Here is a 72,089-nt window from a genome sequence, read left to right as displayed (position 1 = left end):
TTCTTTTGTGCCAATGGCGAAGCAGATATAACTCCGACCATAGCTTCGAGCTTATCATCTTGTTTGTAATAAGCTAGACTTTGTGATATGTAAACTGGTTCATTGCATATTCTACTACAAACCCATTCGTTGTGAAGTAGAAGTTCGTCTTCTTCATTATGCTTGCTATTGATTATAATTTGAAATTTTTTTCTTCAGATTCCTTCAAGTAAGAATATAAAATTAAAATTAGTATTTAGATAATGAAATATTCTATCTTAGAGATGAAGGGGAGGATGTTCCCATTGAGAGTCACCATTTTGACATCGGAAAGACGCCAAACTTATGACGAAAGTTCCCATAATCTTCTCAATGTTATCTTTAAATAAGACAATCCCCAGCAGAGTCACCATTTTGTTTCGATAAGAAACAAATGCATTTAATTTAGGAGATTATCTTATTCAATCATAACAGAGAGAGTGCATAGGGAACAATCATCATATTTATTCATATTGAGTTCATTTGCATCCTTTGATTTCCCTTAATTATAAGATAGCATATTCAGAATATAAGAATTGAGAGAGTTTGAATATCGAATCTGGATATCAAATCCAGCAGCATTTCGACTTGTGATTTGATCACCTCATTGAGAGGAATGTTGTGCAGATCTAATCATCTGATCTCTCTTGCTTGAGCTCATGCTTCTGTGCCAAAGGAAGATTGATGATCGCATTTCATCCAGCCATTTCGACAGCATTCCTGCCCCTTCACCTAGTACTGTGCACAAAGTTGTGCCTTTGCGCGGGTCCACCCAAAGCTTCCCTTGTTACGTGGGCAGGCACAAAACTGTGCCTTTGCATGGGTCCGTGCAACACCATGCTGTTGTGTAGCCCAACACAATTGAAAAGGCCAAGCTAAACATCCTAGAGGGGGGGTGAATAGGACTATGCCAAATTAAAAATAAATGCAAAATACAAAGACAGATAGCATAATCAAATAATGAAATACCACAAGTAAATAGCAACCTCAAATGTACTAGTCTTGAGAGGTTGATACAAACTTAGTTCTAAGGACAACCTAACACCAAAAACCAAAGGCTTATGGTAGGACAACCTTACTAGAACGTTTGTAAGTATCAAAAATCCAAACCAATAAAGAGGCAAAGAAAATAAACTAATTTATTACAACATTCACCACAAGTGCATAAAGTTAATTACACCATTCACCAAAAATGCATAAAGTAAATTACAACATTCACATACATAAGCAAATTCAATCATCCACTACAACTCCAGGAATTATAGTGGTTCATTTGTGTGTACACCAACTGTTTAAAAAACAGCCACACAACTACTTCACACCCAATATCCACACCCACGGGATATTAGCTTTCACTATGAAAAAAGGTTTTCCAAGGTTCACCTTAAAACCTTCACAATTGTGTCTTTAGATGGGCTTACACAATTACAAAACCCCACACTCTAAGATTTTCTAAATTACCTCAAACAAAACCAAAATGAGATTTTCTGGCACAACCTCACAAACCATAAAAGATATACGAAAAATAAATGGTACTTATCTAGAAAATTCTCCTTCTGAAGGAGCCCGATGAACCAATCCGATGTAGACGAAGATGTTCAATGTCCAGTCTCACAAATGAAAGGTTATAAATCTAAATGATTTTTAGATTAATTTAACCTGGGCTAGCTTGATTTGATTTTGATCTCAAAGAGGGTAAAATCACGATTCCCTTCTTTAAGGAAATTGAGTTGAATGGAGATCACAAAATCAAATGCAAAAAGCTATTTAAGAGAATTTTAAATGAACTCAATATAGCTTAACAAATGTAGGAACTTATCTCTCAGAGTGATGTCTTGATTTAGCTTGGAATCAATGAAAAACTCTGAGATTCGTCCTCTATTTATAGCTAAAAATACAGTTCACTCGACTGGTCCAAGGGTCGGTTCAACTGGTCGAAGGACCAACCAAATTTTAAAAATTCTGGCGTGATAAGATAAGGTCGTTACTCGACTGGTCAAGTGGCTTGCTCGACTGGTTGAGTGGCCTGCTCGACTGGTCAAGAAATGCACTCAACTAGTCAAGTGGGACCAAAAAACCTCATTGGACATTGAGTCGAGCCTGCACGACTGGTTGAGCACTGTTCACTCGACTGGTCGAGCAGTCTCCACGACTGGTCGAGGGTCCAACAGAAAATTCTAAAAATTCACAACAAACCTTAGACTGGTCGAAAAACTCTTGGATTGGTCGAGCCAGAGCTTGGACTAGTTGAACAAAGACCAGGACTAGTCGAGGAAATGACCTATAAGCATATGAAATGACCCAAATAAAATATGTAATGAATATGACCTAACCTATGGTTAATCTAGGGTCATCCATACCTTGTTTGAGATTGAACAATTGAAACATCGTACGCTCAGCTAATTCATACACTTGAAATACTTGAATCTTGTCTTCAAAATCTTGAACTTGAGCTTGAGTAAAGACTTGAGTTCTTGAGTCTTTAAAGTACTGAACTTGAAAATTAAACTTGAACTTGAGCCTTGAACTTGTACTTATACTCAAGCTTGAAATCTTGAACTTCGACAACGCTTTTTCAACTTGAATACAAGAGAAGTTCAGCGAAGACTTGGACAATCTTTAAAATGCACGAAGTTGATCTATATATCTCATCAATACATGATATCGATTCTAAATGATTTAGCACAACAAAATTTGACAACACTGGGTGCTAGAATTACAATATAGCATTTACAATCTCCCCCTTTATCAAATTTGTGACAAAACCAAATAATGAATCATGCACCAGATATCAAATACAAAATCTTGCACAATAAAGAATCATGCACCAAATGTGCAAAATTACTCTCCCCCTTAATCCATTACTCCCCCTTAATCCAGGTGAGGTGATATGTAGAACTTGTATAAATCAAATACATGTCCAATCCAAAAAAAAAACACCATATCCACCATATCTACAATCACACATCCACAATCACATATCCCAAATCATCATAAAGCATTAAAATCATGCCACAATTTCTTTCCCTTTTTGTCATAAAATGATAAAGGAAAGAAATACAAACAGATGATATAGTAAAGAGATATGAGAAGTATAAGAAATAAGAGAGTAAATAACATAAACATTTTCACCAAAATATATTCAGGAAACATAAAGACATGTTCACATGCCTAAGTACTATCCAAGCGCAAATAAGAGTTAAAAGTTAATACATGCCTAAAAAAAGTCTAGTCAGAACCAAAAGATGGAGTAGGGATAGATGGATCAATTTGATGTAATCCCTTGTTAATGCGCCTAAGGTATTTGCTCATATACTTGAATTGAGTCTCCTGAGATACATGCAGACACCTTTTCCTCTAGGGTTCTCAACCGCTCATCAAAATCAGAAGGTTGAAAGTCAAGATCAGCCTCAAAATCAGATTCTAACTCATTAAATAAATCATCCATATTTACATCATCAGGAGGTAAAGCATCTTCCTCTCCAGCTTCTTCATCAGCTCCTACATTATCCCTATCAACTTGGCTGGGTACCAACCTCAGATTCATCTTATTAATGTTGGAATTGTTAAAGGGTAAATGGTTAATAGGAGCTTCTCCAACAGGCATGACCACAAGACTATGAATATCTAGAGTGGTCATCAGATATGCAAAGGGAATATCACTATGGCCAAGATGGAGACGAAACTGAATAATGATATAACAAACAAGAGATGGAAGACATATTTGAACACCAGAAACAACTGAGTGAAGTATGCAAGCCATGAAAGAAGTTAACTCAGTTTTATTACCAGATCGAGCATACATATTAGAAATGAAAATACGATGAAGAATCCTATATCTGGGTAACATATTTTTGGAACTGAGCGCAATACCAGAGTTCCATTCCGCATTCATGTTGCATAACACTCTAGTTAGCATACATTTTTCAAATTCAGATGGTCTCGCAACTAATGTAGAGATAGGTATTCCTTCATCATTCACAGGAATATCCATCAAACCAGATATCAAGTGACGTCAACATCAACTAGACCTTCTCTAGTTATCACAGTAAAAGTTAAATTTTTAATAGAGAAGTCACTTACACAAGCAAACATGGCCTGTGCAATGGACTGGTATGCAGGACCACCCCAATTCAATATTTTAGCCCATCCTATAGCTTCAAGGAGGGGAACGATATTGAAAGGACTCAAATGATTGGAATTAACTATCCGCTTAATAATTACATTGCGGAGACAAATATCCCACACATATTGGGGGTCCTCTTTGGGTGGTCGAAGAGTACCCACCGTAATCGGTGCAAAACTGGAAGAAGAGGGACCACGAGAGGATCTCTTCTTATATCTACTCTCCATTACTCAATGAACGAAAGGAATACAAGAAAGGAATGGAGGGTTTCTCCCAAATCAAATTTTAAGCTAGAATACCAAAGAAACCACACGAAAACTTGAAATAAACTTCAAAAATAAGGAAATAGAAGTGCAAATATCCTAAATCCAAAAGGAAAATGAAAAAATGCACTAACCAAGTAGCAATCAAAGGTGGGTTTGACTAGTTGTGGAAGGGTTTGTTGGAGAAGATGAGAGAAATGAAGAAAAGTACTTTTTGTACATTTAAAACCCCTAACCGAGCTACTGGACTGGTCGAGTACATACTTGACCGGTCGTGCCACGGCTGGTCGAGTGTGTACTCAACTAGTCGTGTAACCTCAAAAATTTCCATTTTTCAATAATTTTTTATTAAAAAATTTTAAAAAATAAAAACATGCAATATAGTACAAGCAAACATAATTAACTCAGATCACATTACACATACCAATATCTAATTTCAATTTAGCAAACCTGTTTCTGTCAAGTGGTTTTGTGAAAATGTTAATAAGTTGATTTTTAGTTTGAATATAATCCAATGAAATAATCTTATCTTCCACTAATTCACGAATATAATGATAGCTAATGTCAATATACTTAGTTCGTGAATACTAGATTGGATTTTTAGAAATGTTGATTGTGCTAAAATTATCGCAATACAGAACCATAGAATCTTGTGCAAATCTGTAATCATTTAACATCCTTTTCATCCACACAAGTTGAGTGCATGCATTACCGGTTATAATATACTCAGCCTCAGCTGTGGAAAGCGATACGGAACTCTGTTTTTTACAATGCCATGAAACTAGACAGTTCTCAACATAAAAACATTCACCGCTAGTAGACTTACGATTATCAATATTACCAACCCAATCAGCATCCGTATAACTGGCTAATTGAACATTAGTATCACGGGGATACTAAAGACCAAGATTGGTCGTACTTGCGACATATCTCAAAATATGTTTAATAGTAATCAGGTGGGATTCTTTAGGGTCAGATTGATACCTAGCACAGATTCTTACGCTGAATGCAATATCGGGTTGGCTAACAATTAAATATAATAAACTACCTATCATACTGTGATACAACTTAAGATCAACACTTTTACCTGTTGAATCCTTAAAGATCTTAAGTGTCGTACTCATAGGAGTATCGAAATTTTTACCAGTCTCGAATCCAAATGTTTTCACCAAGTTTAGAGCATACTTGGTTTGAGAAATAAAGATCTAGTTTTCAAGTTGTTTCACCTGCAAACCTAAAAAATAATTTAATTCTCCAACCATGCTCATTTCAAACTTGGACATCATCAAATTTGCAAACTCAACAAACATGTTAGAATAAGTAGATCCATAGATAATGTCATCAACATATATCTGTATTATCAATATGTGATCATTGTGTTTCTTTACAAATAGTGTCTTATCAACGCTCCCCATTACAAAGTTATGACTCAATAGAAACTTAGTCAATTTCTCATACCATGCCCAGGGACTTGTTTTAATCCATAAAGTGTCTTTTTCAAGTGATAAACATGATCAGTATATTTAGGGTCTTCAAAACCAGTAGTCTATTTTACATATACTTCCTCATGTAGATCACCGTTCAAGAAAGCACTCTTGACATCCATTTGATAGATTTTGAAATTTTTGTAACAAGCAATGGATATAAACAGTCTGATAGATTCATGATGAGCTACTAGAGCAAATGTTTTATCATAATCAATGCCTTCTATCTGAGCGTACCCTTATACAACCAGTCTAGCCTTGTTTCTTATAATGTTACCTAATTCATCAAACTTATTTTTAAAGATCCATTTAGTTCCAATAGTATGTTTATCATTAGGTCTAGGAACTAAGTATCATACATCATTCCTTACGAATTGATTAAGTTCATATTGCATAGCCACTTTCCAATTTTCATCAGTAAACGCTTTTTTTACATTGGCCAGCTCAATCTGGGATGTAAAGCACACATAATTACAAATGTTTTTAATTATTTATGAGTGCGCACACCAGTGAGAGGGTTTTCAAGAATTTGATCAGTTGGATGGTCTTTAACTGACTATAGTTCAGTGTCATTTTAACTACATGAAGAGTCTTGTTTATCAAATAAAGAGACTTCATCATCTTCTGAACTTGAGACAGGTGTATTCAGGTGATCATCTATAACCACATTAATGGACTCCTAAATTACACCAGTCCTCTTGTTGAGAACATGATATGCTCTACCATTTAGTGCATGTCCTAGGAAAATACCTGCTTCACTTTTAATGTCGAATTTTCCCAGATTTTCCCGGTCACGTAAAATATAGCATTTGCTGCCAACAACTTAAAAGTATTTGACTGTCAGCTTCTTATTGAACCATAGTTCATATGTAGTCTTATTATTTGACTTTCTAGTATAAACATGGTAATAATGTAACAAGCTGTGTTCATTGCTTCAGCCCAAAGATTTTTAGGAAGTTTCATGTTGTTTAACATCACATTAGCCATTTCTTGAAGCACGCAATTTTTCCTTTCAACAACCCCATTCTGTTAAGGTGTTTTAAGAGTAGAAAATTCATGCAATATACCATGATCGCTACAGAACTTCCCAAACCCCCTATTGTCAAATTCAGAACCATGATCACTACGGATTTTAGAGACATGTGATTCCTTCTCTGTTTGGATACACTTGAGTACCCTCTTCACTTCAGCGAGAGTTTCAGATTTCTCTCTCATGAAAACTACCCATGTATACCTGGTAAAATCATTTACTATTACCATAATATATTTCTTACCGCCTCGACTCTCCATTTTAGTAGGTCCAACGAGATCCATGTGGAGGAGTTCAAGGGGCTTGGATGTGGCATTGGAGTTCACTTTCTTGTGAGCACTCCTAGTTTATTTTTCAATCTGACATTCACCATAAATTTTATCCATTTTCTTTAACTTGGGTAAACCACTTATTACTTCACCTTTGCTCAGTCTATAAAGATTAGGGTAGTGTACATGTCCTAGGTGTTTATGTCATAGTTTGGGCTCACTGGTTTGGACCATATAACACGATAACTTAGAAGAGCTTGAATCATTGACTATATAGCAATTATCAGATGTTTTGTGACCAGTTAATATCACAGAACCATTCTCATTAGAATCTCACACGCTTGGTGAATTTGACGCTATGTTTATTATCACGAATTTGAGAAATGCTTAAGAGATTATACTTAAGGCCCTCTACAAAGAAAACATTCTGAAATAGAGGAATATTAAAGAGTTGAACCGTAACCTTGGCCAACAATTCTGCAGTTGCTACCATCATCGAATGTGACTGAGCCATTAGTCATATCTTTAAGATTGGTGAACAAATCTTTGTCACCTGTCATGTTTCTAGAACAACCACTATCTATGTTTCTAGAACAACCACTATCTAAGTACCACTTTGATTGACTCGAAGCCTTAAAAGCGGTGTGGGCAACCAAACAAGCAACCTTAGGGACCTATTTCATTACAGTTTTGGGTTTTGAAGCATAGTTGGTTTTTCTACGCTTGTAGTTGTTATATATTCTACCATTCGAGTTAGATTTAGAAGCTTCTTGAGTGAATCAACAATTTTCTCAGCTAAGGGGTTATGATTCTGATTTCTATAATTGATATGGTTGCTTTTAGGTTTCATAGCCTAAAAAGTTTTAGGATTTTTAAAACTATTTTGATTCAGACTTTTCCCTTTTGAGTTAGAGGACTCCCCTTTAACAAACTTAGGTGGAGTGGACTTCCTTTTAGGAGGTATATTCCTATCATAGTCCAAACCAGATCTATCACCACATTTCCTTGATCCGATTTATAGTCTTTTTAGTTTAAGATCACCCTGGGCATACCTCTAAGTATCCTTCAAACTCAAGAGAGAAGAGACTTCTACTTTTAGTTTTTTATTTTCTAATTTAAGGTTTTCAATTTGGGATGTTTTGAAATCTAAATCACATTTAGCTTTTTCAAAATAATCAAAAAAATGCGATTTTTCTAAAATTAAGTTATCAAAATCTTCTTTTAACTTTAAAAACTTTTATTTTTGAAGTTTTAATTTTACAGCTATCTTGCAACTTTTCGTGTATAGGGCATTATAAGCATCTTGTAAATCATCATTATTTTCAAGGTTGCTTCTCAGATTTTCATCATAAGTTGAATTACAACTGTCTGAGAAAGTGACTCTGGTTAGAGTCATTAAGACCTTGACCTCATTAGTAGACTCGGGTTTAGAATCATCTGACTCAAAAGAAGCTTCAGAGCAAGATGACTCATCCCATGTGGCCAACATACCTTTCTTCTTAGGTTTGTCCCTTTTTAGACATTTGTTTGCCAGATGCCTGTATTCATGGCAGTTAAAATATTGGTTGTCTTTAATAGATTCCCAATTTTTAAATCTAGTCCTTTTGTTTTCGAAAGGTTTTTGAAAATTTACCCTCTTTTTGCTTTTAAAAATTTTATAAAACTTCTTGGCTAATAGTGTCATATCATCTTCAGAATTTTCACAATCAGAATTACTAGCTTTATTATGAGAAATATTTTTAAAAGATTTAAGGGCTATGGACTTACCTTTATGAGCCTTAAAATTTAACTCATAGCTTTGTAAAGAACCGACAAGCTCTTCAACCTGCATATTATCTGTATCACGAAGTTCTTAGATGGTAGTCACTTTAGAATTGGACCTATCAGGCAATGAACGCAATATCTTTACACAGACTTTACTTTCTGAGATGTTATCACCAAGACCCCACATAGACTTGACTATGTCATTTAACTTAGTATAGAAGTCCATAAAAGTTTTACTTTCTTCCATACGTATATCCTCAAACTGAGTGGTGAGGATTTGAAGTTTAGATTTCTTGACTATAGTCGTACCTTCGTGTGTCATTTCTAGAATATCTCAGGCTTGCTTTGCAGTATCACAAGATATAATTCTTTTGAATTCATCTGGTGATAGTGTGCAAGTGATTGCATTTAAAGCCTTTGCATTGGCACTACTCTCATTTTTCTAAAGTGTGGTCCATGTAAAATATGGTGATTCATTTATAGTCTTAGTTCCATCAATGTCAGTTACTTTAAGAGTAGGAGGGGTCTATTTGGTCACTGTGGCTTACCACACTCTCTCATCTATGGACCTTAAAAAGATTTTCATTTTGGCTTTCCAATAGGTATAATTGGAGCCATCAAAAGGTGGAGGCCCAGTAATTGAGAGGTTATCAAAATTTGACATCTTATAAGCTCAGATCGCTTAGCTCAGGAAATGAATCCAAATAATAAAAAGGAGCTATTAGGCTTTGATACCACTTGTAAGGCCGAGTTAAACGTCCTAGAGGGGGGGTGAATAGGACTATGCCAAATTAAAAATAAATGCAGAATACAAAGATAGATAGCACAATCAAATAATGAAATACCACAAGTAAATAGCAACCTTAAATGTACTAGTCTTGAGATGTTGATACAAACTTTGTTCTAAGGACAACCTAACACCAAAATCCAAAGGCTTATGGTAGGACAACCTTACTAGAACGTTTATAAGTATCAAAAACCCAAACCAATAAAGAGGCAAAGGAAATAAACTAAGTTATTACAACATTCACCACAAGTGCATAAAGTAAATTATACCATTCACCACAAATGTATAAAGTAAATTACAACATTCACATACATAAGCAAATTCAATCATCCACCACAACTCCAGGAATTATAGTAGTTCATTTGTGTGTACACCAACTATTTGAAAAATAGCCACACAACTACTCCACTCCCAATATCCACACCCATGGGATATTGGCTTTCATTATGAAAAAAGGTTTTCCAAGGTTCACCTTAAAACCTTCACAATTGCGTCTTTAGATGGGCTTACATAATTACAAAACCCCACACTTTGAGATTTTCTAGATTACCTCAAACAAAACCAAAATGAGATTTTCTTGCACAATCTCACAAACCACAAAAGATATACAAAGAATAAATGGTACTTATGTGGAAAATTCTTCTTCTAAAGAAGCCCAGTAGAACCAATCCGATGTAGATGAAGATGTTCAATGTCCAGTCTCATAAATGAAAGGTTATAGATCTAAATGAATTTTAGATTAATTTAGCATGGGCTAGCTTGATTTAATTTTGATCTCAAAGAGGGTAAAATCATAATTCCCTTCTTTAATGAAATTGAGTTGAATAGAGATCACAAGATCAAATGCGAAAAGCTATTTAAGAGAATTTAAAATGAACACAATATAGCTTAACAAATGGAGGAACTTATCTCTCAGAGTGATGGCTTGATTTAGCTTAGAATTAATGAAAAACTCTAAAATCCGTCCTCTATTTATAGGTGAAAATATTGCTCACTTGACTAGTTTAAGGGTCAGTTCGACTGGTCGAAGACCAACCAAATTTCAAAAATTCTGGTGCCATAAGATAAGGTCATTACTCAACTGGTCGAGTGGCTTGCTCGACTAGTTGAGTGGCCTGCTCGACTAGTCGAGAAATGCACTCAACTAGTCGAGTGGGACCAAAAAACCTTGCTGGACTTTGAGTCAAGTCTGCATGACTAGTCGAGTACTGTTCACTCGACTAGTCGAGCAGTCTCCACGATTGGTCGAGGGTCCAATAGAAATTTCTAAAAATTCACAACAAACCTTGAACTGGTCGCAAAACTCTTGAACTGGTCGAGGCAGAGCTTGGACTAGTCGAACAGAGACTAGGACTAGTCAAGGAAATGACCTATAAACATATGAAATGACTCAAATAAAATATGCAATAAATATGACCTAACCAATGGTCAATCTAGGGTCATCCATACCTTGTTTGTGAGATTGAACAATTGAAACATCATTCGCTCAGCTAATTCATACAGTTGAAATACTTAAAGCTTGTCTTCAAAATCTTGAACTTGAGCATGAGTAAAGACTTGAGTTCTTGAGTCTTTAAAGTACTGAACTTGAAAATTAAACTTGAACTAGAGCTTTGAACTTGTACTAGTACTTGAGCTTGAAATCTTGAACTTCAACAACACTTCTTCAACTTAAATATAAGAGAAGTTCGACGAAGACTTGGACAATCTTTAAAATACACAAAGTTGATCTTTACATCTCATCAATACATGATACAGATTTTAAATGATTTGGCACAACAAAATTTGACAACACTGGGTGCTAGAATTACAATATAACATTTACAAAAATGCCTCCTCTTTCTTCTTCCTTCTCTCTCCTCTTGATACCTTCAGATCTTTCTTCTTCTCCGGAGCTATAATCTTCTTCCGAATCTTCAATCCTCTCAAATGAGAGGGGGAGTGGGGTATTTATAGGCCTCAACACGTGCAAACCCTCAAAGTCTGTGCTAAGGACCCACCTTTCACCAAATCTTAGCCGTCCACGTCAGCATACCCATATCATCATTTGAGCCTATCCGCGCAACACCTCGCACCCTTTGAGCGACTCCGTGCAACACTATGGTGTTGCACAGTCTGGCACAAAGGCCTCAATCTTCTAAATCAACCTATCATTTGTGCAGGCTTGCACCTCTGAGAAAGGCCTCTACGTGGACCCGGGCAATTGACACCCTTTGCACTGACCCGCACAATGACATGGGGTTTGCGTGGACCTACACAACGACATGAGGTTTGTGCGGACCCGCACAATGACATGGATCCCTTCTTTCTTTTCTTTCATTGTTTCCTTTCTCTTCTTTCCTTTTTTCTTCCTTATCTCTGATATCTTCTCATTTCTCAAAATCCCTTCTTTATCGCATGATGGAAGCCTCGTATATTTTTTGTGCACCAACAGAGCTTAAACTGTGTGTGCAATTAACTGGAACCAAAACTTAGTTCCGTCCATTCTAAAATCCCACATAGGCAATGTTATGCTAACTATTATAAATAGATTATTACATTGATTAGCATGTGTCCATCAAATATGCTTTAAAAAATTGTTCAAATTTAGAAATATTAGGAATCTTGAATTGGCATATAATTCTAGAGATGCGTATGTTCATACATCTCATATAGAAATGCGTTATTGGAGATAAATGCATAAAAGGCAAATTGTTATATTTCTTTTTCAATACAATAATATCAAGTTTGATTAGAACATTTGCTATTCTCTATTCTAAAGAGGATGAATCTTCAATGATGATATGTTTGTCCTTTTGAGGAGAACAGCGACGTCTTTCTGTTTCTCGTCTTTCTGATGTTACAAGAGTACTATCTCTTAAAATTTGCAAGGGAGGAGGATAGAATTGTGACGAATCATCATTCTCTTCTGAAAAATCTGAAGATTTATAAGTACTCTTCAAAGGCATACCAAAGGCTACCCATCCCTCAAGGGTATCAGCTAGTTTCGTTTTAAAGATGTGCTCTGTAGAAGAAATTTTCTTACAAAGTTGACTTGAGGAAGGTGCGGGATCTACCTCTTTGAAATAGCCAATTCCTTGGTCTCTCTGGAAGCTCCTTAGGCTAGGAGGGAGAATCCATACAGCATGATCAACTGGATAACAATGTTTTACTAAATGATACTGATGAACCCACCATCGCATCTAGCAGTAAGAAGCACTTAAAGGGTAATCATATCCGGGAATTATGAAGTGTGATCTGGTGCGAACAATTAAGAGCTACTTCCATATCAAACCCAATTATACGGTCCAATGTTGTAACTTCTCATTACTCTAGTAACGATATCAAGAGTCTTTGGTACCATTTGATTGAACCCAAACTGACGAGCAAACCTGTTAGGGTAGTATGACTCGTGTCAGAATATATCGCCTTCTCTCGAAGGTTGTTAGCCTGATGGAGACAAGAAATGCTTGTTTGTCAAATGAAACAGAATCATTACCAACAACTGCTACATCATCAGAATAGCTAGAGAAAGGGAATTGATAGAAATCAATAGGATCATTGCTCCCTATTTTTCTGGTGACCTAGCCATTCAACTTTTAATAAACTCTCTCAGTTGATAATGTTGAAGAGGGAGTCGATCAGGATGTAAATATGCTCTATCGGAATCAGCAAATGTCCAAGGGAAATATACTCCTAGCCAGCCCACAAAGAAATGCCATGGAGCATAGACAGTAAAAGATTCGAAGGAAGGATCTTTGGAACCAGAGACGACATCCCCGAAAGCGCGGTACAAGGAACATAGGACTGGGGGAGCCAGTGAATATATTTGGCATTCCGCCATTGCACCTACTACCACGAAGAAGGATGGCCTAATAATGTATGTCTGCTCAGAATCTGGGAATATTACTACACTTAGCTAGTTGGCTAAGAAGGCAGCCAGTTCGCAGGAGGAACTGTATTCAACAATGCTCCTAGTATTCTTGCGAATGGTCTTAAGCTCTTGGTGATTATGGCCTACAAAGCTGTCAGGTTGAAGAAAATAATCATTAAAATTAGACTGTATAAGATTGAAGTTATGAAAGAAGAAAGTAGAAAGAAGAAAATATACCGCAATTTTTGAGAAAAGCAAGCTAGCCATTTAAGAGAAGTAATGTGATTAGGTTGAGGGAAGTTTTCCAGTGCACTGAAGAGTTCAAGAGTGATCTTTGAAATCTCAAATTTGTTGTCTCCTGCAGAAGCTAAAGTGAGCTCTCCATTAGAGTGTATATAGGCATCGAAGATATTACCCATAATAGGAAGACTTGCTATGCGAAGAAGATCCCATAAGGTGATACTCATTTCGCCTAAAGGAAGATGAAATGAGTAGGTGATTGGAGACTAATGGTCGAGGAAGCCTCTGAAGATAGCAGCATTCCTATGAAATTGCTTTGACATAGCTATGATTGCATCAAAGAGGTTAATTTGTTCCAGAATGGTGGTATGCTTTCGAACAATAGTTCGAGCCCAAACGCTGTAGAAATTGGGAAGAGATAGGAGTCCTATTGCTGAGAATTTTTTAGTGTTCGAAGGTACTCTTTCGGAGAAGAAGAGTTGTTGAGCGGTCTCAAAATAGTGAGTAGGGAAAGGCTACTGAGGATCATGACATAGACGTAAAAATCTCATTTTGTGGATCTTGCCAGCTCTCTAATGGAGCTCGTTCTTTTCCAGATAGCTTATCAGAATTCTTGGTTCTTTCATGATCCAATTGTCCACAGAGACAAAGATATTTTGTCGATCAAATGGTTCATTGTGAAGAATTGACCAGTGATGCTACAAGTTGATGGGAATAACAGTCCGTTTGTTGGCAAAGGGGCTATGAAGCTCCAAAGTTTCTTCATTTATTTCTACATATTTTCAAGAATGATGAAAAGGCTGTCTGGATCCTAAGGAAGATGGATAGTTCTTTCTTGAAGAGGATGTCGATGAGTGATGCATGATCTTGAACTAAGAGCTGTCAGGATTAAAGATGAAAATTTAAAAGGGTAGAAGTGATAAAGGCAGAAGAGAATTCAGTAGAAATTTGAAACAGAGATTTCAGCACTAAGTGCAAGCGAGTTGCGCGGTCAAGTTGAACAGTCAAGTCACACAGGCAAGTTGCGCGGATAAGTTACGTGGGTGACTTATGCGGAAACATAATTTGGATTTGAGGAGAATTTTGAAGTAAAGAAATGAATAGGGGTTCGGTATTTATAGACACTCCAGGATTTGGCCAGGGTCGTATAAGATACTGAAAGGGAGTTGCGCGGGTCCGCACAACTTGATTTAGTGACGAAGGGATTTTGATCCTTCAAATTAACTTAACAAGAAGTCAAATCTCGGATTAAGGGGGCATCTGTTGGAGCATAAAACTTGATAGGAGAAAAGAAGACGAAGAAGAGCAGGAAAGGGATCAAGTTGCACGGGTTACAAGTTGCGCAGGGACCGAGTTGCGTGGGTCACTGAGTTACATGGGTCCACGCAACTCACCATAGTTGTGCTGGGTCACATTACCCTTCGCAGGAAATGATAGGTTGGAGATGTAAAGTGGGGTGTAACGCCCTGAAAATCGAGGGTCGAGCAGAAGCTCAGCTCCCGAGTTCCAATGCATAACTTATGCAACATCGATAATGATGATTAAATGTTATCCATATTAGTGCATTTAACGTGAGTGGGATTATACGAAATCAGCATATCATACTCCAAAGACAGTTAAATTACTCAAGCGGAAGACTGTGATAAATATATAAAGCATATATGTGACTGTAAGTCCCCAGAGTATGAATGTCACCAGGTTAAATAATTATATGTATAACTCCAAAATTTCCAAAATGATAAGGTGTAATGTTCAACTAGTATGTATCCCTGCGATCCCTACGATGCAACTCTAGGTCTACCTAGACCCACCAGAGAGTTGCATGAAGGAGAACTCCTCATCATCATAGAAGTTAGGCTCCGCTTCATAAGTATCGCCATCACTTGAAGCTACAACAAAGTCTGGTTGGTGTTTTAAAGCACCGTCCTAGAGTGGGAGTGAGTGATCAACTCAGTGGAGCTATAAGGCAAAGGTTAACATGTTATCAATTCAGTCAAGCAGTAATGATAAAACAGTACAACAATCATGTCCTAAGTACTCTTATTAATGCAGGAATAATGGGTACCTTCCGTTGGTAAACTCATATCAAACTCAGTTTGAATCCTATATTCTCGAATATGGAATAACGGGTACCTATATATTGAGATAGGTTAGCTATTTCACTGATCTACTTATTTGGATAATTAAAATAGATTAGGGTTAGGATTTCTTACCCAAAAATGGATTTGGATTCACCTGTGTAGCGATATAGGTAGGATGATTCGACACATGGAGCAGTGGGATCGAATCCCAGCAACTATCTCTTACTCTCTCTCTCTCTCTTCTCCTCACTCTTTCCTTCTCTTTTCTCTCTTCTCTCTCCTAGGATTAGAAAATTCGTATGGAATGAGAGAGGGGTGGGTTAAGGCCCTTATATAGGCCCAGAACTGATGTCAATGGCCCCAGGGCCATGGTATACTTAGGTTATAGCCAAAAGTTGTCTGTTTCAGTCCAACGGAGCTCATCTGGAGGTCCATTTCCTGCATACGATCTGGAGAAAGCTCCTTGACAATAGATCTATGTAAGGTTAAATTTTTGGTCCAATCGGATTAGTGGATCGACCGCAGAGGATCAGTTTCAGTTCAACGGCCATCGTCATTCAATCAGGACCACAAGTGCACTGACATGTGTAGGGAAATTTCCCTGATCCAAGGGTGTAGTTAGGTCAGAATCTAACGGTCTAAAACCTTATATTTAGCCTGCAAGCGAATGGCCCAATTCACTTAAGTTTGAGTCTATTTTCTAAAGATATTCGTGTTTCTCACACACTTCGCTCCGTGCTCAAGTTGTGCATTTCTGGATACTATTTGGACTTGATTTCTGAGATGATTGTCAAGCCCAGTAAGGCGGTTATAACCATATAGTTTTGTGGTAATCGAAATTTTGACACACAGTCCAAGTCTGATACGGAGTTTCAAGATGCTCCCGAGAGCAACTAGGTTTTGAGATTGATCCCAGGTTTCTAAGTAATGTTGGATTAGTGATTCTAATGGTTTTGGGTCTCACAGTTCATATAGAAAGTGATTCGAGCTAATTCTCTGATTAATTTAGTTTAGTACTTAATTAATTTTCATCTAATTTCTAAAGGATTCGGTCCATAGTGATTTCTGCATGAGGTGGTACTCGGGTCTTTGTACGGATTTTTTCAAGACGTTACATTCTACCCACTTAAAGAAAAATTTCATCCTCGAAATTCATACCTTTTTGTACTCCTCAAGAATTTAAGGGTAGTTCTTACGGACCTCGGCTTCTGTTTCCCAGGTAGCCTCTTCCTCAATGTGATGTGTCCACAGTACCTTCACAAGCAGGATAACCTTACTGCACAACACTTATTCCTTCCTGTCTAGGATATGCGTCGATGTATATGGTATATCTAACCCCCTACTCTGGCAATACTAGCACGAGTGGGGTCGTCAACTTGTTCTTCAGTTCCTGGAAGGCTGTCCCGCCTTCTCATTCCAAGCAAACTTAAGATCCTTCCAAGTCAGCTGAGACAGCGATCTGGCTATCTTGGAAAAATCCCTAATAAACTAACGGTACTAACCTGTCAGGCCCAGGAAACTCCTCACTTCAGTAACTGAACCGGGCTGCTTCCAGTCCTGAACTGCGGTCACCTTAACAAGATCCACAGCTATTCCTTCCTTGGACACCACATGTCCCAAGAACTTAACCTCTTCCTTCCAGAAGTCACACTTCTTGTACTGGGCAAATGTAACGCGCTAACTTTTCAGGACCAGAGTACATGAACCGTTTCCCAAAAACCCGAGTGTTAACTTTAAAGGATGGTCAAATTTGAGTTTATATTTTTTTCTTTCATCAGAGTAAGCAGATGAGTGTAGAATGGACAAGTAAGCATATAGGAAAATTTCAAATCTCATTTAGAATATACAAGAGGTTGCCCATAATGACTTATACAAACCAATGTCTCTAAAATTAACATATATAAGAATTACATAATCCAATACATGAGAAATAATAGAATGCAAGTAAATTTGAGTTGCAAGACCCCTCAGCTTCGCAAGGTAGATAGAGTCATGTAACCCTGACACTTGAACCCAGCTCCTCATCAGCCCGAACCTGAACATCACTTAAGCCACTTGTGCTACCTGTACGGTTATATTTATTTGATGGATGAGTGGCCAACTTAGTGTAAACTACCCTCAAGATTACACACCACCGCATTAGGTAAGCATAGTTATAAAAAAAAGCATACAAAACAATACATGATGTAAGTCTTATTAGATGCATGGATGCATGTATGCAATCATCGAACTTAGGTACATCATCCAATCGGAACAATACGTACATTACGTACGATGGCAATAGATGTTGGTCTGTGCTATGTATGCATGATTAGCCAATCTGTTATTAATCCAATTGCAACCAGACAATTTAAATAAGCTCACGGTCACTACGGGGAGCACATGGCCCAATGTAGGCCGACGGCTCGGGCATAGTGTCCCATGACCACCATCCCCGGCCCATGAGACTACCATCTTAGGATGTTTAATGAAAACCTATCGACTAGTGGCCAATCATAATCCAGTATATGGGGCTTACCATCGCATCGTTGCACAGTATAAGACATCGAACCCACATAGGGAAAATACTAGAACAAAGCCACATAGGGTGGTATCAAAGTCGGCCACATAGGGCGAGTATCAAAATCATGCGAATAAATGACCATCCTTGAAAACCATTGGACACAACAACCCTGGATGGTAGGCCCACATCAATGGTCAATTTAAACCGCCATTCAATAACCTCTAAGCCGAAGCTTCATTTCAATCATAACCAGTCGGGTTACATCCCAAGTATGGGTGTACATTTATAGGTGAGGGTTTCCCATTAATGTACCAGTTTAAAGTCCATTTATAGGTGAGGGTTTCCCATTAATGTACCAGTTTAAAGTCCATAAACAATCCACAAATAATCCACAAGCATGAACAAATATACAGGATGAACATTAAGCATGTAATATAGCAATTCAATTTCAACAATTAACACATGTGCTTATAGAATGGAGATATCATTTATAAATTAAGATAAAACTATAACTTAAGCTAATGGAAAAATGGAAAGCTCAAGGGGAAGAATCATCACCTTATAGTTGAATTGCTAACTGACATTGCTAGAAAACACGTGCATCCTCAGAGTGGAGTCCTACCATGGATTGTGAAGCTGTACATGAGATCATGTTCTACCAAGTGTCTATGGTCAAGATTTATACGACCTAGGGTTTGGATTTCTTTTAGGGTTTTAAATATAGAATTAGGGCCTTATCCTAGGGGTTAGTTCTAATCTTATATTCTAGGATTTGGATCCTAAATTATTTTTAATGTTATTATTACCATCAATACTGTGCAACGGGTCAAATAATATTCATGATGGGAGTATTAATCCATCAATATTAATAATGGTGGTTCATAAGTTCATTTCTAGATATACCAAAATTACCTAATCTTCTTATAATGACTAACATTCTATTAAACAATACAAGAAATAGTAACAGAATAGTTAGCAATGATAATATAATAAGGGTTACTACTAAAAGTTAAGTATTACACTAATTTCATAAGGGAAATGATAAATACCTTCCAATGCTATTAGTTATAACTATCAATAACGAACCTAGCCACGATAATAGTTACCATGACCTACCATGGATTGGGAATTCTATAATTAGCCCAAACCTAACACACTATCTATATTTAGGGTGTTGTCTTAAGGTTTAGATTACTTGGGCCTAGGATTTCACCCTAGAGTTTATGTTTAGGTTTAGATTTTTGGATTCAATTTTTGATTGATGTAACAATGATATTAACGATATTACTAACTAAAATAATAATCTAATAATGGCTAATCAACAATACTAATTATTACATTATAATATTAATTAAAATTCCTAGTTAGTAGCATTAAAATAACCCTAATCGCTATAATGGATAGGAATATTAACTATATTATTGATAACTAAGGAAATTAATGATGGAGCCGATTGATGAAAAGAGATGAAAAATCTCACCATTGTTGACCCGGTTCCGAACCGAGTTGACTCGGCTCAACTCATGCTCTCCTTCTCTCTCTCATTCTTCTTCTCCTTCCTTTCTTTCTCCTCTTTTTGATGAAATGTCCAGCCACTCCTAGGCTAGACCCAAGCCCAGCTAACCCCAACTCGGCCCAACTGAACTGGGTCGCAACCGAGTTGACTTGGCTTAACCAACCATTCCTCTCCCTTCTTTCTCTTTTCATTCTCCCTTTCTCTTTCTTTCTTTCCTTTCTTCCCACTATGCTGGGAGGTCCGGCAAGCAACCTGGACACATCTCGAACCAGCCAGACCCGGGATTTGGCCTGACTCAACCCGAAATTTGGCCTGATTCGGCCCATCGAGTCGACTCAGCCCGAGCTGGTGCAACAACGCACTATCTCCTTCTCCCTACTCTTCTCCTCTCCTTTCCATTCTCCTTCTCTCTACTCAGCTCCGCTAAAAACCAACAGCACTCGACCCAGTCCCAAACAGGCCCCACTTCTAGCCTGAATCAGACCCAACTCGGCTCGGTTCGGTTTGGTTTGGTTCGGTTCGGTTCGATTCGGGTTGCTATGCAGCCACACACTTTCTTTATACTTCTTCTTTCTCCTCCTTTCTTCTTCTCATTCTCTTGCTCTCTACCCTGGGTGAGCCGGACCCCACCATCAGTGAGTCGAGCAGCCTGCTCAGACTTAGCCCGAGTCGCAGGTGGTGCGGCAGTCATAATAGCAACTGCACCCCCTGATTTCTCTCCCTCATTCTCTCCTGTTTTCTTTCCCTCATTCCTTTCTTTTCTCTCTCTTTCTTTCCAGTTGGAAACATCCCACAGAGGGACATCAATCTGGCCAGACTTAGCTTGATTCGAGTTGCCAGGTGCGGTGGAATGGCGAGGAAGAAGATGATGCCATTAATGGTGTATTCGAAAACACCACTTCTTCCTTTGATCTGCTTCCTTAGGCAGTTCGTATGAGTCCTAGAAGGCTTGTGGATAGATTTTTTCGAAGCTCTAAGAGGGTCCGTGTGACGCCCCATCACTATGGCTACATGCGGGCGGGCACACGTGGGCGGACCCACATGTGGGTGGGCCCCAAGATGGCTAGCAGGCTACTATGTGGCTGGAAGGCTACTGTGCACACAGTGAAAGTGAAACTTTATCCCATATCAGAAGTGTCATTTGAAGTAATGGTAGTTATATGTGGAGTTGTCACCCTATACTGCATGAGGCCTTTTGGGGGAGTTCCCCAAGAGTAAAACCGTGTGGGCTATGCCCAGAGCGGACAATATCATACAGTGTGGGCGTGGGCTGTTACAAATGGTATCAGAGCCGAGGACGGCTCTGCCCTCGGTGGGGGATATTGTGACGCCCCGTCACTGTGGCTACATGTGGGCGGGCACACGTGGGCGGACCCACATGTGAGTGGACCCCAAGATGGCTGGCAGGCTACTGTGCACACAGTTAAAGTGAAACTTTGTCCCATATCGGAAGTGTCGTCTGAAGTAATGGTAGTTATATGTGGAGTTGTCACCCTATACTACATGAGGCCTTTTGGGGGAGTTCCCCAAGAATAAAACCATGCGGGCTATGCCCAGAGCGGACAATATCATACAGTGTGGGTGTTGGCTGTTATAGTCCGGATGGTGGGTTCGAATGGAGGAAAGTTCAGCCGATTTTTGGAGTGCGACTGTGAGAACAGATGAGGAGTCTTTTTTTTCTAAATCCCCTTGTGTTTATAACAACCCTAACGCTCTCAAGAGCCCTTGGATGAAGAGTAGAGGGCCTGGATCAAATCTAGGGCTTCCTCTCTTTCTCTCTTCAAAATATCCGATCATCCGGTTGTATAGCTAGCAACAGTGCCTGCTGCTCTCAACGGTTAGGATTTACTCCCCATGGACGGTCAGGATGGACGGGTGCAGGAGGACGTGGATTGCCAGCCAGGCAACAAAAGGAGGACAGAACCTTCCGTTTTTGGTAAAATAGTCATTTGTAGCCCGGCTTATGGCTTAGATTGTGCGCATAACTATGGGATCCAGTGGACAAGATTGGGCAGGTTGTGGTCGTCTTAGGGCTCTCTACAATATGGACGGTTCAAATCGATGATCTGATCTCAGGTGAGGCCCACCCAATCGGGTTTCACATATGCAGCCCGTTCCCAGGTGAAAAGAGAGAGGTGTTTCTCCTCTTTACGGGAAAATGCAGTCAGCACCCAGTTTGACCATGCTTAAGGTTCGATGTGCATCCTGCATGCTGGCTGAGGTGGGCACACACCTCAGTGTGGGGTCCATCTCGATGTTTATGATTAATCTACACCGTCCATTTCATTTAATGGGCCTAAGTATGGGTTTAACCAAAACTCAGGTTGGTACAATGCCCAGGTGGGCCATACATGCAGATTTTACCTCTAAATTGGGGGTTTTCATTAATCTGATGGTCAGATCATTGCGAATCTGAACTTCAACGGTCTTGGTCATTGTTCGAATGGTTAGGACCACATATTCCCTGAATTTACCATTTGAATGTATATATTATAACATCTTCAATCATTATTGTTTTTAATATTAATATTATCATTATTATCTTGAGTTAATTTGTAAGGCCTATTTCTAGGCAGAATCCTCCTCACGGTAGATCAACAATTATGATTCCTTTACCTAATTCCTAACTAAATTTAAACGTTAATTGGGATACACTGCATGGATTGTCAAATTACTAATATTCAACACCTTGCCCATTCAACCAATCTCAACAGTTGGATTTACAATGGAATGTAGGTGGATTTTTGCTTACTTATATTAAGTTACATTACATGGTAACACCTAAGTACTCCAAAGCACGGGGCGTTACAGCAAACAACTGGTTCTTCCTGAGCGTATCAAAGACTACTCGTAAGTGCTCCTCGTGATCTGCCCGACTCTTAAAGTATATCAGGATGTCATCTATAAATACAATGACGAATTGGAATAGATACGGCCGAAACACCTGGTTCATCAGATCCATGAACACAGTCGGTGCATTCGTGAGTCCAAATGACATTACCAGGAATTTGTAGTGCCCAAAACTGGTTTTAAACGCTGTCATCTGCACATCTTCCTCCCTGACGCGCAACTGGTGATACCCTGATTGTAAGTCGATCTTTAAAAAATACTGTACCCCTTTCAACTGATCGAACAGATCATTTATCCTAGGCAAAGGATACTTATTCTTCACTATCACTTGGTTCAACCTGCGATAATCAATACATAATTGCAGCAAACCATCCTTCTTTTTCATGAACAACACGGGCGCTCCCCAAGGAGATACACTTGGTCATATAAAGCCCGCCTCTAACAGATCATTGATCTATCTCCTCAGTTCCTCCATCTCACACGGAGGCATGTGATACGTCAGTAGAGATATAGGTGTCGCACCAGGCACTAGGTCGATGGTAAAATCGATCTCGCACTGAGGAGGTAATCCAAGTATCTTCCTGAACATGTCCACAAAATCCTGAACTACTGGCATGTTCCCAAGTGTTAGACCACTAACATTCTCTAACAAAGTAGCATAACAACTAATGCGGTAGTACCAACTAACCTGAACCGGGAATGTAAAGGTCGTGCCCTCAGGTCCATGGGTTGTCACCACCCTGGTATCACAATCGATCTTTGCTTTCATCTTGGTGATCCAATCCATACCGAGGATCACATCGTAATGACATAGTGAGGCAATAATCAGGTCAACGAGTACTATTCTGCTCCCTAAGTCTATCGAACAACCCTTACACACCTTGGTAGTGTCTGAGAAAGTCCCTGTAGTAGTAAGGAGTCTCAACCTAACCATAGGACTAGTTTCCAACCCTAGGCTCTTGACTGCCGCGCATGATATAATCGAAATAGTGGACCCATGTCCACCAATAAGAAGACTAGTGTACCTTAGATATGTGCCGTGACTTTGAAAGTCAATGGTGCTGCAGTGACTGCCTCGGATGCCTTAGCTGCAAGTGAACACGAGCCTATTAAGAACAGTTCGGTTACGGTGCCATAGGCCGTTGAGGCGGCCTAAATCTAGGTGCAAGTGGTGTTAATCGTAGAGGTGGAGCTGTGATGGTATAAGGTAACTGACAGTTGATCTTCTGAGGAGGCATAAAACAGCTGTCCCTCATCTTGGTGAAGCAGTAAGTGTCAGTATGGCCCGACCTCTTGTAGTAGGTGCACCACAAGTCTACTTGCCTCGACTGAGCAGGTGGAGCCGTAAGCCAAGGAGGCAAATCTACTCATGGCCTCTTGCCGAGGAATGGTCTGCTGGGGAAATCCGATCGAGGCCTTTGGCCAACGGGTGCACGTGAGCGGGATAGTCTGTCCCCATCCTGTTTAGCTCACAGAGACATATCCTCTAGCTCAGCATAATTGGAAATGCTAGTACAACACATCTTCATGTGGATATCGGGCCGCAGACTACCTGAAAAACGCTGCATCCTCATCGGCTCATCTACTAATATCAGGAGAGCGTATCTGGCCAGCTCCATAAAATGGTTCTCGTACTCTGCCACGGTCATTCCTCCCTTACGGAGGCGAAGGAAGTCACTCTCCTTCTCGTTACGGTAGGTGAGGGGGAAATACTTCTCATAAAAGCGGGTCTTAAAAGCTTCCCATGTCCATACATACGCAGCAGGCACTGTCCGTAAGACGCTGTCCCACCAGAGACTGGCCTCCTTCTCAAACATGTAAGTGACCAACTCGACTTGCTCACCCTCAGTGCAGTGCAGAGGCTTCAGCATCTTAAAGAGGTGGTTAAGCCAATACTCGGCCCGCTTGGCTCTGTGAGTACCCGCAAACGTGGGAGGCTGGAAGTGCTGAAATTGTTCAAATGGGCCGCCGGGATTCATATTCCCAGCAAGGTGCACAGGTGGTGTAGGCGAAACCACATTCATGTTCTTGGCAAGGGCCCCAACAATAGTGGTCCAAATCTGTTGCCGCTGCTGCATAAGGAGCATCATCTACTCCAGCCTATCAGGAGTAGAAGCCTGATGCATGTGAGGTGTCGACGTGGACGCACGGTTCTGCTCTGGAACCGATGGTGCGAAAGGTGTCGGCCCATTTGTGGGGCCAGTGGCCAGCTGAGAATCCAGCATAGTCTCGCAATCTGGGCCCAAACCGGGGTCCATATGGCTATCGCTTAGGGGAGGTGCCCCGTCAATCGAGTCGCCAAGTGTAAGACATGTCGTACTCCATGTGGCCTTAGGTGGCATTCCCTATATACAACATAGGGTGCAACATACGTGAGATTTAACATACAACACTCAATTTCTCAAGCATTCTACACATTTCATAACAAAAAGAGCTTCATGCATTTCATTAAACCAAAATTGTCATAATACATGGGATGTAGTATTTCATGGATTATGACAGAAGATGCATGTGAGCTAATCTAAACAAGCTTTTAAAAACTAACACATGTCAACCACTCTACCATATTACTAAGCCTATCAAGGCTCTAACACAGAAAACATAAAAACAAGGAAAACCCAAAGACAACTATAACGTGGGACTAGTCGTCCGAATCTAGTGATGGTAGAGGTGCACCCTTGTCCTGCATGATGCACAGGATAGCCTTCAAGGTGCGAGACACCTTCTTGAATTTTCGTTTCATAAAGGCATGACCCTCTTCAAGCTTAGCCCAGGTCTCAATGACCTCCTATTGCAGAGCGACCTGGCCCTCCTCTATCTGAGCCAAGCGGGATTTTATAACAGCCCGATCATAGTGGGGCTCATGTGTAGCAGGTGGAGAGCCCCCATTAAAGTCTTGGGCCTCCTCTTCTTCCTCTTCTTACTCTCCTCTTCCTCGCTTTCTTCCTCTATCTCATCTCCCCCTTCTTCATCACTCTCTTCCTCTTCACTTCCCGTCTCATCCTCACTCTCATTGAGTCGGGCTTGACGATGTCACCACCCAATATTTATGTTGTTGAGAGTAGTGTCGTTGATGAAATGGATCGGCGCAAGCCTTTCTGAGCCAAGTCTGTAGCCGATTCACGAACAAGCTTGCATATAAGTCGACCAAATGGGAGTGAAATGTCTGTCCTAGGAGAGCGTGCAGTCTGAACTATTTGTAGTAGTACATACATAGGCAGGCACAACTTGTCTCCTTGCCCAGCTCGGTATAGGAATTCCACTATCAACCGCGTGCATTCGGAGCGATTGCTCCATCTAGGATACACATTGTGCGTGAATATGTGGTGGAGTAGGCAGAAGTCATGAGTTAAAGGCTACACCCCCTCCCAACTGACCACAGCACAATGGGAGACATGGCTTACTGGTATACAGCCTCATGCGCTCATATATATCCACTCGTTCTTGACGTTGGGGCATCCTCTAGTACTAAAAGGGTTTAGGGATTTTCACCCAGGGCCATCATGACAGCTCGATGCTAATAACATATTTTCGGTGTCCCATCTGGCCATCCATGATATGCGTATGGAGGCTACGACCCTAATATCGCTAGGGCGTACAGTAATCACAATACGCAATGCAAGATGCATGAGTCATACAATCCGGTCATGCATCAATCCTGCGCATACTGTGTGCTCATATGAGATAACCTCCACCTATCAGTGAGTCTCATAACAACCTGCCCAATGACATATGCAATGGTCAACCACATCTCATAACAAACATGCAGATGATGTATATGGGCATGTATCATGATGTCATGCTATCACATACTTATAATCAGTATTAATAATCGGCATCGACACTCAGCCTCAATAATGTGGACATTTAACCAACATTGCCCTCAAGGAATGTCCCACATAGAGCCTAACATATAGTAGACCTATGGCCTCACACAAGGGCTAAATATATAACACCATGGGCCTCACTCAAGAGCTTAATACACATCACGATGGGCCTTTCACATAGGCCTAACATACATCACAATGGGCCTCAAATACAGGACACATAAACATCACATTGGGCCTCAAACACGAGCCGCATATACATCACACAGGCCGAATACACATCATAATGGGCCTTAAATATAGGTCGCATATACATCATATAGATCTCGACAATTGGCCTTGGCAATTAAAATCGGCCTTGACAATCGAATTTAGCCTTAACAATCAGAATCGACACTCTAAATTGACCTCGATACTCGAGCTCGACAATCAGAATCGACCTATACAATCGGCCTCGACAATTGGAATCAGCCTCAATACTCGACCTCGACAATCGGAATCGGCCTCAATACTCAGCCTCGACAATCGGAATCGGCTTATACAATCGGCCTCGACAATCGGTGAGAATGTCATAACAAGGCCTAAGGGAAGGTCACAATGTGGACATCCAACAATCATTTCCCATCAATGTCGTTGCTCCCAAGGAATGGCCTACATAGAGCCAAGCGTATCATGGGCCCATGGCCTCACTCAAAGGCCTGATATACATCGCAATGGGCCTCACTCATGGGCCTCATATACACAACAGATGAGCCCTTCTCATGGACCGCATATACATCACAATGGGCATCGGCACATGGGCCATAAATACATCACATTGGGCCCCAACACATGGGCCGGGTATACATCATATTGGGCCTCAAACATGGGCATCATATACATCAAGTGGGCCACATCAATGGGCTGCACTAATGGGCCATAAATACGCAATAAGTGGGCACCGCTCATGGGCCAAAGATACATCATGATGGGCCTCATGGATGGGCTGCACCAATGAGCCTTAAATGAGCTTGGATTACATCTAAAATCATTTCAATAGTTATAGGTGTAACATGTGTATCACTGTACACTACCATTCCATGGGGCACATGGCCCACTAATGATGATCAGCACTGTCCAAACATTGTCTATGTAAATCAGCGTCATCCAAACATTGTCTATGTAAATCAGCACCATCCAAACATTGTCTATATAAATCGGCACCATCCAAACATTTTTTATGTAAATCAACACCCTCCAATTATAGTCCGTGTAAATCGGCACCATTTGGACACTGTCCAGCTCATCAGCACCGTCCAAATATTGTACAGCACCGTCCAACTAGATCTGGACGGTGTTGATGAAATAATGACATTATAGAGGTGTCCACGTGTTTGGACAGCATGGATAAAACACATATCAATGTGGGCCTCACTGTCCAACAGCTGCTGGACGGTGTGGAAACACATAGCTTCAAGGTGCATCCCACGTGGGGTCACCATATATAATAATATTATTATTTATTATTATTACTATTATTATTCTCGGCTGGAGTCTAGCGTCCAAAGTACGGGTAGTCTAGATGCATTCATCATCAAGGTGGCCCCTCTTTCATCATAACGGATGGACGGACTGGAGAAACACCTGCAACGTGGTGGCCCACAGAATCAACTGATGAAAGATAGCAGTTGATGCTGCTGGCCATCCAGATGGATGGCCCAGACACCAATTACAAATGGATGGCATGGATGAAACACATACGTCTGTGGTCCCCACATGTCTAGTTGCTGGACGTGTGGAATTATAACATATACATCATTGTGGGGCCTCTTCCATCCAATGGACGGTGCAGGTGCAATGCGCTAAATCAAAGTAGGCCCCACACGTGCAGGTAAACAGATATAACAGGGCAGGACCCTGATCAAAATGGTCTAATGACCCACCATCCAAAAGTGCTGGACAGTGGGATGAAGCATATACATCAAGGTGGGTCCACACGTGTAGCCCACCAAGCTTTCAATGAAACTGATATTTGTGTTTTCTCTTAATCCAGATCCGTTGGATAGTACCACCAGGGCTGGATCATCCAGCCACCTGCTAGAAATCGGCAAAGGTGGGCCCCACAGGTGGCCTGCATAGATAAAATACATACATCATGGTGGGCCACAAAAGGGGAGAGAGAGAGAGAGTGTGTGTAGAAGGAGGGACCCCGCCACTATTGGCCCCTCATATGATTGTAACACATACATCAAATTGGGTCCCATCACAAGTGGGCCATTGAAATGAAAATCAACAATAGATCACCCACCTATCGACCTTCTTCTTTAGCTCCTTAGCTTCGATCTTGATGGAGGATGATGAAGTTTTGATGGTGGGGATGAGAGATCTTGAGATAGGAAGGTGGGCCACACTCTTAGCTCTCTCATGAGATGCTTGGACAGTTGCTCCCATGGGAGTTACTTGGAATGAGAGAGAAATGAGAGAGAAAGAAGTGGTGAGGTGGAGTGATGGGATGAGATGGCATGGTGCTTGTTGACTTGGGGTAAGAAATGAATAGGATGGGTATAGGTTGTGTAGGAGAGAGTTGACTTGGGGAATGGGAGAGGGATGGGCTAGGTAAGGTTGTGTACTTGACATTGATTGATGGATTGATGTGACATTTTATAGAGATTCTCTCGAAATTGTAACGCGCGGTATTTTTCTCATACTGAATGCGGGCCCACATCTCCTGGCCTGGGTATCACCTCGGTACGTAATACACGGCGTCAGAACCGCAGTGACGGCATGGTCATAGGGGTATAAGTCTCGGGTCAAGCCAACTCTAGAATACAGGATGCAACTTAGGGTCACGCGCAAATGTCGATAACAGATCGTGGGTTGCCGAAACTCGACAGGGGGACTGCAGAAGCCTACGAAACGGTACGGGCTAGGATACGAGTCTCACAATGCCCATGAAATAGTGGAAGATAACAGAATTTTATAGATAACACAATTGCAAAACAGGTAAGAAGATATCAAAAGCTTCCTAAGCATCTATTGTGATTGGAGTCGACAATAGATCACCATAAACTGAAACTATTCCTTCATTCAAACCAAAAATTAATTGAAGTTCAACATAAACTTGAATCAAAGTAAAATAAGCATTAAAATAAACTACAAGCTTCACCACTTAACTCTAGGTAAGAGATTAGTTAACCATAGACATGTTAAGCTAAAACTCTTAATGAAAAACATGAGAAACTAACTAGAAAAGAAAGAACTCCTTGGAGTAGCAACACTCCTTACTCTACTCTTCCAACCATAATTTGTGCTTAGAATAACTCAAAAATCCACTATATATAGGTTTTATTCAGAATGACTCTAATTTATGCAAGTTACGCACTTCGATAAGAGCTTCGATAGGACTTCGATGGCATCGAAGTCCGATCTCCCAGTTCGATTTGAATTTAGAAATTGCCTACGCGTATTATGTTATCTCTACATAACACCTTCGATGAGATCACCTGACCTTCGATGGCATCGAACTAGCTTCGATGTCATCGAACATATGCTCAATGGGATCAAAAAATGACCTAAACTGACCAGCGAGTTCATCTTAAAATTCATGATAAATTTAATGTCATCAAACTGGCTTCGATGATATCGAGCATGTCTTCGACGAGCTCGAGAATTACATCCAATTGTCCAACAACCAAACTTAATTTTCTCTAATTTCTCCAATGGGATCGAGCCTCCTTCGATGGCATTGAACATTGTAAGTGTTGTATTATATATGAAGCACCCGTAGTTGTCAAATTTCGTTGTGACAAACCACTTTGGATCGATGAACCTGTGCAAGTGATGGAAAGTTCACCTTCAAGTGAAGATGTGCGACATTCAAGTCATGAAGTACTGATTCAAGTTCAAGTGCGACTTCAAATTCAAGATCAAGTCAAAGTGCAAGCTCTAGTGTAAGTTTAAGACGTACTTCATGTGCTATTTCAAGTCTTTATGTTAGCTCAAAGGCACTACATGAACAAGATCAAGTTCAAGAACTTCAAAGTACATAAGATCAAGTTCAAGATTTCAAGTGTACAAGATCATGCTTCAAGAACTTCAAGTACAAGATCGCAACTGAAGTTACATGGTTCAATGTTCAACTTTCAGGTATATATGACCCTAGAAAGACCTTAGGGCTAGGTCATTCACATTGCATATTCTATATGGGTTAATATGCTTATTATAAACTTTGCTTCAACTAGTCTTAACTTATGTTTGACTAGCCTAGGCTCTGTCTCGACCAGTCCAGGGTTTGTCTCGACCAGTCCAGAAGAAAATCAAAATTTCAGATTTTTCTAGTAGGGACACAACCAGTCGAGCACCCTGCTCGACCAATCATGTGAACAGTGCTCGACCAGTCGAGCAGGGCTTGACTCGAACTCTAGCAATTGTTTTTAACTCCACTTAACCAATCGAGTGCCATGCTCTACTAGTCAAGAAGGCCACTCAACCAGTTGAGGGTTGGTTTTATCCGATCACGCCAAAATTTTTAAAATTTGGTTGTTCACAGGACCAGTCGAGGCTGACCCTGGACCAGTCGAAGGAACAGTTTTTCTACCTATAAATAGCTCTATATTTTTCATTCGTTCCAAGCTAAATCAAGCCACCACTCTGAGAGAAAAGTCCCCGTGATTAACAAGCTATTGTTCGGTAATTTTAGATTCTTTTATAGCTTTTTGATAGTTTAATTTCTTTATCTCTTTTTCAATCTTATTTTATAAAAGGGGAATTTTTATCTAACCTTTGAGATCTAAGAAATTCAATCAAGTATCTAAGAAATTCAATCAAGTAGCCCTGTTTTAAGCTTAATTAAAATTAATTTAAAACCTAGAACCCTTTAATATGTGTGTTAGACATTGAACATCCTCATTTACAAGTGAAGCGATTTTACTAGGCTAAAACAAAGCAGAATCTACAGATAAGTACATTTTTATTTACTTTATTGGTTTATGAGATAAGCCATAAAATCTCTTTTTTGGTTTTTGAGATAAGCCAGAAAATCTCTTATGGTTTTGACTGAGATAAGCTACAAAATCTCAGCGCGGGGTTTTTAATTGTAATAGCCCATTGAAAACACAGTTGTAAAGGTTTTAAGGTGAACCTTGGAAAACCTTCTTTCATAGTGAAAGTCAATATCACGTGGGTTGTGATTATTGGGAGTGGACTAGGTGTGCTGTTTGTGAACAGTTGGTGTATACACCAAACCACTATAATTCTTGGAGTTGTAGTGGATGTTGTATGTGATGTATGTGTGTTGAATGCTTGTATCTCTTTCATGTACATGTGGCAAATGTTGTAATAGTTAGATTCTTTTATATTGCTTCTTGATTTAGTTTGAGTTTTTGATCCTTACCGAAGTTCAAGAAATCAAGTTGTCCTACCATAAACTTTAGTTTTTGGTGTAAGGTTGTCCTTAGAACAATTTTTATATCAACCTCTCAATACTATTGCAATTAAGATTATAATTTATTTCAGTTATCTACTTTTATATTCCATATTTTATTTTTTATTTGGCATAGTCCTATTCACCCTACCCCCTCTAGGACTGAGAGCTCACCCTCTTTAAGTGGTATTAGAGCCTAATACCTCATTTTCTTGGATTTATTTCCTGAGCTAATCGATCTAGAGCTTTCAATATGTCAAATTTCGATAGCCTTTATATCACTAGGCCACCACCGTTTGATGACTCCAACTATGCTTATTGGAAAGCCAGAATGAGGATCTTTTTGAGATCCATTGATGAAAGTATGTGGCAAGCCATAGTGATTAGATGGAATCCACCAACGTCTGAAGTTCTAGGCACTGATGGAACCAAGTCCCTTAAAGAAACACCATATTATATGTGGACTACTCTTCAGAAACATGAGAGTAGTGCTAATGCCAAAGCTTTAAATGCAATCACTTATGCACTATCACCTGATGAGTTCAGAAGAATTATATCTTGTGATACTGCTAAACAAGCTTGGGACATCCTTGAAATAACACATAAGGGAACAACTATAGTCAAAAAGTCTAAAGTTCAGATCCTCACCACTAGGTTTGAGGAAATTCGTATGGAAGAAAATGAATCTTTCATGGACTTCTATACGAAACTAAATGACATAGTTAACTCTATGTGAGGTCTTGGAGATAGCGTCCCAGAAAGCAAAGTTTGTGCAAAAATACTACGATCACTTTCTGAGAGATTCAATTCTAAGGTGACTGTCATTTAAGAACTTAGAGACACTGATAATATGAGGGTTGAGGAACTTGTTGGTTCACTTCAAACTTATGAGTTAAATTTCAAAGCCCCTAAAGGTAAGTCCATAGCTCTTAAATCATCCAAATCTATTTCTCAAGATAATAATATTAATTCTGATTGTGAAAACTCAGAGGATGATATGGCTTTACTCGCTAAGAAGTTTTACAAGATTTTTAAAAGTAAAAAAAGAGTTGATTTTCAAAAACCCTCTAATAAGAAAAAGGGTAAATCTAAAAACTGAAAATCTCTAAAAGATAGTCAGTGCATCAACTGCCATGAATATTGGCATTTGGCAAATAAGTGCCCCAAAAGGGACAAGCCAAAGAGAAAATGCATGTTAGCCACATGGAATGAATCATCCAGCTCTGAAGCCTCTTCTGAGTTAGATGAATCAGAACCCGAATCATCAAATGAAGTCAAGGCTTTAATGACTCTAGCCGTAGTCACTTCCATAGATAGTTGTGATAAAACTGAATATGAAAATCTGAGGAGTGACCTTGAAAATGATAATGAAGATGATCTTCAGGATGCCTATTATGCCCTATACAGGGAGAGTTGTAAGATTGTTGTCAAACTAAAACTTCAATTTCTGAAGTTGAAAGAGGATTTTGAAATTTTTATTTTAGAAAAGTCACATATTTCTGATTGCTTTAAACAAGCAAAATGTGACTTGAATTTCAAAACGTTTGAACTTGGAAAATTAAGATCAGAAAATGGGAAACTTAAACTTGAAGTTTCTTCCCTCTTAAGCTCAAAGGATACATATGGAGGTATGCCCAGGGAGACCTTAAACTTGAAAAGTTACTAACCGCATCTAGAAAACATGGATACAGATCGGGTCTAGGCTATGTTAAAAACATGCCTCTAAAAATTAAGAGTATATCTCCTACATTTGTTAAAGGAGAATCCTCAAACTCAAAAGGAAAGGGCTTAAATGAAAACAACTTTAAAAATCTAAAAACTTATCAACCTCCTACAGTTAATGCTAATAATGTCAGCTTTAGAAAATAAAATTATAATCCTTTTGCTGAGAAAATTGTGGACTTACTCAAGGAACTTCTCAAATCTAACTCCAATGTGAGAGTTAATAATTACAAGTGAAGGAAAACCAACAGTGCTCCAAAACCCAAAACTACAATGAAATGGGTTCCTAAGGTTACTTGTCCAGTTGCCCACACTACCATTAAGGCTTCGAGTCAATCAAAGTGGTACCTAGATAGTGGTTGCTCAAGACACATGACAGGTGACAGAGATTTGTTCACCAACTACAAATAAATGACTGATGGCTTGGTCACATTTGGTGATGGAAGCAACTGTAAAATAATTGGCCAAGGTACGGTTCAACTTTTTAACCATCCTCCTTTTGAAAATGTTTTATTTGTAGAAGGTCTTAAGCACAATCTTTTGAGTATTTCTCAAATTTACAATAACAAGCATAGTGTTAAATTTACAAATCAAGGATGTGAGATCTCAAATGAGAAAGGTTATGTGATATTGAATGGTTAAAGAACATCGAAGAATTGTTATATCATTAGTGAATCTTGCTCGTCTAAATTATCTTATTACATGGTCTAAACCAATGAAACCAAATTATGGCACAAACGCCTTAGACATGTAAACTTCCAGAATTTATATAGACTGAGCAAAGCCGATCTTAATAGAGGTCTACCCAAATTGAAGAAAATGGATAAAATATGTGGCGCATGTCAAATCGAAAAATAAACAAGGAGTAGTCACAAGAAAGTGAATTCCTTGGCCACATCCAAACCTCTTGAACTTCTCCACATGGATCTTGTTAGACCAACTAGAACGGAGAGTAGAGGTGATAAGAAGTATTTCTTGGTAATTGTGGATGATTTTACCAGAATTACTTGGGTAGCATTCATGAGAGAAAAATCTGAAACTCTCAATGAAGTTAAAAGAATACTTAAGCGTATTTAAATTGAAAAATAAATGAATATTACTAAGATCCAAAGTGATCATGGATCGGAGTTTGAAAGTAGCAATTTTGAGAAGTTCTGTAGCGATCATGGTATATCGCATGAGTTTTCAGCTCCTAAGACACCTTAACTAAATGGGGTTGTTGAAAGGAAAAACAGAGTGCTTCAAGAAATGGCCAATGTAATGTTGAATGGTATGAAGTTACCTAAAAATTTATGGGCTGAAGCTGTTAACACTGTGTGCTATATAATAAACTGTGTTTACATTAAAAAATTAAAAGATAAAACAACTTATGAACTATGGTTTAACAAGAAACCTTAGTTAAATACTTTTGAGTTTTTGGAAGTAAGTGCTACATTTTGTGAGACTGCAAAAATTTAGGGAAGTTCGACACTAAGAGTGATGAAGGGATATTCCTAGGGTATGCTTTAAATAGTCGAGCGTATCGTGTTCTCAATAAGAGAACTGGTGTCATTCAGGAGTCCATAAATGTAGTTATTGATGATCACCTGAATACACCAACCGCTAGTTTAAAAGATGATAAAGTCAATATAATTGAAAAACCTAACTCCTCATCTTGTCAAATCAATAATGAACTACGATCAATTAAAGACCATCCTGCTGATCAAATTATAGGCAACCCTCTCACTAGTGTGCGTACTTGAAGACAATTGGAAAACATATGTAATTATATGTGTTTTACTTCCCAGATTGAGCCGGCCAATGTAAAAGAGGCACTCATTTATGAAAATTGGATAGTTATCATGCAAGATGAATTGAATCAATTTGTTAGAAATGATGTATGGTATTTGATTCCTAGACCATTTGATAAACATATAATTGGAACCAAGTGAATTTTCAAAAATAAATCTAATGAGTTAGGGAACATAATTAGAAACAAGGTTAGACTAGTTGTATAAGGGTACACTCAGATTAAAGGAGTTGATTATGATGAAACCTTTGCTCTAGTAGCTTGTCTTGAATCCATCGGATTATTCATATCTATTGTGTGCTTCAAAAAGTTCAAAATTTATCAAATGGATGTTAAAAGTGCATTCTTAAATGGTAATCTACATGAAGAGGTCTACGTTGAATAGCCTAAGGGTTTTGAGGACCCTAAACACTGTAATCATGTGTATCGCCTTAAAAAGGTACTTTATGGGTTGAAACAAGCTCCCAGGGCATGGTATGAAAAATTGACTAAGTTCTTACTAAGTTATAATTTTGTTATGGAGAGTGTTGATAAAACTCTTTTTGTTAAAAAACATAATGAACACATACTAATAGTACAGATATATGTGGATGATATTATCTATGGTTCTACTTACACTAACCTATCTACTGAGTTTACAGAGATGATGAAATCCATATTTGAAATGAGTATGGTGGGAGAATTGAACTACTTTCTAAGGTTACAGGTTAAACAACTAGATGATGGTATCTTCATTTCTTAAACCAAGTACACCTTAAACCTGGTTAAGAAATTTGGATTAAAAAATGGTAAGAAATTTGATACTCTTATGAGTACGACTCTCAAGCTCTCGAAGGATGAAACAGGCAAAAGTATAGATCCCCGGTTATATCATAGAATGATTGGTAGTTTACTATACTTAACTGCAAGTCGTCCTGATATAGCATTCAGCATAGGTATCTGTGCTAGTTATCAATCAGATCCTAAGGAATCTCATCTTATTGTTGTTAAGTGCATAATTAGATATGTCGCAAGTACGGCTAATCTAGGTCTCTGGTATCCTCATGATACTGATGTTCAATTAGCTGGTTATATGGATGCTAACTGGGCTGGGAACATAGATGACAGGAAATCTACCAATGGTGGATGCTTTTATGTTGGAAATTATCTGGTATCCTGTCACAGTAAGAAACAAAGTCCCATATCATTATCCACAGTTGAGGCTGAATACATTACAACCGAAAATGCCTGTACCCAACTTGTATGGATGAAACAGATGCTCAATGATTATGGTATTGCATAAGATACAATGATTTTGTATTTCGATAACTCTAACACAATTAATATATCTAAAAATCTCATCCAGCATTCCCATACTAAGCACATTAACATTCGGTATCGCTATATCCGAGATTTAGTTGAGGATGAAGTTATTTCGTTGGAATATATTCAAATGAAAAATCAACTTGCTAATGTATTTACTAAACCTCTTGATAGAAATCAATTTTTAAAATTGATATTGGATATTGGTATGTGTACTTTTAATTGAGTTTATCATTGTATATTTACATGTTTTATTTGTTATATATTTGTGCAAATATTTGATGCAAAGTAAATCAAAAATTTTGAATAAAATAAGTATTTTTAATGCCTGCACGACCGGTTGAGCACATACTCAACTAGTTGTGGCTCGATGGGTTGAGCATGTACTCGACGGGTCAAGCTGCATGGTTGGAGGCCCTTTATGAGAGAGAAGAATCACTTTTTCACCATTCTTCTCTTCTTCCTCATCCGACCTGTCAAACCCACCTTCGATTAGTGCTTGGTAAGTGCTTAATTTTTTATTTCATTCCATATTTGGATTCCTATTTGTATATCTTGCTACATTTAGGTGTCAATTTGAAGTTTTCTCTTGATTTACAAAGGGTTTTAACTCAAAATCTGATTTGCTTCAAACCCCATCTTCCATTGTTGTTTTTCTTGCTTTGTATTTTGCAATGGAAGGTCACACGAAGAAGAAAGCCACTCGAGCTTCCTCTTCTCGTTCTACACCTAGTAGGGTAAGAACCCTTCAATCACCTGATGAAGACCCTGACTATGTGCGGGATTTTCAGACTCGGGAGATCATAGTTGAATGGACCGTCAATTTAAATCACTTAGCTTAGTTTCAACTTCTTCCCTTCCTAATGGCTGTAGGTTCAGAGAACATTTTGAATTGGGGCGAACCCGCATACTGCTCCATTGCATAGGGTATGTTTGCTTGTATGAGAGACGTATCACTTGAAAATTTGACTTTCTCAATTACCTTTAGAGAAGGCATTTTTCAAGTCGATCGGTACGTAATTTCAAGTTTACTAAATGTAAATGTGAATGATGATGGTATACCCATACCAACTTTAACCGATCGAATGAATGAATCGGAAAGACGTTTGGTAACTCGTAAATTATGTAACATGGACTCGGAATGGAGTGTTGAAAATGCGCTCTGGGCCAATCAAATGTTGCCCAAATACAGGGTCATGCATCGCATTTTTATTTCAAATGTTTATCCTCGCTTCGGCAACAAAACTGAACTTATTTCATTCATGGCTCGTATTTTGCATTCTGTTGTGTCTGGAATTCCCATTTGTCTTCCATCTTTGATATGCTACATTATTATTCAATTTCATCTTCATCTGGGCCACAGATATATTCCCTTCGCCTATTTGATAACCACCTTAGTCATTCATTGCATTATGGCCATGCCTCTTGGTGAAGCTCTTGTTTTGGTTCTTCCCTTTAACAACTCAAATATAAATAAGATGAACCTGAAGCTCAATCCTGGCCAAAGGAATGAGGAAGCAGAGGAAGTTGGTGAAAAAAATGCATTACCAACAGATACCATGATGGAAGATATCTTTAATGAACTTGAATCCGACAATGTCGATGTCGAACTTGAATCCGACGATGTCGAAGTTGGTGAAAAAAATGCATTACCAACCGATGCCTTAGTATGATGAGCGTCTTCGCTCTTTAGAAGAGAAGGTGGATGCCTTGAAAGTTTCTCAAGAAAATCTACATGAGAGTCATAAATCATCCATAAAATATATGCGAAAGTATTTTCATCTCATTACTAGAGGACTCCGTCAGATTGATCCATTTATTCCACCTCCTTCTTCTGGATCAGATTAGTGATCTTTCTATTTATCTTTTAGGCATGTATAACTTGGATTATCACTTTATCTTTTGTCGAACTTGTATTACTTGATATTTTGGATGTTTATCTTTATGACCTTTATTATCCTTCTTTATAATGCTTACACTCTACTTGCTTTAACTTTTCCTTTAAACTCTTATTCTATTGCTATTATCATAATCATAATTATGGTTGTTTATTGTTAATATCTTCCTTTGTCAAGTTGTGACAAAAAGGGGGAGAATTTTGTAGGCTTTGTGGTTATGGGAGAGTTTGATTGGTGGATGGTGTAGAGGAGTGTTTTTTTTTTTGGATATATGTGTATTTATTAATATAGGTACTTTACAACAAGTCACCAAGCTCAAACTGAGGGGGAGTAGATTGAGGGGGAGTTTCTTTTTTAAGTGTTAAGCTATGAAAAGGAATTGTGAACTTCCACATTATGTATGTATAGGTTGATCTTTCAAGTTGGTTTTGTCCCAAATTTGACAAAGGGGGAGATTGTAAGTGTTGTATTGTATATGAAGCACCCTTTGTTGTCAAATTCTGTTGTGACAAACCACTTTCGATTGATGAACGTATGCAAGTGATGGAAAGCTCACCTTCAAGTGAAGATGTGCGACATTCAAGTCATGAAGTATTGCTTCAAGTTCAAGTGCGGTTTCAAATTCAAGATCAAGTCAAAGTGCTAGCTCTAGTGCAAGTTCAAGACCTACTTCATGTGCTACTTCAAGTCTTTATGTTAGCTTAAAGGCACTACATGGACAAGATCAAGTTTAAGAACTTCAAAGTACACAAGATCAAGTTCAAGATTTCAAGTGTACAAGATCAAGCTTCAAGAACTTAAAATACAAAATCGCAACTGAAGTTACATGGTTCAATATTCAACTTTCAGGTATATATGACCCCAGAAAGACCTTAGGGTTAGATCATTCATATTGCATATTCTATATGGGTTAATATGCTTATTATAGGCTTTGCTTCGACTAGTCTTAGCCTATGTTTGACTAGTCCAGGCTCTGGCTCGAACAGTCCAGGGTTTGTCTCGACCAGTCTAGGAAAAAACTCAAAATTTCAAATTTTTTTGATAAGGTCACGACCAATCGAGCACCCTGCTCGACTAGTCGTGTGAACAGTGCTCGACCAGTCGAGCAGGGCTCAACTCGAACTCCAGCAACTAGTTTTTGCTCCACTCGACCAGTTGAGTGTCGGTTTTATCCGATTGCGCCAGAATTTTTGAAATTTGGTTGTTCACAGGACCAATCAAGGCTGACCCTAGACTAATCAAATGAATAGTTTTTCTTTCTATAAATAGAGGTCTTTTCTCTGTATTTTTCATTCATTCCAAGCTAAATCAAGCCACCACTCTAAGTGAAAAGTCCCCGTGATTAACAAGCTATTGTTCGGTAATTTTAGATTCTTTTATAGCTTTTTGATTGTTTAATTTCTTGATCTTTTTTCAATCTTACTTTATAAAAGGGAAATTCTTATCTACCCTTTGAGATCTAAGAAATTCAATCAAGTAGCCTTATTTTAAGCTTAATTAAAATTCATTTAGAACCTAGAACCCTTTTATATGAGTGTTGGACATTGAACATCCTCATTTACAAGTGAAGCAGTTCTACCGGGCTACAACAAAGCAAAATCTACAGATAAATACATTTTTATTTTCTTTATTAGTTTGTGAGATAAGCCATAAAATCTCTTTTTTTTGGTTTTTGAGATAAGCCAGAAAATCTCTTGTGGTTTTGACTAAGATAATCTAGAAAATCTCAGCGTGGGGTTTTTAATTGTGATAGCCCATTGAAAACACAGTTGTAAAGTTTTTAAGGTGAACCTTGGAAAAGTTTCCTTCATAATGAAAGCCAATATCACATGGGTTGTGATTATTAGGAGTAGAGTAGGTGTAGTTGTTTGCGAATAGTTGGTGTACACACCGAACCACTATAATTCTTGGAGTTGTGGTGGATGTTGTATGTGATGTATGTGTGTTGAATGCTTGTTTCTCTTTCATGTACATGTGGTGAATGTTGTAATAGTTAGATTCTTTTATATTGCTTCTTGCTTTAGTTTGAGTTTTTGATCCTTACCGAAGTTCAAGAAATCAAGTTGTCCTACCATAAACATTGGTTTTTGGTGTAAGGTTGTCCTTTAAACAACGTTTGTATTAACCTCTCAATATTATTGCAATTGAGATTGTAATTTATTTCAGCTATCTTCTTTTATATTCTGCATTTTATTTTTTATTTGGCATAGTCCTATTCCCACCCCCCCCCCCCCCCCCCCTCTAGGACTGAGAGCTCACCCTCTTCAAACACTTCGATGGCATTGAAGTTGTGTTCAATGTCATCGAACTGTCAAGTTCAACAGTTCCAGTTTTTTACGGCTTGCAATCTTGATTTTCTTTCTTCTTCATTTGGTTTTCTTGGATCTTTGACTCTTGAAATCTTCAATCTTGACCTTTAAACATCCAATCATTGCTTTAGTAATCTTAAAGCATCCAATTCAAGCTTTTAGCATCCTTTACATCTTAAGCTCTCAAAATCACTTTGCAATAGAAAACATGTAGAAATAGATTAATTAAGCAGCATCACGTTCATAAAACCAAGGAATAAATAGGAAAAATATGCAATATTTCATACTCAACAGCAATAACTCATGGAGCTGCCCAAAATATTAATTTGGGGTAGATTACCCAACCCAGACAGACAGTCTATTGTGTAATTATACAATACTCAGGATGTGTAAAGATAATTGTTGTGCGATCGTTCAATAGGGGTATGTTGTGCAACAACACAACTATCCTTGTTATATGGTTTTGGTAGATCGCATGTGTGGAGGCCTATAAATACCCCCCTCCCCCTCTCATTTGATTCATTCATGAGTGAGGAGCTCCGAAGAAGTCAGAGGAATTTCATAAAATCTTTGAGATTTCGATGGGCAGTCTGTAGGTACCCCGCGGTGCGATATGGGAGAAGCGAGAAGCAAGAAGAAGGAAAAGCAAGAGTAAGGGCAAAGAGACCCGTTGCATGACCGCGCAACAAGGGTTGTTTACGCGGTCGCACAACAACAATCTTAAAGTTTGCGTATTGGCATTTGTGTTTCCCGCGAAACCCAAAGTCTCTCGCGAATTAGTCTTTCATGTGTATATCGACATGTAAGGGTTTTGGAACTGCACAACTCCTCTATCATTATGACAAACACTTCATAAGCCAAAATGCTACTGAAATCACTATTAGACTATTGTCCTTTCTTTTTGTTATATTGATAAAATGTACTTTGCCTTATAATCAATGGAAACATGAGAGATGTAATATGAATTCATAATTTAGAAAATAAGAAGATGATGTTTGTCCTTCAAATTTCTTTTGTTGTTATTGAATGTAGATATTCCAATCTCCAATACTTGTTTCTTGTCAAAACACTGGAATATATAGAAGAAGAGGATACACTTCATTACCCAGAGCACAGAAGAAACCAGCGAGTAAAGGGAGGACCGCTAGTCCCCCTTTCGTTGATGAGAGTTGGCCTAGCCCTCTCCCTTGGGAAGAGGACTTTGGGAAGACCTCCTTGCAAGGAATCTTATACGGATTGTCCATTATAAAGTGATGGAAGAGAGAAAAGAGAGTAAATGATGAAAATGGTGGGAACTTTCAATTTTTAAGCCCAATATCTAATAACTTATGAGAAATTGGAAGGGTGATGTGGAGGAGAGAGAAATCCCATGCATCTTCAAAAACTTCACAAATATCCCAATAAAAATAGGCATCAATCATGACCATCGATTCGTGATCCGACGAACCGGATCGTTTTAAGAAACTTCAAAAAAAATTTAATAAAAATCGGCATCAATCGTTATCGTCAATTCGCGATCCAATGAACTAGATCATTTTTAAAAATCATAAAAATCTCATTAAAAATTGTTATCAATTGTGACCGTCGACCCACAATCCGATGGACCAGATCATTTTTATAAACTTCACAAAATTTTTAACAAAAACTAGCATTAATCACGTCCATCGATTCGCAATCCGATGGACTGGATCTTTTTCAAAAAACTCAAATATAACAATATTGATTGCGACCGTTAGCTCACAATCCGATGGACTGGATTCTTTCAATAAAAATCATCATCGATTGAGACCGTTGATTCGTGATTCGATGTACTGAATCCTTTTAAAAAAATCTAAAAGACCAAGATCGATCAGAACCATCAACTCGCAATCTGATGAACTAGATTCTTCCTAAAAACTAGCATCAATCGCGACCATCGATTCGCGATCTGATGGACTAGATCCTTTTAAAAAACCCAAAAAACCAGCATCGATCGCGTCCGCCAACTCACAATCCAATAGACTAGATTCTTCCAATAAAAACCAACATCGATTGAGACTGTCAACTCGTGATTCGATGGACTGGATTCTTCAAATAAAAACTAGCATCGATCGTGACCGTCGATTCATGATCTGATGAACTAGATCCTTTTCAAAATTTTCAAAAACACCAGCATTGATTGTGACTGTCAACTCACGATCTGATGGACATGATATTATCACATCAAAACTGACATTGAACGCGAACATCAACTCACAATCCGATGAATTGGATCATACATTAAAAATACAAAAACATCTCCTGAGAGAGTCATAAAACCCTTGAGACGATGGATCCAATCGATCATGGATCAGAATCTTGACCATAAAAAGCATGGGATGATGGAGTCGATCACAGATTGAAATCTTGACCACAAGACCATGGGACGACAGACTCGATGGGTTGCAAATCGAAATCCTGACTGCCATTTACGGACAGATCTGCATTATTCATAAAAGCTGGAGTTGATCATAACCAACCTTCCAAATCAACCCAAAAGCAATCAAGTTTGATTACCTTGTGAGGTGATAGAACTGATCAACCATTGGATTGTTGATCACAACCAGTAATCAAACTTTCATGAAATGAACCATCCCCAGCAGATCTCAATCCCACATGTGACAACCAAAATCTAAGTAATAAAATACAACATCTTCAAAATCTATAAATCCCCAGCTAAGTCAATCCCCATCACAAGCATGCATGCACACTAACCCCTTGCATATTTTCAATAAAACCCCAGTGAACTTGAAGTCCCATAGGCATCCTCAGTGGAGACGACCAATAACTAGACATATTTTCAAATCATTATAATGCCTAGAGTTTTCGAAACCCGAGTATATGACTCATTTTTCGAAAACTTGAGTGCTAACCTTTAAAGACATCCAATCCAAATTTCACGTGCATTTTTTTCTTTTCTTTTCTCAAAGTTGGCAGTTTAGTGGAAGAAAAATAAATCAAGCATAAAGGGAATTTTCATACACATTCAAAATATACGAGCGGTTGCCCAAAATGACTTATACAAACCAATGTCTCTATGTTAATAAATACAAGAATTACATAATTTAACACATGAGAAATAATAAAATGCATATAAACTTGAGCTGCAAAATCGCGCAACTACACTTAGCAGATATAGCCATGCACCCCTGATAAGTGTACACTGCTCTTCATCAATCTTGACATAGATATTATTTAAGCCACTTGCACTACCTTTATGGTTATATATTCGATGAATGAGTGGATAACTTAATGTGAATTCCCCTCAAGATTACACACCACCGCATCAATTAAGCAGAGTTGTAAATAAAAAGGCATTCAAAACAAAACTCGATGCAGTCTTATTAAATGCATGGATGCATGAATACACATCAACTAAGGATCCTCATCCAGTTGACTTTTAGGCGAAACCCATGCATTTGGCCGGTCACCAGCGAAAGTACATCCCGTACTGCATAGTGCCAAACTCACCAAAGTGGGCCAATAATCGATGGTCTGGGAGCTAGCGAAATGATACCATAATTAAGACCTAAGGGCACATGCTACGGCATCCATAATTAGCCACCTGTTATCTCATGTATGATATGCATGCATGATTAGTAGAACCATTATTATTCTGATTACAACCAACCAATTTAAGAAAGCTCAAAGGTCACTATGGGGGTCTCATCACCCAGCACAAGTTGACAGCTCGAACATGGCATGAGACCCGTATCCTAGACCATACCATTCTATAGACTCTCGCGGTCCTCCCTATCGAATTTCGACAACCTGCAATCTGTAACCGGCATTTGCACGTAACCTTGAGTTGCATCCTATCGATCTGAGTCGGCTCGAGTTGAAACTTGTACCCTTATGACCGCCTCGTAGTCGCGGTTCTAACGCCGCATCTAGCACACCGATGAGATACCCTGACCAGAAAATGTGGGCCCGCGTTTATTTCAAGGAAAACACCACGCATTGCGAATTTTGAGAGAATTTCTACCAAACATCACATCAATCCATCAATCAATCAAGTCAAGTACAACCTATACCCTACCCATCTCTCTCACCCAAAGTCAACTAAACCCAAACCCATCTCTTACACACCTATCACTCACCCATCACCCATCCCTTTTCGTCCCATCACCCTCACTCTCCCTCTCTCTCATTTCTCTCTTCACTCAAGCAACTCCCAAGAGAGAGCCAATGTCCAAGCTCCCCAAGAGAGAGCCAAGAGTGTGGCCCACCTTCCTACCCCCTCATCTTTCATTCTAGCCCTCCAAACTTCATCATCCTCCATTTAAATCAATGCTTAGGAGCCAAGGAGTCCATGGAGCTAAAGAAGAGGAGCAATAGGTGGCTGATCCACCGTTTATTTTCAATTTGATGGCCCACTTGTGATGGGACCCAATTTGATGCATGTGTTGTAATCATATGAGGGGCCCATAGTGATGGGTCCCTCCACTACACCGTCTCTCTCTCTCTCTCTCTCTCTCTCTCTCCATGGTTTGATGGCCCACCACCGATTTGTACATGAGATCCGCGCTATCCACAAATGGGACAGCCTTGTTGGACCATCCAAGGCCACCTTGCTGCTCGTTTTTGGGTTGGCCTGGATGGAGGGGAAAAACACCAATACCGACTTGATCCTCATCCGTGTAAACCACACGTGTACCCCACAGTGTTCTATGGGCTTTATCTTCACCGTCCATGTAGTGGGACCACTCCAGCCGTGGGCCCAAGATAGGTTAGGCCCAGCGATCAGGCTGCTGTCCAGCAGGCCTGGACACTGGACTGCATTTAAGGAAAACAGAAATATCAGCTTGATCTAGAAATTCTGGTGGGCCACACTCACATGGATCCCACTAGTTGTTGCACGTGTGGTGCATCCACACCGTCCATCCAGGCCTCCCAGGCCTGGGATGTGGCAGATTCAAATCTCAGATGGATCCTACCGTGCCGTACCAGCACGTGGAACCACCATGATGTTTTATTTACACCATTCGTCCATTGGGTGGGGCCCTGCATGTGTGGTGCATCCACACCGTCCAGACATTAGATGGTGGGACCCACCCTACACGTGGGGCCTACCTTGATGAGGTACCTAGTTAGCTGGTATCTGCACCGTCTAGATGGATGGACAATGAGACTCCACCTTAATATATGTATATTACAGCCTGCCATCCATCTATTTTACAGTAAACGGGACCCACCTCACACATGCTACACGTGTGAGGGTGGAGCCCACCTTAATGATGTTTTGCACATCTTCACCATCCATGGGACGCATAGTGATGTACATGTTTCATCCCTGCTATTCAGCCCACATGCATGGATCCCACCAAAATGTAAGTGTTGTATCTACCTCACCCACCTTGCACGTGTGCTACATCTAGCACGTGGGGCCATGATATGTATGTTTTATCCTTGTCGTTCATCAGTTTTCAAGCCCACCATGATGTGTATATTGTATTCAGGCCATCCATCTTAGGCCTATTGTGCAGGGCCACCTTGATGTACATATATGCTGCCCATCCGTTTTGGTTGGACCATGGGCTGATATATGTTGAGGCTTATGTGATGAGGCCCAGTGTGATGTATGTGAGGCCCAAGTATGAGGCCCAATGAGATGTGTATTAGGCCCATGTGTGAGGCCCATTGTGATGTATATTCAGCCCGTATGAGAGGCCATTGTGATGTATATTAGACCCGTGTATGGGGCCCATTATGATGTAATTATGGCCCATGTAATGAGTCCATTGTAATGTATGTTAGGCCCATAAGTGAGGCCCGATGTGATGTATATGAGGCCCGTGTGATGCGGTCCATTGATATGGCCCACTTGATGTATATGAGGCCCATTGGTGCGGCCCATTGATGCAGCCCACTTGATGTATATAAGGCCCGTTGGTGCGGCCCATGTAATGCGGCCCACTTGATGTATATAAGGCCCATTATGATACATTTGAGGCCCATAGGTTAAGGACCATGAGTGAGGCCCAATGAGATAAATGTGAGGCCTTTGTGTGAGGCCAAATGTGAGGTATATAAGGTCCATTGCGGTGTGCGATTCCACCATGGTGTATGTAATGATGTTTATGGTGGGTCATGCCTTAGGAGTAATGATGGTTTGACATCCACATTGTAAGAGCAATGATGGTTAAATGTCCGCATTGTAACTCTCCCTAGGTCTCATTGTTAGGCCCATACTTGTTATATGTAGGCCATCTAGGCCCATCTTCGTTATGAATAAAGTTCATTTCCATATAACATGCTTAGTGTAGCTCCATGATTCATGCCCATACGCATCATATGTATGCTTGATATGAGGAATGACTGATCATAGCATATGTCTTCAGGCAGATTGTTTATGGGGCTCCTGATAGGCGGAGTTGCCCCACATGAGTGCGCGGTACGCGCAGGATTGTTGCATGATTGATAGTGTGATTCATGCACCTCGCATTTGTATGACATGATTACTATACGCTCAAGCACATCAGGGCTGTAGCCTCCACAGGCATGTCGTGGATGGCCAGATGGGACACCGAAAATTTGTTACTAGTATCGGGGCACCATAGATGTCCCTAGGTGAAAATCCCTAAACCTCCATAGCCAAGAGACGCCCCAACATCTAAACTGAGTGGATACATGAGCGCCCGAGTACTGAATACCAGTAGGCCGTGTCTCCCAATGTGTTGTGGTCGGTTGGGAAGGGGTTGTGGCCTTACCCGCCCAAGGGTAGTGGGCATAGCTAGGCTGAGTTTGACCAGCTCGTAATTGGGTCCGCTATCAACGTGCCTGGTATATATTGGCTGACTACTGGCCAGATGGATAGTGAGGTCTCTTCCACTTGCATGATTGTGCGTCCAGTGGGCGCTGACTGCATGTAGAGTGTACTAGACCCCGGTGATGAACCCAGAGATGTATGGTGTTGATATGTGGACTTATTGAGCAAGAGTTGTATACTTTGCACCTTACTCATTCATTCATTCATTCACTATCCACTCGGGCTAATGGTGCGCAAATAATTTGATATGTGTACCTTCACAATGGTCAAGATTTTGGTTAGGTGCACGACTAACCTAAGATTAGGAGTTTACCACATTGAGTCTGACTATCCAAATTTAGGTATGGGTCCCTTGTGGTGGACCCTGTAGCTTACGATACTACGTACTATTATCCCGACTTCACACTCCAGCTTGGTTATTTCATTCGCACCGCATATTGCTTTACATCTGTAGCATATGATATTCTGGGTTACAACATTTTTGCATTTATATGGCCTAGATGAGGTTGATGTCATTCGTGGACTTGTCAGGATTTGCATATTGCATTGTATCCTCAGTATATGATATTTGGTTTATTATGTCTCCGCATTGCATAGCTGATCTACATTGTTTCCTCAGTATATGATATTGGCTAATTATCTTTTTGCATCACATAGCCTGGATAACGCTAATGGTATTTATAGACTTACCAGCATATTTTCGCATTACTCTGATATTGTATACTTGGCACTTACCTTACGCACACACTTACACCACCCTCTAAGCTTTTTATAAGTTTATGCATGATAGATGTATGTAGGTGGCATTAGGTTGCAGCAGCGTTCAGCTTAAAGCGTGCAGCAGTCTTCTGGAGCTTTGATTTTCAATATATATATATATATATATATATATATATATATATATATATATATATATTTCCCTTTCAGCACTGTATTCAACTGTTTATATTAGTGGATATGTGATGATGATGTTGCCTTTGTGATTTGGGTAAACTTGTGGTTATACTTCTTACGAGATAAATGTACGTTGAAAAATCCTCCTTATAGGATCCCAGGATTGGAATCTAGCATATGGTGACTTAGAGCCTAGAATGGGGTACTACGGAGGCTGTCGGCGCTGGATTCGGCGATCGAAAATTTTGTGAGCTCAGTTTTCGAGTTTGGGGCGTGACACATAGTGTCCCATACCACCATCCCGGGCTCATAAGACTCCAACATTAGGATGTTTAATAGAACATCATCGACTCGTGGACAATCATAGTTCGACAAGTGGAACTTACCATCGCATGGTTGCACAAAAATAATACATCGAACCCACATAGGGCAAATACCAAAACTAAGCCACATAGGGCAAATACCAAATCGATGCGATAAAAAGATCGTCCTCAAAAGCCACATAAGCATAACAATCCATGGATGGTAAACCCATATTAATATTCACATCATTCAAGTAATCACTAGGTCGAAGGTCCATTATAATCACAATCAACCAAGTTACATCCCAAGTCTAGATGTACATATGTAAGTGGATTCCTCACTGATAAATGTACCAATTCAAGTTCCACAAGCAATTCACAAGTCATCCACAAGCATGAGAGAATATACAAGTGTAACATATAGATGTTCATGAAGGACAAATACTGAGCACATAATTTAGAACTCAATCCTAACAACTAGCAGAAATAATTATGACATAGAGATATCAATTATCAACTGAAATCAAAATAAAAACTATCACTTAAGCTAATAAGAAAGTGGAAAGCTCAAGGGGAAGAAATCATCACCTTATGTTTTGAATCGCCTACATTGTTATTAGGAAATGCTCACACCCTTAGATTTGGATCCTACCATGAATTGTAAATTATACGGTTAGATCTAGGTTCTGCGCACTATTTAGGGTTAAAGCTCATAATCTAGGGTCTGGATTACTTACATTTAGGGTTTCATCTTAGAGTTTAGGTCTACGTTTAGATTTTTGGATTCAATTTCTAATAATGTAATAACAATATTAATGATACTACTAATTAAAAATAATAATCTAATAATGGCTAATGATATTAAATTGTAAGGCCCGTATCCTAGTCCGTACCATTCCTTAAACTTTCATGATCCTCCCTGTCAAATTCCAGCAACCTGTGATCTGTAATCGGCATTTGCACATGACCCTAAGTTACACCACATAGATCTGAGTCAACTCGACCCGAGACTTGTACCATTGCAACCGTCCCATCACCACAGTTTCAATGTCGTGTCTTGTGCACTGATGCAATACCCAGGCCACGAGTTGAGGGCCCGCATTTATTTCAAGGAAAACACCACTCATTGCTAATCCCAAGAGAATCTCTACCACCCATCACATCAATCAATCAATTGCAAGTCAAGTACAACCCATCCCTCTCTTACCAACAAAGCATGGCACCCATCTCTCTCCCATTCCCAAAGTCAACCAAGCCCATACCCTCCTTGTCATTTCTACTTACAACACCCATTCCTCTCTCCCATCTCTCACCCATTCCATCTTATCTCCCTCCATTTCCCAAGCAACCGTGAGAGAAAAAAATCCTAAGGAGAGAAAGAAGTTAAGTGTTAGGCCCACTTTCCTACCCCCATATCTCACCATCCAACCCTTCCATCTTCATCATCCTTCATCAAAGAGAGAGCTTACGAGCCAAGGATTCCAAGGAGCTAAAGAAGAAGTAAAATCAGTGGGTGTTCATAGCACTAGATCTCGATTTTTGATTTACGGCCCATATAATTTGGGACCCATCTTGATGTATGCATTGTATCATAGAAGGGAGCTCATAGTGGCGGAGCTCCCTCCATCACCGCACCTCTCTCTCTCTCTCTCTCTCTCTCTCTCTCTCTCTCTCTCTCTCTCTCCCCCTTATCTTGTTGCCCACTTGATGTATGTGAGAGGACCCGGACCGTCCAGCAATAAAGACGCCCTTGTTATCTAGGATGTTAGACGTCCAGCAGTCCCATAGGCTGTGATGAAGGGAAAAATGCACATGGGCGTGGTCCCGGGGCCGTGGGACTCATCCTAGTGGACCCCACTTGAATTTATGTGATCTATGTCCACACCGTTCATCTAATTTGGCCAAATCTTGGGCCCACCTTGATGACGGGCCATGCAGGTCGTCCAGCAACAGCTGCTGCTAGACCGTATGTAAGGGGGATCTTATATCAGCTGATACAACTAGTGGACCACACGTGTGGACCCACCAAATGTGTGCATTCTATATCCTGTCCATCCGTTCATGGGGCGTGGACCCCACTGATGGATATGCTTCATCCATACTGTCCATCTATGGGGATCACACCAGAGATATGTATTATATTCACACCGTCCCTACACGTGGGATGGTGTGACCCACCGTGACACGTGTGGACCCACCAAATGTGTGCATTCTATATCCTGTCCATCCGTTCATGGGGCGTGGACCCCACTGATGGATATGCTTCATCCATACTGTCCATCTGTGGGGATCCCACCAGAGATATGTATTATATTCACACCGTCCCTACACGTGGGATGGTGTGACCCACCGTGATATATATACACACACACACACCATCCATCTGATGGTGTGACCCACCTCGATGTATGAAATTAATCCACACCGTCCATCTATTTGGACCCCACTAGCAGATTGCTACTGCAGTTGACGTTAGCAAGTTTTGTGGGCTGATCATGAGGTATGTGTTATACCATACCGCCCAACCATTTAGCAGCGTGGGACCCACCCCACACATGTTGCATGTGTGGGGGTGGGGCCCACCTTAATGTATGCATTGTATTTCAGCGTCGTCCATCTGGATGGGCTATGTGGGCCGACCATGATGCATGGGTCACCTCCACACCGTCAGTTTGCTGGACAGGTGGGGCCCACATTAATGTATATATTCTATATCCACACCGTCAACCCATGGACGGTGCTGTGTGGGGCCTGCCTTGATGTATGGGTCTTATCAGCACCATCCAGTAGCTGCTGGACAGTGGGGCCCACCATGGTATATGTGTTTTATCTCAATCGTCTATCATGTGAACCCCATGAGGTATGTGTTCTTCCAACTGTCCATCTATATGGACGTCAGCAAGTTCGGTGGGTCCCATCTGATGTGGTGTTTTATCCATCGTCCAGTCCATTAGACGTGGACCCCAGTATGATTTATATATTTCATCCACACTATCCAGCCATTTGGAACGGTGCTGGATGCTCATGATGTACGTGTTATATCCACGCCATCCAAAGGCCGAACGCGGGACCCATTGATGTATTTGTTTCACTCAGGTCATCCATCCATGTAGCCCATGTGATGTAGGGCCCATTGTGATGTATTTGAGGCCCGAATATGAGGCCCATTGTGATTTATATGTGGCCCATTTGGTGAGGCCCATTATAATGTATGAGAGGCCCATTTGGTGAGGCCCAATGTGATGTATACATGGCCCATAAGTGAGGCCCAATGTGATGTATATGAGACCCAAATGGCGAGCCCTGATGTGATGTATATGTGGCCCTTGATTGAGACCTATTGTGATGTATATTAGGCCCTTGTGTGAGGCCATGGGCCCACTATATGTTCGGCTCTATGTGGGCCACTCTTTGGGAGCAATGTTGGTTAAATGTCACATTGATGGGCATTGACAGTTAAATGTCCACATCGTGACCTTCCCTTAGGCCTTTGTTAGGCCCATTCTCATCATTCTGGGTCAACCCAAATCATTGGGCTCCATTGATGTTTGCATGGTCCATTTATACGTATTGGGATATCCCAAGATGTTGGGCCCCCATTGGTTGTTAATAGGATTATTTCTTTTGTCTTAGAGTCCATCTGAGGCTTATTTGGGCCCCCTAGTGCATCTAGCAAGGCTATATGATAGTATGGAGAAGGAACCCTTTTCGGATCCTTAGGAATTTATGTAGGCCACCTAGGCCCAACCTTGATGTGAGGAGACTTCATCATCGCCGTAGACGGAGGGATTCGTGCTATCAGATTTGGTATATCCACAGTTGAGGATTAACCCTCATGTTATGGATCCATTGTCCATTTATGGACCCCGCCTAGTGTATAGGCTGATTATCGATGCCGACTATGAGTACGTGCTAGTATAACATCATAATACAAGCCATTGAGATGGTATAAGGCCCATGATGATTGTATTAGGCTCATTCTCATTTTTCCTTAGTGGGCTAACCTAAATTGATGGGACCCTATTATTATTAGTATGATCCACCTTGCCATATTGGGCTATCCCAATTCTTTAGGTCCCCATTGATGCTAGTAGAAGTACCTAAACCTGGAAGTCCACTCTTAGGCCCATGAGTAGGTCATCTAGACCCATCCTTATTATAAGGAGGATGCATCATCACCTCTAACTATAGGTAAAAGAATCTGTGGTATTAGATTTGGTCTATCCACTGTTGAGGACCGATCCTCATGTTTTGGATTAGATCTGTTGTCCTTCTATGGACCTCGCCATATATAGGCCGATTATTGATTACGACTACGTTAGTATACGTACTGAGTATGTATTAGTATAGCATTATGATTGTATAGGGTCATTGTAAGGTTAATTGTGATTGTATGAGGCCCATTATGATTGTATGAGGTCCATTATGATTGTATGAGGCCCATTGTGTGATTGCATGAGGCCCATTGTGATTATATGAGGCCCATTATGATTGTATGATACTTATTATGATTGTATGAGATCCATTGTGATGGCACGAGGCCCGTTGTGATTGTACGAGGCCCATTGTGATTATATGAGGCCCATTATGTGATTGCATGAGGCCCATTGTGATTGTATGAGGCCCATTGTGATTGTATGAGATCCATTGTGATGGCACGAGGCCCGTTGTGATTGTACAAGGCCCATTGTGATTGTATGAGGCCCATTGTGATTGTATAAGGCTCACTATGAATGTATGAGACCCAATCGTGATGTAAGAGGCCATTATATGTATGAGGACCATTATATGTTTGAGGCCCATTGTATGTGTGAGACCCACCATGTGTAGGTGATTATTACACACCACCCATTCACCTATACGGGCCATGGGCCGTCTTATACTGGCCCACTATGATGTATGTGATTATAATCATACTTGGTATACTTCATGATACATGCCCATACGCATCATCCGCATGCTTGTTATGAGAAGTGATTGAGCATAACATGTGCCATTGGGCTGATTGTTTATGAGACTCTCTGAGAGATGGAGTTACCACACATGAGCGCGTGGTACACGCAAGTTTGATGCATGACTGGATGGTATGACTCATGCATCTCGCATTTTGTGATATGACCACCATATGCCCTAGCGACATCAGGGTTGTGGCCTCCACAGGCATGTCGTGGATGGCGAGATGGGACACCAGAAATGTTTGGTTCTAGCATACAGGTGCGATAGATGTCCTTGATAAAAATTCCTAAACCCCCAAAGCCAGGGGACTCCCCAACGTCTAAACCGAGTGGATATATATGAGCGCATGAGGGCTATATACTAATAGGTCGCATCTCCCACTGTGTCGTGGTCGATTGGGAGTGGGTGTGGCCTTACCAGCCTGAGGGAGTAGGTAATGTTAGGCTGAGTCTGACTAGCTCATAAATGGGTCCGCTATTGACGAGCCAGGCCGATATTGGTAGGCGGATAGTGAGGTCTCTTCCACTTACTCAGTTGTGCGCTTGATGGGGCGATAGGCTGGCGTAGAGTGTACTAGACCCCGGTGATGATCCCAGAGATGTACGGTACTGATATGCGGAGTTATTGAGCAGGAGATACATACTTAATATTTTACTCATTCATTCATTCATTCACTATCCATTCGGGCTGGTGGTGCGTAACTAATTTGTTATGTGTACCTTCGTATGGCCAGCATTTCGGTTGGGGTGCGCAACCAACCTAAGATCAGGAGTTTACCACATTGAGTCTGGCTATCCAAATTTAGGTATGAAATTGGTTTGGATAGAAGTCCCTTGTGATGGACCCCATACCCTGCGATACAAGTACTACCATCTCGACTTCACACTCCAGCTTGGTTATTTCATTAGCACCGCATATTACATTGCATCATCAACACATAGCATTTGGTTTACTATGCTTCTGTTTTGCATAGCCTAAATAAGATTGATGGTATTATGGACTCGTCAGGATCTACATATTGCATTACATCCGCGGCATTGGTATTTGCGTTGCTATGTTTCTGCATTTATATGGCCTAGATGAGGTTGATGGTATTTCGTGGCTCTTCAGAATTGCATATTATATTGCATCCTCGATATTTGATATTTGGCTCACTATGATCTGCATTGCATACTCTAATATTAAATGACTTATAGCCTTGCCAATATTCCGCTTACGCTAATATTTGTGTGCTTGGTACTTACCTTGCTTACACACGTACACCGCCTTCTAAGCTTTCTATAAGCTTATGCATGATAGATGCATGCAGGTGATGCTAGGACACAGTTGAGCTGAGGCAAAAGTGTGCGGCAGAGCTTCTGGAGCTTTTGGCATTTATCTTGTATTTCCCCTTCATGTATTATACTCAAGTTTTTTATATTAGTGGATATGTGATGATGATATTGCCTTTGTGATTTGGGTAAACTAGTGGTTATGCTTCTTATGAGATAAATGTACGTTGAAAAATCCTCCTTGTAGGATCCCAGGATCGGAATCTGACGTATGGGCACTGGGAACCGAGAATGGAGTACTAGGGAGGCTGTCGGCACTAGATTCGGTGATCGAGAATTCTGTGAGCCCAGTTTCTAAGTTTGAGGCATGACAAAAATAACAACAATAACAAATATGATTGAATAAAATGGCTTACCTAACTCGAGCCCGATCTGAGTGAGTCAACTTAACTAGACTTGGCAGGGACAATGAAATCCACTAAACTTAGTTCGAATCGCTATAGGCTAGCGAGTCAATGACTTGACTCGATTTTGGACGAGTCGGGTTGTTGGCTCTCTTCTTCTTCTCCTTCTTCTTCTTTCTCTCATTATTTCTTCCCCTCTAGTCTGGCTAGCCGAGAGCCTGGATGTAAAACCCGACCCTAACTCAGTCCAACAGCAAGTCGAACAGGGTTTACAACTTACTGAGTTGACTTAGTGTAGGAAGGAGATAGTCGAGCTTCTCCCTCTCTGTCACGCCCCGAACTCGGAAACCGGGCTCACAAAATTTTCGATTGCCGCATCCGGCGCCGACAGCCTCCGTAGAACCCCATTCTCGGATCCCGGCACCCATTCACCAGGTTCCGATCCTGGGATACCACAAGGAGGGTTTCAAATCATCAGTCTGATTCATAATGAGCATAACAAAAGCATAACCCACAAACAATAAGCACAAGAACACCACCACAAAATCCACTATGATCAAAAACTTTTTAGTACAATGCGACAGAAAGGGGAAATACAATGTAACAAAAGAAGCAAAACTCCAGAAGCTCAGCTGCACGCTCCAACTACAGCGAGACTATGGCTGCGACTGCGTCCTGGCGTCACCTGCACGCATCAATCGTGCATAAGCTTATGGAAAGCTTAGAGGGTGGTGTAAGTGTGTGCGCAATATAAACGTGCTCAAAATGCAAGGTCAGAGTAATGCGGAAATCATGGTAATGAGCACATGAATGCAATCAGCCGTACCAAGGCTATGCGGTACAAGATATGAATGCTATCGGCCATAATACGGCCATGCGATGCGAGATGCAACTCAAGCATGCCAATCCTCATCATGTATCAGTACAGTTCTCATTCTGGATAATCACCGGGGTTCAATACACTCCAAATGGCACTGTCGCTCTCCTAGCCGCACAGTCCAAGTGAGCGTAAGAAACCTCACTATCCGCCTGACCAATAGTCTGCCAATACCTATCCGGCACGTCGATAGCGGACCCATTCGCGAGCTGGTCAAACTCAGCCTAGTATTGCCCCCTACCCTCGGGCGAGTAAGGCCACACTCCTTTCCAACCGACCACGACACAGTGGGAGACGCGGCCTCCTGGTATTCGGCCCTCGTGCGCTCATATATCCACTCGGTCTCGACATTGGAGTCATCCTCTGGTACCATCGGGTTTAGGGATTTTCACCCAAGGACATCTATGGTGCCCGTATGCTAGAACCAAATATTTCCGGTCTCCAATCCTGCCATCCACGATGTATCTGTGGAGGCTATGGCCCTGATGTCGCTAGGGCATACAGTAACTACAATCACACAAATGCAAGTGCATGAATCATACTATCAGTCATGCAACAGCCCTGTATATACCATGCACTTATATGAGGCAACTCCGCCTATCAGGGAGCCCATAAACAGTCTATCCAAAGGTTTATGCTATGATCGGTCATTCCTCACATCAGGCATACATATGGTGCGAATGATCATGAATCATGCATCTATACTAAACATGTAATAAGAGATGGGTCCTAGGTATAATGGAGATGGGCCTAGACGGCCTACTTACCACAAGTTTGGGCCTATCAGTGGGCCTTAGGGAGAGCTATAATGCGGACATTTAACCAACATCATCAATGTGGACGTCAAACCAACATCGCTCCCAAGGAATGGCCTTCCATGAAGTACACATTGTAATGGGCCTTTTATACATCTAATTGGGCCTTGACCCAAGGACCCAAATACATCAAATGGGCTACATAACATGAGCCCCATATCTATATCAAGGTGGGCCTCAATGGGCCTCATAATATGGGCCTAGTACAAATCAAGGTGGGCCTCAACAAGGACCACTAATACATGAAGATGGGCCTCCATAATGGGCCTTAAATTATCTCCAAAATAGTTGGGCTGTTGGATGAAACACATACATTATGATGGAGCCCACACTAATAGAGGGTGCGGTTTACAATACTTACCTAAGTGGGGCCCACCAAAATGCTCATTTTCCACCCAGCTTAAGACCCAACATAATGTTTATTTTCCACCCAACTAAGGTCCAACACAATGTTTATTTTCCACCCAACTAAGGTCCAACACAATGTTTATTTTCTACCCCAACTGTTCATAAAATTACGTGGACCAAGGTAGGGCCCATTGTAATATTTATTTGTCACCCAACCGTTCAAAGGGTCTTATGGTCCTGGGGTAGGGCCCACTGGACTGGGGAGCTGTGTACACAGCCAGGGAAGCCCACGGTAATGCATGTTTATAAATGTATATATATATATATATATTTATTATTATAATAACTATTATTATATTCACATGGACAGGGGGTCCACTGGGAGGTGGTCCCCAAATCCAGTCCACTCATTATGTGTGTCCCACTTGGCTGAGGGTACAGACCAAGTTTTAGTCGCATCCAAATTTCAGGTAGGCCCCACCAACGATTTTATATATTTTAGGCATGACTTCACATGATTTTAAATGATATGGCCCACCGGAGTTCCATATACAGCTGAATTTTGGCATGGACGGATGAAATGTGGGGACCCATCAAATGTACGGTTTGGATGGGAGATATGCATCAAGGTGGGGCCCACAGCTGGGGCCGTGTCTACATGTAAAGCGCTCAGCAGCAGCAGCACTGCTGCTTTTTTTTAAAAAAAAATTTATATATATATTTTTTTTGTTTTGGGGCCCACCGAGATGTGATTCACAATCCAGCCCATTCATTGTGTGGGTCCCATCTAAATGACGGTATGGACTAAGTTTCAGCGACATCCAAAACTCAGGTAGGCCCCACCAAGTAATTTAATATATTTAGGCATGTCTTCCCATGATTTTAAATGGTATGGCCCGCCTGAGTTCCGTTTATGACTGATTTTTGGGGTGAACGGGTGGTCCATGGGGACCCATCAAATGCACGGTGTTGATCAACGAAACACATCAAAGTGGGGCCCACAGCTGGGGCCGTGAGCCCCAGCTCGTCCGTCCGTCAGCAGCCGTACGGCATGGCAGCAGCAGCGTCAGCGCTGCTGCCTCCCTTGTTTGCTGTTTTTTTTTTTTTTTTTTTAAAGAAAACCGTTTTTCTACGGATTTTCGATGGTAGGGCCCACATCAGAGAAATCCATCCCGTTCATTAGTTTCCAAATCTCAAGACCTTTCAAACGAGCCCGATATATAGCATGTTTTTAGCGAATAAAAACATCAGAGCAGGTTTTAACGGTACACGTTACTGTTTCCCATGGTATGGCTCGTATGATTGTCAGATTAATCTCAACTTCCGGCTCAACGCCTAAAATGATCTGAGGAAGAGGATGGACGGCTTGGATTTGGCTTATACATCAAGGTGGGGCTTGCATGAGAGGCCCACCACTCCTTTCTTCTTTTTTTTTTTTTTTTTTATAAAATCCACTGTTGACCTGGACGATTTATATATATTCACAAAATTGTGGTGGGTCCCACGTGGATGTGGCCCACCAATATATATATATACATATACATTTAATATTTATCTTATATTGTATATATATATAAATACATATTATATTATATATTATATACATATATTATATAAAATATAACATACATATATATATATATATACATATAAAAAGATGCATTGGACCCATCCCAACAGTGGAGGGTGCGGATCATCACCTATAATAGAGTGGGCCACACCGTCTGATGTAGATGGACGGGGGAGATGTAACACATATCGGTGGGATCCACACCATTACAAAGAAAGAATGAGAGAGAGATAGAGAGAGAGATACACGGTGAGATAGAGGAACCCCGCCACTATGGGCCCTCTTGATTAAATCACATACATCCAAATGGGTCCCACCAACAAGTGGGCCCTAAAATTTAAATTAATGAAAAATCACCCACCTTATCTTCCTTCTCCTTGCTCCCTTGGACTCCTTAGCTCCTTACCTTCACTTTTAATGGAGGTTGATGAAAGATGAATGGTTGAGATTGGAGATGAGAGGGTGGGCCACACTTGAAGTTGAGAGAGTGTGAAATTTCTCTTGGAATTTGGAAAAATTGCTAGAGAATGAGAGGGAGAGATAGAAATAATGGATGGAGGGATGGGTGGAGTGATGGTTGTAAGAAAGGAGTGATGAGAGGTATGGTTTAGTTTGAAATTGGTGGAGAAGAGAGATGGTTGTGGTTGAAAATGAGAAAAAGAGAAATGGTGAGGTGGAAAGATGGTGGACTTTTGGAAAAAGAGGGAATGGGTGAAGTACTTTGAGGTATGGTTGCATTTATGGTTAATTAGTGGGACTAATTATGTAGAGATTCCCTCGAAATCCGCAACGCGCGGTGTTTCTTCGGAATAAACGCAGATCGGCATCTTCTTACCTGGGTATCGGTTCGGTGCGCAAGTCACGGCGTTGGAACCGCGGCGACGACGCGGTCGCTATGATACAACTTTCGGATCAAGCCGACGTCGGTGCGTGGGACCTGGCTTAGGATCGTGCGTAAACACCGAATACGGTGCGAAGGTTGCTGGAATTTGACCTGAGTTGACTTAGTGTAGGAAGGAGATAGTCGAGCTTCTCCCTCTCCTTGATATCTTCTTTCTCCTCTCTCCTTCTTTTCCTTTCCCTTCTCTTCCCTAGACTTCTATAGAATCTGAACTCAGGTGGAGTTTTCGAAAAACCCAACCCTAACTCGTTCAGTAAGTTACTGGTTTGGTACCAACTTAGCAGAGTTAGAATGGTGCTTACCCACTGTAATGACCTAGAAAATTTTGTACCAAGATCCGAGTACTACCTCAATTTTCCTTAGAAGTTATATGTGAGTTAATTAGCGCTAAACTCAATTGCTTGTGAAATTTGCACCAATCACTTTAAATTTGATCTGTAGGACTCAAAACCTGTAGAATCGTTAACACTATGTTACCCTGAAATCTAGGATTCAACGCTAAATCCAGTTGCTCTCGGGAGTACTTGGAAACTTTGTATCGAATCTGGGCCGTGCGTCAAAAGTCTGATAGCGTCGATCTTAGACAATTTTGGTCATCTTGTTGGGCTTGACCATCACCTCAGAAATCAAGTCCAGATGATATCCTGAGTCGATTTATTTGAGTCCAGGGTAAAGAGCGTGAGAAAGCTGAGAAATTAAATATAATTTATGAAATCTGAGTCGTGTCGCTTGCGCGACGATTTTAAGCACTCTGACCGTTGGATTTTGACCCAATTTCACCCTCGGATCAGGGAAGATGGCCCAGGCATGTCCTAGTGCCGGTGGACCTGATCGAGTTTCGATGACCGTTGAATTGAGAGTGGTCCGCCACGGCTGATCTGTAAATCCGATCGGTACAAAAACTCAGTCTGACCTAGATCCATGGTCAATGAGCTTAAGTCCAACCGTACGTGGAGAAAGGACCACCAGAAATGCTCCATTGGATCGAAATAGACCCGATTTGGTTATAACCTAAGTATACCTTGGCCCTGGGGCTATTTTCATCTATTTTAGGCCTATATAAAGACCTTAAAACCCTCACTCTCTATTCCATACGAATTTTCTAACCCTAGCTAAGAAAGAGAGAGGAAAAGAGAGAGAAGGTGAGAGAGAAGTTGGTGAATCATCTTGAGTTTCTTTCCTGTTACTCTGTATCCCTAAACCATCACTTTTGAATCGTTATTCCGGAGATTTTAAGTTCCTTCTTGGGTAAGTTAATCAAACCCTAGCCTGTGTTAGAGCTTAGAATAGTCAAAGTGTTGATGTAGCTCATTTCTAATCATGCCTTAGGTTATCTAGTTGCCGTTGACGAAGACTTATCGTCTGAATCAGATCTGTGCGCATTTCCTAGTTTAAGGTGCGGACTATATTCGTATAAGTTATGGTTTTCAAGGCTTTCAATGTTGGGTAATGGTTTATTATTGTTGTGGATGCAATTTCACATGCCAACTGTGATGTTTATTTTGGGTTCCTGATATATATGAGTTATATTGAGATTTGTGTATTCTATGTATATGTAGAAAGTATCGTATACGTATAAAATATGAACATGTGTTTGCCATGATTAATTGTCGTGTACTTGTGCTAGTTGTATGTGTGTCAACTCCTTGGCGAAAGGAATTGTCCAAATGTGTGTTATCACCAACATGCATCATGTATGTTGGACTATGTAGTTTAAGTGTTTGTAGAATTGTCTGAATGGTTAAGTGTGTAATATATTAACCTATTATGGGCGTTGAGAAGAGATTCTCAACTCTCCTATTGGTGTGTATGATTTCCTACATTCAATTTACATTCTTTGTTATTTACGTTCAAGCACTACTTATGTTGAAATCCATGTTAAGTTGATATTCTTCAAATGCTCACATATTGTATGATTTGAATTGTTGTTCCATTACTGTTCTAAATTGTTAATATGAATATCTGTTATAATTGAATGTGTTTGGGACTATGGAATAGTCCAGGAAATCGGTAACAGACCTTGAATTCGTGGCTGAAGTTATTTTCGCCACGTAAGACGTGTTTGACGAACCCGAGTCGTATTAGGGTTGTCGGCAGTGGTTTGGCCACACAGAGTGTTTGCGCACTCTATGTCGTTCAACTCAACGTGCGCTCATGCTAGTCGAGTTCGCCAAGTAACCCGATTATCTGATGTATGTTCACCATGTATGAACGCTATTGTTTGAATCTAGGGTACCAAACTTACCAATGCAATCCCGTTAACCGTTGTACCTTGATCCGCTAAGACTCATGAGCCGGGCATGGTGGTATGGGATACCGTGGTCGAGCTGTCGGCCTACGCTGGGGTGACGAGCCTCCCCATAGTGACCAGTGAGCACACCAGACTCGTGAGCCGATTATGGTGGTATGGGACACTATATTCATGCTGTCGGCCTACATTGATTGGTGACGAGCCCTTTGTAGTGACCTCGAGCATACCTTGATACTGCATTGAGGCGACGAGCCTCAGGGTAGTAACTAAGGTATGATAGGCATGCATTGATTGGTGACGAGCCCTTTGCAGCGACCTAAAATCATATGATCGTATGAGATTGTCTAGGACTGACGACCCTAGAATGGATCACTGTGTGGAAATTGATATGAGGAAGGTATCTTAGCTTCCCAATCCTGCTGTATGAAAAGGACTAATAACAACTTGGTAATCATGTTCATGCACCGCATTGCATGTGCGTAGGAGTTGTTGGCACTGCGGGAGGTTGTCATGCGTACCGTAAGATGAAGACGCTGAGGGAGTGCAGGCGAGGGCATACATCATTTCTTCATACATCCTTGCATTAACAAGAGTACTTAAAACGTGTCGATTATATTGCTTTATCATTACTGCTTGATTGATTTGATAACATGTTAACTTTTACTGTATAGTTCCACTGAGTTGATCACTCACTCCCACATTCTGGGACGGTGTTTCAACACCAACCAGACCCTGTCTTAGATGCAGATGTTGACGCGAACCTTGAGGCAGAGCAGGAGTACGAGGATGATGAGGACGCGTTTTCTTTTATGCAGTTCTCAGGCGGGTTCATGTGAGCCATGTCCTAATATGCTGGGATTCTGGTTTTTCTTTGTAATTGTAATAGATGATGTCATTTGATACTTGTATTTTGAAAGCAACACTTGTTATTATGACCTGGCATGTATACGTATTTCAGGGACTTGCACATGTATACATACATTTCTCTATGTCTTCCGCTTGCGTTTTTCACTTATCCCTGAATTATGTTTGCAGTTTGGCTTAATCTATTCCATGTTTTATGCACTCATACAGACAACATACATCCATCATTTAATATGTTGCATAAGTGATGTTTTGAAACTCGGGAGCTGAGTTATACTCGACCCCCGAATTTCAGGGCGTTACACCCACTCCCTCTCTTCTTTCTGCTTTCACTTTCTTCTCTTCCTTCTCTCTTCTTCAGTCTCTGCATGACCAAGCAGGCTTGGACTAGACTCAAACGCTGCCCAGGCTTGGTAGACTTGGGAGAGCTGGTGCTGTGTGGCAGTGAGCAGCATTTATGTCCTTCTCCTCTTCCTTTTCTTTTACCTCATACCCTCCTTATTCTTCCTACAACTCACGTCCATCATCTGGATTCAGTAAGACTCAACCCAGCTCACAAATGAACTTGCCCAACTCATAGCGCCCACTTCAGCAACTTGACTGCATGATGTAGTGTAGTTGCGGGACTCGGTCTCAGCCTCCATCTCTCCCTCTCTTTCCTTTTTCTTTCTTCTTCCTTCCTATTGTTGGAAACGTCCAGCAATGGCTGTCAAACCCGGCTTGACTTAGCCGAGCTGAGTCGACGTGGTGACTACACAAAGACAGACAGCAAGTAGCGAGGCAGCCGCACTCTCTCTCCCTCTCTCTCTCTCTCTCTTTCCTTTTCTTTTCCTTTTTTCCTCACCAGTTTTCTCTATCTCCCTCTTTCCCCTCCTATTTTCTCGGTGGGAATCTCGGGACAAACAGGCTCCTTTTATAGGCTTAGGGCTCTCCTATGACCGCCCCTATCTTATTATAACAGATGGCCAAGATAGGTGGCCGTGTCTCATGCTTCCTCTCCCACTTTCTGTTTTGCATGGGAACAATCCATCAAGAGGATGGATTTCTCATTGCAATGGCCCACCGGACGAGCATGTTTGATCTGGAAATGGGGCCCACACCATCGCGGCGGGTTTCACAGATGGACAGAGAGATTGAAAAGGCCTAGCTATATGTCCTAGAGGGGGGGTGAATAGGACAATGCCAAATAAAACTTATAACAGCAGAATTAAAAAGATAGCCAAAATAAATCACAATGCAAGAAAGTAAAATAACCTCAAAATTCAGATCTTGAGAGGTTGATACAAATGTTGTTCTAAGGACAACCTTACACCAAAAACCAAAGTTTATGGTAGGACAACCTTATTTCTAAAAAGATCTTTGTATCAAATCTCAAACCGAAGAGGAATACAGAAATAAATACAAACTGAAATAAAATAAATTGTAATCACAAATGTATTGTTCTAGGGACAGCCATACACCATAAAAATGGCAGGGCAACCTTGCTGGAACAACTTTTAAAGGAAATTGAATATCAAGCTGATAAAGGAATAGCATAAAATAAATTCTAAACTATTACAACATTCTCACAATGCTTGAATTAAATGATTACAACATTCACCACCATACATACATCCCACAAAAGAATAATTAAAGATCAGAAGTATAAATCATTCAACCACAACACAAGGGATTATAGTGGTTCGCCTGTGTGTTCACCAACTGTTAAACAACAGCTACACAGAATGCTACTCCACTCCTAATATCCTCACACAGGGGATATTAGCGTTCACTAACAAAATAGGTTTTCCCAGGTTCACCCAAAACCTTTACAATTGTGTCTTTGTCTGTGGGCTTACACAATTAAAAAACCCCACTTCGAGTTTTCCTGGCTCTCCTCGGATAACCAATACAACAAGATTTTTCCGCAAATCTTGAAAGAAACCAAAAGAAAGGAATTTACAATTAAATGTAAAATACCGATTATCTCCTTCGTTGTAGCGGCCCGGTAGAACAAATCGAGTAGATGATTGAATGTCCAAGTTCAATGTCCAGTACTCAATTACAATGGTTCTAGTTCTAATAGATTTTAAATTAAACCAAATAGGGCTTGCCTTAATTGATTTTGATTCCAAAGAAAGGGAATAACAATTCCTCTTATCAAATTAGATTGGAATAGCAGAAATAAAATCAATTAAATAAAGCTAAGGAAAGAGAATATTAAATAAGCACACTTAGCTTAGATGGAGCACAGAATTATCTCTCAGAAGTTCGACGAAGATTGGCTTGAATGGATTAATTAATTCAATGATTTCTTCTGAGATTCGTGCACTATTTATAGGTGAGCAGATCGCGTCTTCGACTGGTCTAGGGAGCTCTTCGACTAGTCGAAGCAATAACAAATATTTGAAAAATCAGGCGCGATAAGCTTTGACCGTTCTACGACTGGTCGAAGGTCACCTTCGACTGGTTATAGGTCACCTTCGACTGGTCGAAGGTCTCCTTCGACTGGTCGAAGAACCTGAAAAACATCGCTGGATTTTGAGTCGAAGATTTTCGACTGGTCGAAGATGCAGTTGACACTGTTCCTTCGACTGGTCGAACAGATTCCTGGACTAGTCGAAACTTAACAGAAATTATCCGATTTTTGTAACAAACTCACGACTGGTCGAGGAATTTCTTAGACTGGTCGAAGCAACTCTAGGACTAGTCGAAGAAGGCCTAGGACTAGTCGAAGAACAGACCAAACTTATGTAAAATAACATTCGACTTATGTATCCAAAATGACCTACTTCTAAGGTCAACCTATGGTCAGTCAAACCTCAACCATGAAGTAAGGACATTGAATCTTTAGGAACTAGTGACCTTGAAGTATGAGCCTTGAAGTCTTGATGTAGTTCAATCTTGAAAGTGTCTTGAGTTCTTTACAAATTGCCTTGTACTCTTCTTGAAGTCTTGCAGCTTTAGTATTGTCTTGTGTGCAGTTCTTGCATTCAAGATTGATCCTTGTACTTGTGAGCTTTGCTTGTTGTGAGGTTAGCTTGTTTATGAATGTTGATCCTTAAGAGAGCTTCACTTATGCAAGTTATATATAACAGTGATTTTGGCACCATAAATTTGACAACAGACAGGGATATAAACTATAGCACTTACAGAGATGACATGGCTGCCCATGGTAATTTTCAATCAACGGCCTTATCTGATGATCTGGTGCTTTTAGATGGACTGGATGGGCGCATTGATCACTGTGGGGCCCTATGGACGACAGTGATGAGCATTTTCCATTAACGTCTCGAGTGCAGCTGTGGAGAAAAAGTTCGAGCGACCTTTGGGAAAAGGCCCTAGCTCAAATGGCTCTGATTTCGCCGGATGAAGGCTGGAATGGCTCAAAAGCCAGTGCAAGCGGATCGCAGCATGAAGGGAGGAACATGATTTCCATTTTTGGGAAGGTGGTTGTGTGCAGTCCAGGCATGTCTGGATTTGTGTCCACACGTTCACTCCTATTCCAGCGTGGCAACCAATGCTTTCTTCATAGTTTGATGCCGCTTCAGACGGACGGTTCAGATCATGCTAAAGAGGCCAGATGGTGGGCCATTGATCGAGCAAAAACGTTCGTCCATTTGAAATGGATGCTGAAAGAAAAGGAAGGAGGAACATTTCCTTCTTCAGAAATCATTAGGTCAAACTCAGTTTGACCCGATTTTACGTACAGTGCACAACGGGTGTACGCCCCTTGGTGCACTCACAGTACTAAAAGTGGGGTCCATAGTGGTGTTCAGGTGAAATCCACTCCATCCATTCTCCTTGGAGACCCTAATCAGGTCCTCTAACCAAAAACCAAGCAGATCCAATGCTTAGGTGGGCCCCATAACTTAATTCAGATTTGATTTGTGGATTTCCCTTGATCTGGTGTCAGATTACATCCAAACTTATCATCAACGGTAAAAAGGGTCTACGGGACTACTTAACTAGAATTTAGTGGCTGGATTATGGATCAGATGGCCTAATATGCACATTTATAATATTAAATACCCTTTTTATAATGTTTTTAATATCCTTATTATTATTACTAATATTTTTCTCTACGTTGTTTACGTGGGTCTCATCCTGATCAGCACCATTTATTTACTCACTCAACCCATATAGGGCTTTGATCAAAAAGATTAAATCATTTCAATTTGTAAGTGGGCCATACTTAGTAATCTCACGGCCAACTAATGATTCCCGCTAATTCGATGGTCGGATTTCTTCTAGATTTGATCATCACTGATCAAAAGAGTTTTAAAGGCCCAAGGGCTTTCCACACTGTGATTATTAGTGGGATTTAAGGCTTGTAAATCTCAGTTGTGTTTACTCCAAACTTAATCTTAAAGCTGGTGAACAATGGACTTGGCAATTTGAGTCACACAGATGGAATTTTTTAAGATCCATACTGTGTAGGAGGCTCCATGGGTTTAAATAGTAGACTTAGCCCGAGAGATCGTAAACTATTAGATGGTTTGGTTTGTCTATCGAGGTGATTGAAACCCTAAAGGTAGATCTCTCTGGTGGTATGATGATCCATCTTGGAAATAGATGGATATACAGCTTGATTTATGGATTGGGATTACTTTCAATAGTCGGATTTAAACGAGGGTGCATGTGAATGTTTGCTTAAGCTGGATTGGTATTTTACTAAATTAGGTTATATGGTAACACTCGAGTACTGGAAAGTACGGGGTGTTATAATCATCTTGCAATAAAACCCCCACGGAATATCACTCCCTAGAGTAGGGCGACTTCAAATCACAAAATATTTTCAAGATTAAACCGTTAGACTTCCGAGGCACTAAGAGATCTTCTATGTCTCTGGGTGGGAGTGAGTGCAAAATTAACTAAGATTTGATATCTCGCAATTTCCCCAGAGATTAGTGAATCCGAATGCATATCCAAGTACGATTAGACTAAACTCCAGTGTCAGCTCCATTGTATCAAATGTTAATGCTTTGAAAAGACGATAGGCCGAGACTGATTAGAAGAAATTATCCAAACGACAAAAAAAGACAAAATGTAACTTCAGTGTCAAAACTAAAAGATTGCATGGAAAGAGGTCAGCCGCACATACCTAGGCGTGGGTGCTTATGGAAATTGATCGAGTCTAAGTCGGCATAGTGAGTTCTATGTAAAGTCGTATAAAGCGTAAGGTAGCTAACTACTTTGACGATTAAACAAAACAAGTATTCCTGGGGTGATTTAGAAAGCAATAAACAATCCAGTACTGGGTCAGTATCCTCGTAAGGCTGTAGAAAGTGCATGGGCTCTACTATACCTTTATGATGTTAGTACCGATCAAGAGTTAAAGTGTTGTGATTAGCGGCTTAAGTAGGGACAATCACAACATTTTTCTCAAACCCTCATGATATGTATGAATTATCTATTTCTAGGCAGCTAGCTAACATAGACACAAAGGAAGGCAATTCATGACTGACTGGCAAAGGCAAGGTGTCCACTCACTTTGGCATTTGGTTGCACACAAACTCTACCAAAGAGGGGCATCTATAAATGCCCCACCCCAAGCTGATAAGTTTATTGAGTTTGAACAAGTGGATGGAAAAACAAATCCCAATCCTAAACCATAACCCTAGAAGCCCAAACCCTAAGAACCCCAGTCCTAAACCCTAAACTCAGTCCAGTCAGCCTAATCTTAAACCCTAAAAACCTAAAACCCTATAGCCTTGAGTCAACTCGGTGAGTTAACTCACCCGGTCAACCTACCCAATCCCACAATGCATTCAACTCACCTAGTTAAGCCCAAAAGCAAGCTCGAACCCAAGCCCAAAAGCAAGCCTAATCGAAGAAATGGTCAAAACCTCAAAAGTAGAAACCCTCACAGCAGAGCCTCCACATGCTTGGAGGATGCTGCCTGCCAAAGCAGGGAGTCCAAGCTGGTACTCTCCCTCTTTGGGGCAACACCCCCCAAGCATGTGGAACTCACCTTTTTCGAACCTTAAGTGTCCGGTTAAGGTGCATTTACTCCGATGTCTATCTCCTTACCTAAAATTACCCTTTTACCACTTCATCCAACCCATGAGATGATCTCATGTAGCAATCTTCAATCCCAGCCATTCAACCACCTTTTGCCCCTAGGATCAACAAGAATTACAAAAACAAACCAGGTTGGGAGGCTATAAATAGCCCCATCCCCTTCTCATTTCAAAGAAACTCATCCCCATTCAAGACATCCAAAAGAGATCTCTTAACCTTAGCCATTTAGCCATCCTTCCACCAAGGAGAGAGTGAGAGAGAGCCCAACCCTGGTCTAACCTAGCCTAGCCAGAGTCCAAGCCTCTTGAGCCACCTGAGTTCAAATTCGAGCCACTCAATCTAGTCTTGCTTCAAGTCTCTATCAATTTCATCAAATCAGCGCATTAGCATAGTGCAACACTCATTCCCTTCTCAACCACCTACTCCTCATATACATCATCATAGTGTATTTCACCATTTTCTCACATATGACTGGTGGGCGTATGCTCTAAGGCTTGCCGATGTAATCAAATCTTGCCCACTAGAAACCTTAGCCAATTGGCCGTCATTTTAACATTTCATCATTTTTCTCATATCTGACTGGCAAGTATATGCTCTGAGACCTATCGATACAATCACAGCAGGTCCACCAGAAACCTTAGTCGATTGGCCGTCATTTTATTATAAGCATTCATACAGCTTCATAAGCATCCCATACATACACCCTACACTTTATCGTTTCAAACGTATGCTCTATGGCTTACCGATATAGTCGAATCCTGCCCCTTAGAAATTTGGATTGGTCAATCATCACTGCCACTGCATCACACTACATTTTCTGGACTCAAGAACTACCCTAATTCCTTAGAAATTATTCAAATTTCATGAAGTAAAGACTGTACATCTGTATGGGCAAAGTGGGTGCCTAACACATTCCCTCTCTATAACCAAAGTCCCTTACTCAGAATCTCTGGAACGTAAACTTATGAGTCATCTCAGGGTTAAGGATCTTCAGGTCCTCAATCTTAACCATTTCTACAAGGTGTAATCGACTGTAGAATCGTAATAATTGGTTAGTGGCGACTCTAGTCAAATATCACACCCTCTTACCCCTTTAACAAAAGCCCTCGAGCAAGGTAACTAGTGGAAAGAAGAGAGTAGATCCTCGTACCCTTGGAAAATCCTCCCTCCAATGTCGATAGTGAGTTAATCCATGAGGATGGTTTTGAATCGATGGATGTAAATGAAATGGTGCACAAATGGATATTTTAATGTTTGATCCGCACTATGTAGGGACCTTAACAGTCTGAGCTAAGTGAATGGTTTGGATGGGTTAGGTGGACCACGTGGTTGAACGGTTAAGGTTTATGGATAGCTTAGATGAATGATCAACAAGTCTAATGGTTGTTTCGATGGTCATGGTTTTGATGACTGGATGATCACGGTTTAGAAGGTTTAGATCTTTTAGGCAATGGTTTTCAGTTATAGCTACATGTAACACCCTGAAATTCGGGGGTCGAGCATAACTCAGCTCCTGAGTTCCAAAACATCACTTATGCAACATATTTAATGATGGATGTATGTTGTCTGTATTAGTGCATAAAACATGGAATAGATTAAGCCAAATAGCAAATATAATTCAGGGATAAGTGAAGAAAGCAAGCGGAAGACTTATAGGAATATATGTGTACAAGTGCAAATCCTTGAAGTACATATACATACCAGGTCATTCTGACAAGTGTTACTATCAAAATTACAAGTAATAGATTACATCATTTAATTTCCCAAAAGAAATCCCAGCATCCCGCGCATCAGAACGAGGCTCACTAGAACCCGTCTAAAAACTGCATAAAAGAGAAAGCAGCCTCATTATCATCCATCTCCCGCTCTGCCTCAGAGGTCGCCTCAACATCTGCAACATCAGCAACTAAGACAAAGTCTGGTGGGTGTTTAACACCACCCCAGAACGTGGGAGTGAGTGATCAACTCAGTGGAACAATAAAGCACAGGTTAACATGTTATCAGTTCAATCAAGCAGTAATGATAAAGCAGAACAATTAAACATGTCCTAAGTACTCTTGTTAATGCAAGGATGCTGCAGAATGATGCGTGCCCTCCCACGTACACCCTCAGCGTCATCATCTTACGTTACGCATGACACCACCTCAAAGTGCGCCACGTCTACAAAGCACATGCAAATGCGGTGCATGAATATGATTACCAAGTTATTATTAGTCCTTTTCATACAGCAGGATTGGGAAGCTAAGATACCTTCCTTATATCACCATCCAAACAGTGATCCATTCTAGGGTCGTCAGTCCTAGACATCTCATACGATCATATGGTTTGAGGTCGTTGCAAAGGGCTCGTCACCAATCAATGCACGCCTATCATACCTTCATCACTACACTAAGGCTCGTCACCTCAATGCGGTATCCAGGTATGCTTGAGGTCACTACAAAGGGCTCGTCACCAATCAATGTAGGCCGACAACACAAATATAGTGTCCCATACCACCATAATCGGCTCACGAGTTTGGTTGCTCACTGGTCACTACGGGGAGGCTCGTCACCCCAGCGTAGGCTGACAGCTCGACCACGATGTCCCATTCCACCATGTCCGGCTCATGAGTCTTAGCAGATCAAGGTACCATGCTTAATAGAATTTCATCGGTAAGTTCGGTACCCTAGATTCAAACAGTAGCGTCCATACATGGTGAACATACATCGGACAATCGGGTTACTTGATGAACTCGACTAGCACGAGCGCACGTTGAGTTGAACGACATAGAGTGCGCAAACACTCCGCGTGGCCAGACCACTGCCGACAACTCTA

This window comes from Magnolia sinica, chromosome 11, assembly GCF_029962835.1.
Source record: "Magnolia sinica isolate HGM2019 chromosome 11, MsV1, whole genome shotgun sequence".
NCBI lineage: Eukaryota > Viridiplantae > Streptophyta > Magnoliopsida > Magnoliales > Magnoliaceae > Magnolia > Magnolia sinica.
This window is presented reverse-complemented; position numbering follows the sequence as displayed.